The 71,360-nt window shown below is 47.8% G+C and overlaps 3 protein-coding genes across 5 annotated transcripts in view; all 3 read right to left on the bottom strand.

Annotated features, from left to right (window-relative positions):
- Positions 1–21,510: 21,510 nt before the first annotated feature.
- Positions 21,511–31,351, bottom strand: LOC117902803. Its single transcript, XM_034814428.1, has 2 exons — positions 31,271–31,351; positions 21,511–22,722 (listed from the first exon to the last, which is right to left on the bottom strand). Exon 2 carries the CDS (start codon positions 22,707–22,709, stop codon positions 21,552–21,554), a length of 1,158 nt encoding a protein of 385 aa, XP_034670319.1. The 5' UTR covers positions 22,710–22,722; positions 31,271–31,351; the 3' UTR covers positions 21,511–21,551.
- Positions 29,576–44,517, bottom strand: LOC117902788 (segmentation protein Runt). 3 transcript variants are annotated; one of them, XM_034814397.1, is made up of 4 exons: positions 43,377–44,517; positions 42,127–43,090; positions 38,396–38,398; positions 29,576–29,592 (listed from the first exon to the last, which is right to left on the bottom strand). In XM_034814397.1, the coding sequence occupies exons 1-2, from the start codon at positions 44,098–44,100 to the stop codon at positions 42,144–42,146; spliced, it is 1,671 nt and encodes a 556-aa protein (XP_034670288.1). In that variant the 5' UTR covers positions 44,101–44,517; the 3' UTR covers positions 29,576–29,592; positions 38,396–38,398; positions 42,127–42,143. The 3 variants fall into 3 exon arrangements, with proteins under 3 accessions (XP_034670288.1, XP_034670298.1, XP_034670307.1); XM_034814407.1 differs by lacking the exons at positions 29,576–29,592; positions 38,396–38,398 and having other exon boundaries at positions 41,737–43,090; positions 43,377–44,198; positions 44,245–44,517; XM_034814416.1 differs by lacking the exons at positions 29,576–29,592; positions 38,396–38,398 and having other exon boundaries at positions 41,737–43,090; positions 43,386–44,517.
- A 25,178-nt stretch (positions 44,518–69,695) lies between these two features.
- LOC117897327 (probable cytochrome P450 6v1) overlaps positions 69,696–71,360 on the bottom strand; it is a 4,231-nt gene continuing 2,566 nt past the window's right edge. The window contains exons 2-3 of the mRNA XM_034806099.1: positions 70,620–71,360; positions 69,696–70,169 (exon numbers count right to left, since the gene is read on the bottom strand). The exon at positions 70,620–71,360 is cut by the window's right edge and continues 81 nt beyond it. Of these exons, the coding sequence (XP_034661990.1) occupies positions 69,891–70,169; positions 70,620–71,360 (1,020 nt within the window). The 3' untranslated portion in view covers positions 69,696–69,890. The remainder of the gene's footprint in view (positions 70,170–70,619) is intronic.

The following is a 71,360-nucleotide window of genomic DNA, read 5'->3' as shown; positions in this document are numbered from 1 at the left end:
ATATTTCTGCATTTGTTGCCTTTTATTCCTTTTTGTGCTGCCTTTAAACCGTTCCTATTTTCCATATATTTATCCCCCACATATGGATTACATCTCGTTAATTTCCCCCATCATTCCTCTGGCTTTGCCCACCACAACATTTGATTCTTTTTGCGTTCTGTGACTTCAAAGTAAAGTCAAAAGTTTGCCGCAGCCTTTTGTGTTTGGGCTCTAATCAAAAATGAGAATCAAAATCAAATCTTTCACGATCTGAACCTCACTTAACTTCTCTCCCACTCTCTCGTATTTGGCGGGGGCTTACACCCACACACACACACACAAGCAAACACAACCACAGCTGCGACGCACACACGTTTGGTGGGGGGTAGAATGGGCTGGGCACATGGGTTATTGGGTTAATCAGCACGCACAAGGATTGCCGAAGCGAAGCTTTTGCTCAATTTTGAGGGCATTTGAAAGGACATGATTTTGAACTTAAGAGCCAAAACACTTTTCGGGCATCGCGTGCGAATCGCGTCATATGGATAAATGAGTCCACACAAGAGCAGGAGGCGGGAGGTGGAAGATGGGAGTTTTGTAGGGCAACAAGTTTTGCGTGGACACGTGTTCCGCCAAGAGAAAGAGACTTAAGCCAGAGCACGGGCACTGGCACGGGCACGGGCTCTACTCTGCTGATACGTGTGTATGGTGGGTCTGTCTATGGTAAAGTAATCACAAAGCAACCACCAACACCGCCACCATACCACAGCACCAGCACCACCCCACAATTGCTGCCAATTCCTGAAGTAGTTTCTACGTGCCTCCTTATTGTTTGATGTGGATTTTAATTGAACTCAAGTTGATGCTTGATGGCAGGGCCCTGAATGGACTGGATGGTTGAACGGACGGAGTGGGATGGGCTCGGATGGCTTAACAACGAGCTTCCAGCAACAACCGCAAATATTAAAAAAGAACGAAAATAAAGAAAGCCAAAACCCAAAACATCAGAGCAACAACAAAAGGCAACCGGGGACAACAGTGGGTGCTCAACGATGAACGTTGAACTCATTAAAAAAAGCGAGAGGAAAAAGCGACCCCTCTCCGCACCACCTTTGTGGAACGGAAAGAATGGATAGGAGCGGGGAATATGATTCCAAAACGCATATGTCACTCAATGAGGCGAGAACCACCCTTTACGGTGGGTTGGTGGGTTGGTGGGTTGCTTAGTTGGTCGGTTGGTCGGTTGTGTGGTTCACATTCACATTCACATTTGCTATTCCTGTTTTCACTCACTTGTCAGAGCTCATTGTTAATGACAGGATCCTCTCAGGCAGGCAGACACGGAGACAGACATAGAGAGAGACCAAGTGCGCTGCAATTGCGCTTTAATTTGAATTTGAATTTGAATTTGATAAATGATTGACTACCCTTCGGGCCACTCCACCTCCACTCAGAGTGCTCTCCCTCCCCCACCCTCTCCCTTACTCTCGGAGCAGCGATTGTCCCTCGTCTGTGGGCCAAGGATAAGTCACTTAGCCATCGGCCTCTTGTCCTTCGTTTCCGGCTTCCGTGAGTCCGTGTCGCGGTTTCGTCAAAATGCAAAAACAAAGCCAAGCAAATACACAACAAAAACGAAAAAAAGACAAAAAAGAATACCCAAAGTAGAGAAAATTGTAAAGCGAAAATATGGAAAAAGGAAAAACGCTGACAGAGGGCAGAGTGCCGAGTGTAGAGTGTAGAGGACGGCAAAAAAAAAGAGGAGGAGGACGAAAAAAGATGAATGAAATTGCGTACCGTCATCAGGGGCTGTCTTACACAAATTGAATTATATGTTGCCATCGTCCTTGGCCGGGGCACCGCATATATCCTGTGCAATTACGCGCAAGAAAGCGAGCAGCCTAAATTTAATTTGTGCCATTCTTAGCCCGCTCCCACACCCAGCTAGGACTCGACTCCTCCACTCCACTGTTTCTGGGCATTTTGCACTTATTATTCGACATCGATAGGAGACCTTTGGGCCTAAGAGCATTATCGAGGACAAAAACATATGCAGCCGAGATGTAGGACATATGAATGGGTAATCCACAGGTACTTGGCAGCCGCCTTTCACACTCCTCAAGCTGGGGCGACAGTTTGCTAAGCGGATCAGTTCTCCCAGGCTCTTACTCCTGCTCCGAGAGTGACTCATCGGTGGATGAGTGCCCAGTACCCAGTACCCCAGTACCCAGGGATCTGATGGTCCGCTTCTCCCTCACAGCTCTCGACTGTCAGCTATGCGTGGAATGCCGCCTTGTAAGCCAATTAATGCGCCAACTTATTAGTTTTTGTGTGGAACAGATATAGACAAATGAACGGGTCCAATCAACCCCCAGCGCAAGTGGTGCAGCTGCTCCACCCCATATACTGATGCTGATGCTGATGCTGTTGCTGATCCTGCTCCTGCTCCTGCTCTGATTTCCTTTTCCTGATTCGGACTTCATGCCATTCCGCGTGCTTTCACCTCCCCCTCAGTGGGCGGAGGGGGGTGTGCAGCTTCATTATTGAAATACACACGGACAGGGGCAGACACCCAACACACACACACACATCAAAAGCAGGAAGAGCACGGAACCAGCAAGTTGCAAACCATTGTGGCCACCCCAAACACAACCCAAAGGAAAGCACACAGGAGGCAGGGCAACAGAGAGGCATGGAGGCAGGGAGTAAAGGGGGAACGGGAACCGGGAACCGGGAACCGGGAGTTGTGGGAGCAGCCGTTCGATTTCTCAGGATGTTAAGGCCCTCTTGTGCGGGCCCACACAAGAGGACATCGAGTGCAATTAATGTTAATGTTGAGATATTTATGATGCAACCCCCTTTTTGGATTTATTCATTTCTTTTTGTTCCTCTTGCCGCCGCTCTCTCTCTGTCTCTCTCGCTGTCGCTGTCCCTGTCGCTGTCTCTGTCCCTCTGTGTCGTTGGGTCAGGTTAGAGACACCCTTTATCGGGCCTGGATGGATGAATGGATATGTATTTGCGTATGGGCTTCTCTTGTCCGTATTCAAATGTCTGTGCTGAATGATGTGTCACCCTCACGTTGGCATGGCCACACGATAGCAGCCAGCCAGCCAGCCAGCCAGCAGTAGAGTTCAATTTCTGTCAAATAGTTTTCGTATTGTTCGAGGCCAAAAGCCCAAGCCCGAGCCCGAGCCCAAGCCCAAGTCCTGCCCTGCCCGAGGATTTGTCAAATCAAAAACTTATGTTACAGCTGGATTAAAATTATACATGTCACTGGGCTCGAGGGGCCCGTCCGACAGTGCAGCTGAGTGCCAAAGGACTCGTCTCTGTCGTCCTTCGTGCCCCTGTTTGTTGTGCCTGATTTAACGCATCAGCGCGCAAAAAGTAAAACTTTCAAATGAACAGCTAAATGCGCACTAATAGGGGTTCAGATTTCAGTCAGAGCTCCGGACTCGAAGCCAGCATCGGGGGTTACTGATTACTCCTTTTTTTTGTGTGTTTGGTTGTGTTGTTTCCTTTTGCATCCTGGGCATCGGGAGCCCCGGCCGAGCGCAGGGGATTGATTGTGACATTAAGTAGGATTTATTTATTTATTTACTCCTTTTCGGCTCTTTTTGGTTTTTTGTTTTTTAATTTTAACACGAGATGCAAATTATGTTTCGCACTTTGTTACAGTTGAGGTGAGCCTGCGGATCGAATCCGAATGCCAATCCGTTCCATTCCGTGGGGTTGGATTGGGTTAGTGGGCCCCGAGGCATTGTGCGGGTTGTTTGCCGCAGGTCTTAAGTTTTCCGCCTGTATATTTATATTGTATATTTGATTTGTGCATTTGCGTATTTTGTTGGCCAGCCAGCCGGCTAGGCCATCGCGCCTTAGTCTTTGTTTTCCATTGCCGCTGTGCGCTTTTCGCTTTTCGCTTTTCGCTTTTCCCTTTTTAAGGTTTTAGACAAACAAATGACAGTTTTGCCAGCGCAGCTCTCGCGCTATTTCAATTTAAATTTGGTATGGCCTGGGCTTAGCGGTATATCGACAATGCCAGAATCCAAAAGAACAAATCAGCATAGAGAGCTGCAGGATCTGCTGGGACCCACCGAACTGTGGACTGAGCGGCAATGAGCGAACAATGAACGGATTGCTGGAGAACACACTCGGACAAATGTCCTGCCTTCCTTCCTGACAGCTTTATGTTTTGAATTTGTAATGAAGCAATCAATGTATTCCATATGGATGAGGCTAGACCCCACCCCGCCGCTAGCCAAACAAGTTCACAAAAACATTTCCCCACTATGTTTGCAATAGTTTATTCGGTCGGTGCGGCTCGGCCTGGTGGTCCATCCAAACTTCCCTACGCAAGTGCCCCAGCGGAGACTGCAGGGATCATGATAAGCAAATATATATTTAAAAGTTGTATATCTTAATAATATATTTATTATTATTATTATTTATTACTTTATAAATTGTAGGGGAAAGTTCCTTCCGCAAGTAAATGCAGAGTGCAGCAGTAACCTTCAGCAGAGCCCAAAAAGAGCCTCCACAGCAGCTAACAGCAGATCAGCCTTGCTCCTTCATCATCGCTCAACTCTGTCCCTCTCTCTGTCTGTCCCTTATCCCTTATCCCTTATCGCTGCTGGAGCTACTCGTGTGAATAAGCCCCAATCATGGGTGCATCAAGTAGCGCAACGACGTGTGGAAAATCTGCCCCCAAAATCTGCACACAAAAAAACCAGTAAATAAATGCACACACCCACACACACACACACATGTGTGCGGATAACGGAACAGCAAAGTTTCAAGCGATTTTATTTCGATTTTATTTTGTTTTTATTTTATTTGTTTTTTTTGCAGTGATTCAGATTCAGATTCTGTTCGGGTGGGGGGCTCTGTGTACGGTTTAGTGATTCAATTATTTTTGTGCGCAATTTAGATTTATTGAGTTTGTAGCCGGAGCTTCGCTGGATGTGGAGATTGTTGCAGCTGCCGCTTTGCCGCTTGCCTCTTGCCGCTTGCCGCTTACCGCCTGCCTCTGTTGCAGTTGCAGTTGCCACTGTTTCTGGCACTGCTTCTGCGGGGATTTGCAACAACAAACTGCATAATCAATACTGAAACGAAAACGTGTTTTGCTTTGCTTGCCATTTTGGATGGAGCAAGAGCAGGTCCGGGGCGCACTCCGACGACTCCCGGTGGCATGCAGCATGAGTGCGAATCGCCGCTAAAAGCTTAATGCTCGACGTGCGTTCACTCCCCCTCCCCCTCCCCCACCACCCTGTTGCCCTGCCTCTTGCACCAACGACCGGCCGTCCGTCTGTCTGTCACGTGACGCATGCAATTTGCATCCGTTTCCGGTTAAGCACAGTTCAGGCTGGGCCACAGAGACGTGCCTGCTGGCTGGCTGGCTGGCTGGCTCGCTGCCTCGCTGGCACAGGGTTAAAAATCATTTGAAAACCATAAAAAATAAACTCACTCGCGTGCCTGTCTAAAATAAATAAATAGCAAATATACAAAAATCCAAAAATACAAAAAATAAAAGAAATATTTGCACTTCCGCGCCCCCGTCTCTCCGCGCTTTATTTTCTGTTTAAGCTTTACACATTTTTGTTGCCAAATCCTTTCACTTAGCACGTGATCTGGGCCCAGTTTGTGTGTTTTTTCTGCCCGCACACAACAAAAATTGCAATTTAGAATATTTGCCATTCCCTTTGGCAAGAAAAATAAAGCTCTCTCCCTCTCTGTGTGTTCCTGTGCCCGTGTCTGTTTCTGCTTCTGTTTCTGTTGTCCCCCGTCCACACCTTGATGGCAATGTAAATTGATGCGGCAAAGGAATTTTCCAAAATTCTCTGCCAAATTCCCTGGCGATTACTTGAGATCTCTCAGAGAGAAGCTTTCTGTGCCTCTGCTAAAATATTGCCAATGCTTTTAATGACAACATTTGCTAGTTAGATTTTTAGCTTTTGCTGTGCAATTGCCTTGCCTTCTTTTGTGTTGTATCAGACTTGGCTGGGAGTATTTTGTGTGCTTTTTGTTTGAGTATATTTCAGAGCCACTTCAGAGTCTCAGACATTTGCTTAAATATTTCCAAGTGATTGTTTGCTTCTACATACTCGCACATTCATACATGAATCTTTGCCAACGAATTGTAGCTGGAGCTTCAGTTATTTCCCGGCTCCATTGTCCATTATTTTAGTTACATTTTATCTTTGCATCAACTCCTTGTCACACTCTGATCAATCTTGAACTCCTTTGTGTCTCTGTGTATCTTTTACACATATCAAACAATCTGCAACCCTTTTTGGACATGATATCATTTCGATGGGATCTCGTGCAGAGTCCTTACACCTCAATTAGTTGGACCAGTGCGTGCGCCTCATCAAGTTGTCACAACCATTCAGGACAGCTCAGAGCTCAGAGCTCAGAGCGGAGATCAGATCGGATCGGATCAGCGTCTCGTTTCGTTTCGTTTCGCTTCGATCCGTATGGATCGGCTCAAGTCATCTTGTTAGCTCGCTGGATGGGCGGGAGGGGGGCCTGTCGTTAGCCATCCCTTTTCGATCGGGCCTCTGTCCGTCTCGCTTGTCGCTTCCATTGTTCGCTGTAAATTGTAGATTTCATTATAATGCTTAATTTTTCATTACAACATCAACACCCTGTGTTGGACAACTTGTGAACATGACAATGCAATTGACGATACTAGACGGCAGCTAAAGCGAAAGCGAAAGCGAAAGCGAAGGCAGAAGCGAATCCTTTTGGCATCCTTTCGGCTGTTAGGGTAGGGCTTCCCTTCCCGCCTGCCCTCGCAGGGGTTGTGCGGGGCCGTGTGTGATTATGAAATGTTTGAACCCTTTTTTTGTGTTGCCTCATAATTTGGCCTTTGTGCGTCAAATTTATTGAAGTTAATATTTGTCGCCGGCCGAGGACAGACTGTGGAAGCAGGCGCGCGGGGGGAGCGCCCTGCCAGAGGGTGTTGCAAATTGCAACAAGACTCTGCTTGAAGCACACAAAAAAAAACAGCGGAGATGAAAATAAAAAGCGGAGAAGAAAGAGAAATATATTACACCGCAGTGAAAGGGTGCCGCCGCGAGTGGCAACTGCTGCTTCTGCCGCTGCTCGGAGTTTTTGGTGAAATTGTTGCGAGCATAAATCATGCAACATATTGCATAATCATTCCAGCGGAGCAGCGGAGCAACGGAGAGCCAGAGCCAGAGGCAGAGGCAGAGGCAGGAGCAGCGGCTGGTTGACAGCCCGGGCGCGTGATTTGTCGTCCTTTTGGGCTAATGGACTCTCGCATGCCATGGACTCGCTCTCCGCCCTGCCCTGGGTGGGCCGATGTCGGAATCATTTGAGGAACTCTCAGACCCAAGGTCATCGCAGCCTTTCTGCAGCATCGCGCTGCGTCTCGACATTTTGGCCAAAGGATTTCCTTTGGCTTTCGAGGTAACCCGGAGAAATGCAATGTTGCATCTTTACGATCTTTATTCCGTTGATCCTTTCTCGTTTCGGGTTTTATGATGCAATTTCGAAATTCAGGCCGTGCCAATTGTGGCTCGCCCGCTGCGCTTTCGCCCGAAACCCGAGCCATTATATAAAGTTGCGCATAATTTCCATAGATATATTTTGAATATTGAGGCGAGCGGGTTCCGCTGGCCGACTTTCCCCTGTGGGCCCTTTAATGACGGAATGTATTTCCAATGAAATGCCGTCTAAATCGGTACCTTTGCCCTTCTGTTTGCTCTACTTTCGCTGCGCCTTTCCCCTGCCTTTGCTTCCTTCCTTTTTCGGTTATTTTGGGTTAACTCAGCACTCGCTCGCTCGCTCTCTCTCGCTGTCCTTTGTCCCTTTTGTCGGGCTGTCGGTTGCCGGTTGCCTTTCTCCCGCTCCGCTATGCAAATGTGCCGAGCATTGTGCCCCGGAATGCGTGTCCTTCGTGCGTTTCTATGATGCCCTCTTTTGTCGCAATATTATACAAATATCGGGCAATCGAGCGGGCTGTCCATGTCCTGCTCATCGCGGTTGTTGTCTGCCCGCTGCATTTATGGGCCACAATAAAAGTTTTGTGGTGCCCGAAACCGAAAACCAGGCCATAACTGGTAACTTGTCTTTGGGTTTCGGGGAAATCCTTTCAATGATACTCAGCAGCAGAGCTCTGACTGATGGAGCTGGCTGTAAAGCAGTTTCCCCCTCTATGAGAAACGCCTGTCATCTTGGATGCGGCAAAACACACACAAACATTATCCACGCCCATTTAGTGTTAGCCGAGCATTTCACAATTTTCCAGTTTGTGTTTTCTTTTTTTTCTTCCGCTTCTCTCATTTTTTAGCACCCTTTCCCTTGTCCCGTTCCCATACTCCACTGGTTACGGCGGCCGACCGTTAATCTCTTAATTTATCAATTGAGTCCAAGAACCCAGGCACAGATCCAGGCACAGGAGATGCCTTCCGTTTCCTTTTTCAAGCGTGTTCCCGTAACAATTCACATTCCCATTCCCTCCCCTTCCCCATCACCCTTCTATTCCTATTTCTATTCCCATTTCCATTTACATTTTCGGTTTCAGTTTCAATTTCAATTTGAGTTTCGCAAATTAATTTCCATAAATGCGCGACGACGACGATGAAAAAAAAAACAAACGTGTCAAAGGGTTGCCGCTGCGGCACTGGAGGGGTTGTTAAAAGGGTTTCGGCAAAAGTTATGTTTACATAATTAATTAAACAATCCCAGGCAGAGTGTGTGGGCAAGGGAGGGGGGCAAGCTACACACACATGTGCAGCGCAGAAGAGCGACAACTTTGAACTAAACGCGAAAGCAATGCAAAGACGAGCCGCATCGAATGGTCAGCCGCGTACAGTGGGGCGAAATGGAGGGAAACAACATAAATAAATAAATAAATTTATGTCAAATAAATGGTGGTACATAGAAATTGTAAAAAGCAAACAAATATCAATCGAGGGGCTAGAAAATATTGTTTTTATTTGTTAAGTTAAACGGAAAATTGAGTCAAATAAATGCTAATTGGATTTTTTGAATGCTTAATTAATGATAATTATAGTTAAGTTGTACAGAAAATGGTACTGTAATATAACAAACTAATCGTAAGTAAATAATTAATAAATAATATAAAATAAAAGTCGATTTGCTTGAAACCATTCCTATTACCATTACCATTTTGATTGCGATGATTGACAATATTTCTGGTTCAATCTGTGTACATAATGCATTACACAATCCGTCCGCTCGGCCTTCCCATTCCCATCTATGACAAATTTAGCTTTCAAAATGCTATTCTCATATCCGAATCAATAAAGCCGCAACCACTGTTCCCTGTGACCAGGATAATTCGATACGATTTATGTAATTTCACACACACACAGGCACAGACATGCCCACAGCCATGCACAGCAGCCAAAGCATTAACCTGGCAGGACAAAGGGTTGCTCCTGGATGCTGGGTGTAAGGGATCTCTGCGTCATTTACTTACGCCTTACGGTAATAAACTCATAAAAAGCAAACTAAAAAGGGGAACATTAAAACAAAACTAAATTGTCATCTCCACGCACGCCCAGGCCAGCCCACCGACAAGGCCGCATAATGGCCGTGCACACGGCCAGGGGAGAGCTTGGGGAGGGGGTTGGGTGGAAGACAGTGTGGTAAAGGGTTAACACACCGATACAAATGCAGAAGTAGAGCAGAGGCAGACGGTGGGCGTGCCACTTGGCACATTTGTCATGATGAAGCGCACCAAACTGGTTCCCCACACACACACACACACACACACACACACACACACACACACACACACACAGTAAGAGAAATGACTTTTTGATTCACTTGCGCAAAAGGCAAAGGATCGCATCCGTGCGCTAAACAGGCACACAAATGTCCCAAAGGAGCCGTTCCGAGTCCTGCAACATGCCTCAGCCTCAACCTCAGCCTCAACCAGCTGCCGCCTCGGCCCACAACCACCACCCCATCCCCCATCCCCCATGCTCAAAACAGTAGAAATTAAATCGCAGCCATTTGGTGTCGCCATTTTATGGCACTTTTGTGACGCTTTTCCACTTGGCTGCCTCTCTCTCGCTTTTCTCGGTCTAAGCTTCAACCAACCCCGCGCCCGGCCCCGACCTCGGCCAGGTGTGAAATTAGCGCAATTTTCCAGCACACACACACGATGCCAGGGTCCATCTGTGCGAGTGTGCGTGGCAGGATGTGTGTGTGGGGGGAGCAGTGGCCACCGATGTGTGTGTCCCACTGTGGCCAAAAGACTGTGGATAGGCCTCAAGTCGAATGGGACAGCAGAAATGAGGGAAACGAAAGCAGTGGCAGGGAAGGACAATGGGTGATTGGATGCGGTGACCGAAGATGCCCAATGAGAGATACTTAAGAGGCAGTAAATAAATGCGGACGAGATACGTAGGAGTTCTGGAAGGAAGGAGCTTAGAAGATACACAAAACAACATAAAAATGTTGCAGAAACCTTTTACAATTTATTTATGATCCATTTAAATAATAATAATAAGTTTCAGAGTTATTAAAAACACTTGTACTTATTTTTAACTGAAGGTACCCCATAATACAAACACCTTATATAGTATACAGACATAAACATCAAAAGAAAGACCTCCTATGTGCGCTCTCCGCTCCTGTGGAATAACTTCTGTAAATGCCAGACACTCAAATAACATCCATCACTCGCTGCAATCCCTTCTTTGCTCCCTGTAAGCATCAGACTAAAATTGATGTGACTCCTTAACAGCCCTAGACAAGAATTATTATAAATTTCCCATCTATTTGGGCAACGAATCTCATAAATTGGAAGTCATTTAAGAGTTCAATCTCCTAAATGAGTCTCCTCCTAGGCAAAGAGCTCGCCTGCTCAAGGAGCCAGCCCGGCGGGAGAGCGCGAGTGAGCCGCTAATCAATAGATGTGCCAGGGAGGAGTAATCACTTAATGCGCACACCCCCCACACCCCAACTTCCATCTCCCATCTCCCACTCAACACTTTGTTTTGGGTTGACAAAATTCTTGAGATACTTTTATGACGCACGGGCTAAATGCCTGGAAAATCGACAGCGCAGACTGCTCCACAGTAAATCACATGACCCTCTCTCTGACCTACTCCCGGCAGCTCCCACACCAGGAGCTATTCTATGCCTTGATTATTTCTAGGGTACACGTGGCACGCAAAAGGTATATTGGCTATGGGGAAGAGAGTTTAACAGCCAGGAGAAACTTGCACTTCCAACCTATTCCATTCCTACAATCTGCACAGAATCTTAACTCATATTTCTGTGCATGTGTACCAGCCAGGTAGCGGGTATCTTCTAGTCGTATCCCCAGCACCCTGAACTGTTTCTTGTGACTTTGCTGCTGCTTCTAACAGTGCCCCTGCCCCAGTACCCAGTGCCTGACTTTCCCTTGCCATTCCTCGTACATCTTGTGTCTGTTTGCTTCTGTTTTGTTCGCTTGGGGCGTGAGTAATGCGCATGGCTTAATTTCAGTTTGTTGTCACATATTTTGGAGACATGCCTCCCCCTCTCACGTGCACCCCAACCCCTCGAGCGAGGGGCATAAATATTTATAGCCAGCCCCTTCACAGATTAGAAAACGCTCAAGTGCGACTTTTGGCTCGTGACTTGTCTTAAGTGAACGCCGCCGCCGCCCCTCTACCACCTCTCTCTCTCGCTCCCGTTGCTCTGTGCTGGTGGCACGCGTGTTTTAGGGTCCACCCTTCCTGCGGGACACCCGCATATGGTTTATAGTTGGGCCGACAAATATGTATGAGAGGCGCACAGAGACTTGTGTAATTTGAGGAATCCCCTACTGGGCGACTGGGCGACTCGGCGACTCGGCGACTCTGACTTGTTTGATTATGTTGTCGCACGCGCTGTTTAATTTTGTATGAATATGAAAATAAACCCACCACCCCGCACTCCCTGCCACTCATATTCTCCGGCTCGTGGTGTGTGTGTGTGGAGAGGGAGGGGGTGCAATCGAGGCGAGGGTGTTTGGGTGTTGCCAAGGCGCCGCGGCGGGTTAATTGAAAAACTTAAGTGGCAACAGTCGCTGTGGATTAGAGCATGTTAAAAATTTAATTAACGCCTGCCGCACACGGCCGGCCCATCCCAGCACGTTGCAAACTATCTAAATTGTCTGCCCTCTCCCCTCCTCTCCCCTCCCCTCCTCTCCTCTCCACTCTCTGAGATACTGGGACAACAAGGAGGCGTGCCCGACACACGCCCAAAATCCACGGCACACGAGAGTCAGAGCAGAGGAGTCTGCAGCACAACAGAGAGACAGAGAGAGAGAGAGAGAGAGAGTGATGAGTGCTGTCGCTTAATGAGGCTCAATTAGGCCAGGGATAAAATATAGAAGTTTTTGTTGAAATATGATAATTGTTTAACAATATTAGAACATCCTCAAAGCGTTGACACTGCGTGGGTGTGGAGTACATTTGAAGGAAACAACTTTGAGGAATGTGAATCACAAAATGTGCAGTTGCTGCGATTCCTGCGAATATTTCAAATAAATAAAATTCTTTTCAAGAGACACATATTAAGATTGTAGGCCTGAGTAGCTGAGTTGATCAAACTGATACCTAGAACTTGCAATTTGTAACTCAAAATGCAATGTTTAATATTCTTGAGCAGCATTTTTGGGACTTTGTGAAATTACATAATCTCAAATTAATAATTTGCAGCGCCAAATGTGTTTGTTACGATTGACTTTATAACTTTTTACTCATGTAGATACAATGACTATACCTGAAAATATTCGTAGCTAAAGTTGCATTTCCTAACATTAACTTTCAACAGCTTCGGCAGTTAATACAAATTGTTTTATATGTTATGTTCATTTAAATTTAGCATAAAATCGATGCATACTTGTGTTACATTTCTGACGACTCTTCATCAACAACCAAAGAGTCATTTACATCCCCGAATGAACTGAAATTCTATGCCCTCCACACGTGTCCTCCATATTGGTCAAATCAATGAAACTCTATGAATGAGAAGAGTAGAATCAACAACCCTCTGAAACGCACAGAATTTTGGGAAGAATTTAAATGGAGAGAGAGCGAAATAATCATGGCCATAACGCCATGGAATGTGTGTTTATTGTTGTTCATGTTTGATTTCCTACAGTTACTTTATTGGTCAAATCAACGTTTGGTCATTGGCAGTGGCAGTGGCAGTGGCAGTGGCAGCATCCCCTTCCATCCCCTGCCCCAAGCACCCCTCACACATGCCACAGCCAGCAACAGCAACAGCAACAGACAGCAATCAGAAAATGGATGGCCAGAGGGCATTTATGGCTTGCACGGCAAAAGTAAAACACTTTTGGGTAATTCATTAAGTTACGGAAGTTGAACTCAGAACTGCAATTTCCCCTAGAACCAATTATAGAAAAATTTAAATTCGTTTTAAAAAGCAGACCAGAACAGTTCCAGCAACAGAAACAGAAACAGAAACAGAACGCATGTCCCATGTCCAGTAGCCCGAGACCAGACCAGACACACCGACCGACGACAGGGCAGACGAGCGGACAGACTCTGCAGCTGGGGAACAGGAGCTGGAGTTGATCCTGGAGCTGGGGCTGCAGAAGCCGAAGGAGGAGCAGGACCTGATGGATGAATGTGTGTGGTCATGTGTGTGGATATTCTGTGTGTGTGTGTGTGTGTGTGTGTGTGTGGGTGAGTATGTGGACAGCGGCATGTTCATAAATTGAAATCACTTCCATATCCACCGAGAGAGGAAAAGTTCGGCAACAAAATCAAGCAAAAGCGACGCTTTCCATCGCAAAAAAACAACCAAAAAAAGCAACGACAGAAGCAAAACTCGGCGACGTTTCATGCTCGGGCTATCCCTCAATCTCATACCCATTCCCATTCCCATTCCCATTCACATCATCGCATCATCCCATCAACCCATCAGCCCATGCCCTGGCAACTGCAATAAAAAATTCCGTTTTTAAACCGTTGGCAGCAGCAGCAGCAGGAGCAGCAGGAGCAGCAGTAGCAGATGGAGCAATGGGTGCTGCCGAGGTTTGAGGATTGGTGGGTATCTGGACACAGACTGAATCGAGGACCCTGGGACCCATGTACGACAAGTGGGCAACACTTGACACAGTTGCCACTTTCAATTGCCAACATAACTCGAGTGGCGGGGCCCCCTGACTGAAGAAGCCCAAAGTGTGGGTCCCCAGAGAGAGAGAGAGAGTGAGTGAGAGAGTGATAAAGAGGGAGCAGTGGGTGCCTGCGCTGCAACTGGAGCCTGGGGCTCTCTCTCTCTCTCATATTGGGCCTGCATATAAATACCGCCTGTGGCCATAAAAGTGGAGGCCATCCAACCGACGGTGTAACAAGCCCATGAACCCCCTCCCACCCCAGACATCCAAAAAAAGAACAACAACAACAACACCGATGGCAAGCTGCAATTGAACCTACCCACCTACCAGAACCGCCCCCCAAGCCCCAATCCCACTTCGGCCAGGGCGGGTGTGGGGGCGCACTAAAAAATGGCTAACCGAATGTGTGTGGGCGCGATGCTGTGGATGGTCGTTGGATGGTATGTGGGTCGGTGCTTGTGGGTGTGCCCAGCCATGCTGTGCATATGCTGGTCTCAGTCTCCCTCTCTGCGCAGCAAATCCGAATCAAGCGCCAACAGAGATACCCAATCGAAGGCGGAGTAAGACTTTGTTAGTTATCTCTTCATAAATCTGTAATCAGAACTATCATTGCCAGGAATGCCAGAAGCAGCTCTGAGATCTCGAAATATGTGTACTTTTGTATCTTCAAATATCTTGTAGAAACATCTCTTTAGCATTTACCAACCAGAGCTACTGGATGATCCTCACTCTTACAACTTTTCTGTGTCTATTTTTGTCTGCATCTTGCACAGAGTATTTCAGCTTCGGTCGCCTCGTTTGTGTCATCCATAAAATGTGTCTACCTTTTTTTTGTGCACCATTCTCTAGATTTTTTGTCCTGCCTCTTGCTGTGCCTCATCCCGTGGCATAGCCTTTGCGCTGGCCACTGGCCACTGGCTACTGGCTACTGGATACTGGTGCCATGGTCCCTGCTCCCGTTGTTTAGTTACTTTGGTAGTTTCGTTATATTTATTGGCCCACATCGGGTGAAAAATGTTCAACGCTTTGGCAATTTAGTTGAGTACCCCGTTATATGCTGGCTGGAATTGGATGGCGAAGAGACAGACAGACGGACGGACGGACGGACGGAGAGTGCTGGCTGGTCAAGCTCATAAAAAGCGAAGCGAAGCGAGGGGCAAGGCAAAACAATGGCGAAACAGCAGGCGAGGAGGGCACCAGGGGACTTGGTCCATGGGTTTCACCTAGTCCATGATGTAGCTGGAGATTGGCTGGGGCTGGTGTAGGTGTAGGTGTAGGTGGAGGAGTGACTGAATGGAGTGCCTGAAGTGGTGTCGCTTGACGATTTACGATTTGGCATTTTGCTGCTCAACTGGGCCGTGAACAGGAGACAGCCAAATGATGGCCCCCAGCGGGTATGGGACCATCGCAGAGCCACCGAATTTCAGAGTTAAAAGTGAAGCTGCAACAGTGGCAGTGGCAGTGGCAGGTGGCGGTGGCGGTGGCAGGTGGACGGACCTCAGCTTTATTTCATATTACATAATTGGGCGTGTAACGAGTCTAATTGAGTTTTTATGTTTTTCGTTGGGGCTTGGCCAGTGCCAGTGCCAGCGCCAGACAAAGTTCCCCAACAAATTCTGGTCATCATCGTGTGGGCCCCTTTGTCTTGTGCAACCCTTTTCTTTCTCTTTTTTTGGTGGCACACACACACCGCACACACTCTGGTGTGCCCACACATGTGCGGTACGTTTTATAGCCGCTGGTCATTGCCACGCCCCCTAGCAGCGGTAAGGGAGTGAGGGGGGGCATGTCTAGCTCATTTTGTCGCAGCACTGGGACTGGCACTGGGGGTCAGGTCACCAAATCAATTAACTTCGCTGGCAACATGTGTTAATATCCTTTTCAACTTCCGCTCCGTCCGGCCGGGCGCTCGCAGGCAGCCTCAACAGCGGCAGAGCTTCGTTTTTTGTTTGGGTTCCAATGGGGAATCATCGGGCTGAAAACTTCAATTAGTTTGAAGAACTTTGAGGCATGCTCGAGTTGGTTGAGGCAATGAACAAACCAAAAACGGGAGAATTAGCTCAACCTTTCGTTCGTATGTGCCTTTAGGTTCCACCGAAACATTCGTGGACTTTCCCGATGGATCCCATGTGGGGGTCGCCGCGTGTGCCCATTGCCACACCCAATAACCTGCCACCCGCTGGCCGTGGCGACGGGCCGTGTGCTGGCCTTGGGCGTGCGTGGCGGATGCTAATGAGAAAAGCGTTTGGCCATGGACCAACCGCTGGGACATGTCCTCGAAGTGGCAGTTTGACAGGATGGCGGCAGGGAGCGAGCGCACCTTTCGCACCGAGCCTGCGCGTGCACAGAAGCCGCTCACTCGCTCTCTGTCTCTCTCCCTCTGCAGATCCCTCTCTGTTTCTCTCTCGCTCTCTCTCTCGGTGTTCTCTCAGTATCTGTCAACGCGCAGCGTGAGGGCCAAAACGGCAGCCAGTCCAGAATCATGTCGCCCGCTGCGTTGCGCACGCGAATCGAGCGGCCGAGGTAGGAGTCTGAGGGACTCGGCGGTGCCCTGCCCCGATCCTTTTTCGCGTCCCTTTTTACAACTTTCTACGAAGGCAGGACACTCGCGCCTGTGGCTTTACGATGTTCGCTTCATTGGAATGCAATCCGCTCTGGCCAGGATCGGAGACGGGAACGGGAACGGGAATGGGAACGGGAATGGGAACGGGAACTGGGTGCAGCAACGGGACATCCTGGCGGGGATCGCCCACCGCTGTGCCGTGTCGCGTGCATTTGAGATGCGGAAAATGCGTGCCCGCTGGGCGGCCTGGGCGCGCGCGACCATCGGTGTGGGTCCGGTCCGGCACCACGACCTGCCTGCCGCCCCAGGAGCAAGGGCAAAGCGCAGGCGTGCCCGGGACACCCTAAATGCCTCACACACAAAATTGTCTCTACACAGATTTACGGCTGGTGGCCGGAACTGGGTTTCCTATGCCACGGACAACATGCCGCGCCATTGATTTGCCGCCACTGACTTCTCTTTCTGGAAAACTCGCACTCCAAAGTGCATTACTGCAGGGGAGGGGAAATTACACTTCAATTAAAGTAGTTGAGGTTGCGTTCGATGTGAGTGTAAATAAGTGGATAAGAGTGTCTGAGGCTGCACTTTAGGAGTGGAAAAGAAACACTGGGAAGGGGCTACTCAGGGAGACACGACACGAGATGAGAAGATTAGCGAAATAACATTTATAGCGGAGTTCTCTGTTACTTGTAGTTTCTAGTGGAAATTTATTGATAAATGGAGAAGAATATTTCGCAGTTTTTCTGTAGATTTGTGCGATTTGTAAAAGGTTTACATCCATGGCAAACATTGCCATCATTTGGCCCAAGATATTATGACAAATAAATACTTTTCACTCCCTTCTCAGATGCTGTGGCTGCTCTCGGTTCCTTTCTTTAATAGCTGAGGGTGGGGTGTGGTGCTTCGATAAATTGAAAGTCGTCTCACATCATACTTATCCACAGATGCAGCCACAATAAATGTTCGTCGCCCCCCCGACCTGCCACATGGGGCTGCTGCAGGGGACTCTTACTGCTCCTTGTGGTCCCCTACCCTCACGGCGCCACCCTTTGCTGACACTCTTCAGATTGCGACAGCAGGGGGCATATCTTCCTGCATGCCTCGGGGCTGACAAGGGTCTCTCTCTCTCTCTCTCTTTCGACGTGTCTTCCACGACCAGAGATCCTTTTCCATCTTCTCTTTGCCGAAACACACACCCCAATGGCCAGCGGCTGCTGCTACCCCCTTGTTGCTGCCCCATTCTGTGGCGCTTTGTCAGCCATTCCAAACAACAACAACAACGAATGCAATCCCATCTCTGCTTCTCTTTTTTATTGCACTTTTTCCTCCTTTTTTGCATGCTTTATGGCGCACAAATTTTGTTTCGTTTCTTTGCTGCTCTTTGCGCTTCCTTGCAGCGGGGTTTCTGCTCTATCTGCAACATGCTGCAATTGTGCCGCCCCCCCGCGCCACCCCTGCATCGACCCGTTTCACCCTGCTCAGTTCAGGGTCGCCTTTGGCCTGTGTCTGTGCCTGTGTCTGTGCCTGTGCCCGTGCCCATGCCCAAACCAATGCATTTTTTTGCGGGTATCCGATATAGTTGGGTCAGCGCTTGTGGCCAGAACAGTTCTGGTTGCCAACTCCACCGACTGTGGGCAGATAGCAGGGGTAAGGGATGGGGCTGCTGCTGCTGCTGCTGCTGGGTGTTATTGAGTGCAAATAGCAATTTCGCAACAATTCCTCCGAATCTCCCAAACCATTCGCATCCCTTCCCTATCCCTCCCTCTCTCTCTCCCTTCTAGCTGTTCTTTTTTGCTTTCAGCACTTTAGGCCGAGATTCGTCCTAGTACCTACCGCACAGGCGACGTCCCAGCCCACGCCCATGCCACCATATGCAACATTCTTTGGATCTATTGACTTGACTCTCGTCGTGTTGCACCCTTCCAAAATCCCCCATTTCAGGGCGCAGATTGCTGTGGGTGGGTGAGTAGGCAGGGGGCTGATCCGGGGCTCTCGCACAATGAACTGTCAAAAATGTTGGCCATTTTTTGTTTTTGTTTTTTGGTGTTTTGTTTTGGGTGCAGAAAACATTCCTGCAGTCGATTTTATTGGATTACGGTTTAGATTGCATTGTCGAAAAATTGCAGCAGCAGAGCAGTAGAGGAGCAGCAGGCAATCCCTGTGTATAAGTGTGTGTGTGTGGTGTGTGTGTGTGGCGCTTGTTGTTTAGAAAACATGCAAAAAACTTAACGCCACTTCGCCGCTTGTCCTTGTCGTTCTTTTTGCCTTTCTGCCGTTGCCTTCTTCTCGTTTTTGAGTTGCTTTTTTGGGTGTCCTTTTTAGGTCGCTCACTCTGCCACAATTTGTTGCTGCTGCCGCCGCCACTGCCACTGCCATTGTTGTTGTTGTTTTTGTTTTTTGGTTCATGCAACAACAACAAGGGCCACAATAGGCCTGAGCGTTAACGAATTGAAATTTGTTTGTTTGCTGTTTGCTGTCCGATTCCGTGCGCTTCCGTTTTTAAAATGTACGTGCAACAGTGCACCAATCTACGAGTATGCATGCATGTGTGTGCGTGTGTGTGTGTGTGTGTGTGTGGCAGGGATGTGCTTGGGGAATACATTGCAAATACAAGTCTGAGAGAGTGCTCCCAGAATGAGAGATACGCCCCAAAGAATACGAGCAGCAGCTCTGCCCTTAACATATGAAGAAATTTTCAAATACTTCATGGCTAATAATCCTGACAAAGTTCAGGGCTTAAACTTGAATAAACTGAGAAAAGTATTAACAAAATTCCACATACTTATGTACATAAATGGTTCTGTTGGGGAGTCGTTTCCATGGGAAGATAAACGGCGATCTTGAGGGTACAATCAAACAATCAATTAATGCTTGACATTTGATAATTGAAAAACTTCCTCATTCTTTCTTTTCGATAACTCACCCCTTTAGCATCCTCTTTTTTGCAGTGTATTTAGTGCTTTAACTCATTGTTGTTTTACGTGGCAGTCTGCGGATTTAGTGTGGAGTGTTGGTGGCCCTTTCAGTTGCTTTTGTTGCTGCTGCTGCTGCTGCTGCTGCCAGGATGTTGCTGGCTGTTGTGACATCTACAGTATCCGCTTCTCCCATGCCTCACTCATTTCCAATGCATTCCAAAGCGACAGAGTGGGCGAGAGAGCAGTGCAGCCGGAAGTGAGTTAGGATCTATGCAAAACGTTCCATGCCAATCGACCCCAAGCCGATGTTTTCCTTATTAAATTGTGTTTTTGGGCTGCAGGCAGCAGCTGCTTTTTTGGTGCGTTTTTTGACACCTCTCATTCCTTTGAACTTTCTGTGGGAAATATGGAGCGAGGCATACCAAATATTTCTTTTGGCTTCCTTGTCAAAGGATCTCTCTCTGCATTCTGGGCCAAGGACCGAGGACCGAGGACCGAGTACCGAGGCTTAGCTAATTAAATTTGTTAGCGCCACTTGGTGCGGGCCACCCCCATTGGCATTAGGGGGGCTGAGCAGGAGTCAAAGGTCAAAGCCAAATGAGATGCAGTGCGACCGAGGGCAGAACATTTTAATTAAAAATTTCCACCAAGCAGCTGGGGGGGATCAAAAGCTACTGCGGCGCTATCACTGATGCGGCGAGTGGCGACCACAAGCTGCAGGACACGTACGGCTCTCCACCCCACCACCCCCCACTCGCCACTGTGCCAAACCATTCACTGGCCAGCAGCAGCAGCAGCAGCAGCAGCAGCAGCAGCAGCAGCAGCAGCAGCATATGCGTCAGATTAGAGTCATGTGTGTCATGTGGCTCATGGGTTCGAAAGTGATGTGTGCACAGCGATAATCCTGCAAATTTTCAACTAATTAAATTGTCAAATATTTTTGTTTGTGCCACCAGGGCAGGGCAGGGAAGGGGCGTGTACACACACACACACGCACACACACGCAGGGATCTCGCGACTAAATTACAGGGCTAATGATGAAAGGAGAGACTGAGGCCCGGTTGCAGGTACAGACAGCTCTGTAGGATATCAATCCTTTCTCTCCTTTCCATCGCCTTTGTGCCGTGCGGTCAGGCCCGAAGCGAAGAAGCTCGAGTCGGTCGAGGAGGTCGAGCGAAAAAGGAGTAAAGCAGTTAGGGAGTGAGAGGCGGCCATAAAACCCTCAGCCCATGCCACATCGCGAAAATTCTGCTTTATTTATGCACTTTGCATTGTGTGGCCAGAACAAACGGCAATTGAGCCCTGGTCTGGTTTGGTTTTTGGTCCGTATTCGGCACCGGAATCGGACTCGAGGTTCGGTCTTGGGTTTTGGTCTGCGTTTGTGTTGCAGTTTATGGCGGGGCAACTACACACGGAGAACGGCAACCCTTTCCATTTCTTTTGCTGTTCTGCTTTCATTGGAAACTGTTCAGTGCTTCTGATTGCCCTGCCCGCTGTCCGCCCAGCCCCCACCCCCTGACTGCCTGTCCGGGGCTGTCGTCCTGGTGCGCCCTTTTTGCAACTTGTCAGTCATTCGAACAAAACTAATTTGCATGTCATTCCCTTAGCACTCTCGAAATTCGCGCACGAAATCCACTCCACCGAGGGCCCAGCGAAAAGTAACCCGAAAAAGGATTCGATGTGGGAGCGTACTATTGGGCCGGCTCTCGGCCCGACAATTCGCTGAAATAAATACTATTTACAGAGCACTTTGCCACTAGGTCCACCTGCGGCCGGAATGGGCACAAGGCAGTAGACCAAGGGCCGAGCAGAGCCCCTCAAGAACACTTTTTGGGGCCCGTTTTGGTGTGGATCGCTTTATATTTATTCTTAAGATCTGTGCGTTAAGGCAACAACACGCGTAATTTTGATTTTGATTTTCTTTTTCAACAAACACTGTGGGGGGAGGGAACTGCCACCGCCCGACCGGGGAGACCATAGCTCCTCAGACGGCATCGCCGTCGCCATCCTGATGCTGCTGCTCGTTTGGCAACATCTTCTCATAGCTGTCCATCTGCTCCGCAATGTGGCCCAGTCGTTCCTGAACCTGAAACATTACACTGTGGAGAGGATCCAGGGCCACTGCTGCTGATCCTTCCCCTGCCATCGGCTGTTGTGTGTCCTCCAAGCCAACAATTTCATTGGCATTGCCGTTCACCGGAGGCTCCACTTCCTCCTGTTCCTCGGGTGCCTCGAGATCTTCGTTCCCATCCACATCGCGGACAATTTCGGCAGCATCTTCGTTAGCGTTGAGTCCGTGGGGTTCGGGTAGCACAGGTTCCTGGTCTACTGCGACTTCGGCTGGCACTCGGCCAGCATGAACGTTGTGTCCGTCTCGGTTTGCGGGGCCGGCGGCTGCTTGCAGGATCTGGCCACGGAGCTCCCTTAAGGCGAATCGACGGCGATTAACGTAACGCAGCAAGAGTCGGAAACTGTTAAAAATATGACGATGTCTGGGTCGACGCACTGGATTTCCGAACAGCACATCCATGACGTCTGCAATCTGCTGTCGAGCGGGTCCATCACCCGCTCCAATTTGGCGACGCATCTGTGGCGGTACCTGTGCGCCATTGCCAACAATGTAGGGGCCATCGCCCGCTTGGCCCTGTCCGAGGACAGCCATTGCGCGCAAGGCCTCACCGCGGCCCAGGCCGCCCCTGACGACCCGAAAGGCGATATTCATATGCCTGGCGGCACGAGGGCGCAGCCAAAAGCCCCCATCAGGCGGCGCCACCTCATTGTGGTTCAACTGATGGACTCCGGCCTGGCCCAGTCCTTGCCCCGGCAGCTCGCCATCGCCGCCTCCGATGCGAGCAGCCAACTGAGCGCGAGGTATCGCCGGCAATATGTTCTGCAGATTAAAGTGCATCCGATCACCGGCTCCCTGCAAGTGCATTGGATGGAATATGTGGCGTGGCGGTGGCGGTCTCACAAGCGGTGGCAAGGTAAACGGACCAACGGTCCGCCGCTGACGGTTCATCATGGTATTTGTACACTCATTGAGCTCCCGCGAGGCGCTGGGCAGCTGTCCGCGCCGGTCAAGATTCAAACTGGCAGCAAATTCGGCGATAGTTTTGTCTCTTTGCTGCTGGTGGGATCGCATGGCTAAACGAGAGCTGCAAGAAAGGGAATCGACAAATATATGAATATAAAAATGCATAAATAAAAATGTTTTGAGCAGAAGCGTCTCAGCGTTGGCTGTGACTATGCTTCCCCTTGTTGCTCTTATTATTAAACAATTATGAAAAAAACACAAAGCGATTGGAGTAGGTAGATACACGCCAGTCGTTAGGCACGACTTGAACTTTCTTTTAGCTGCGAAACCTTTCAATTGGTTTCTTTAACAACAAAAGAGAAGTACAAAAAGAAAAGGCGATTTGTATCGCGGAATTTCTAATTTGAGTTCTACTTTACAGTCACAGAACTATGTTTTGATGACAACAACTGGACGGCCAGCATTGTGATATTTAATACGGAGTATTTTTCTGTTTGAGGGGGCAGGAAACTGGGAACATCTTTTTTTTGCTTGCTCTTTTTCTTGACCCATCCGTGAAGTGGCATATCACCTGGGCTTGGCTTTGGGGTTGCCATGGCTAGGACACGGTTGGCAAAAGGCATTAATGTGCACGGACAGGACATGTTCATAAAAGCAGCAGCAGGAGGGCAGAAGGGCAGGAGGGCAGGCGGCAGGGCCATTCGAGACAGCCGAGTGTGCGAGTGGCCAACACAAATCATATTACAAAACTTTACACGCTTAAAAGCGCATGTAATTGGCTTTTGAAATGGACGCGGAGCCCCTTCCCACACCTGCCACACCCGCCCACCGCCACCCAGCAAAAGGTTAACACGTTCTGGGCTCAGGTCTGTCGCCTTACCCCTTCGGACAATGGCCAGAGCTCTGATCCTGGGATGCTAATAACAATAAGTGTCGATGTCCCTTGCCTCCCGCTGTCTGTTCTCCCGGTGTCTGTGAAATATGAGCAGCACCCTCGACTGGACCCACAAGCACAAGGACACAACGTTGGACAACCCTCAATTTTTTACACATTTTTTGCTCAGCTCCTTTATTTATTTTTTTGCCCTTCGTGTCGCTTCTTTTTTTGCACCTCACTTGGGGCTTATTTTTGTTAAAAAGCTATTCAGGGCCAAGTAAAACATTCCAGAAATGTGCGCAGGAAAATCCCATGGAGAAAATGAAAGAGATAAAGAAGCATATTGAAAGGGGATTGAGAGCAGATTGGACCAAGAGCTAATAATGTAGAATAATACGAGAAATCCGCATCGAAAATGGTTTATAAATAGCCAAAGAAGACCTAGAAATATAGGGGAACTCAAGGCAAGGAAACTCCCATCAGCAACACAAATTATTTGAACTAGAAATTTAATGAAGAGACAAAAAGGAAAACCCACATTGGAGTTCGCATTGGTACTAAAATAACCTTCTGCATACCCAAAGAGTTTCAAAAGGCACTCGAAATACTTTTAGCGGTGATCAACGAGACCTAATTTCGATTTGTTACTGTGATAGTTTTTGCCTTTTCTTCAATCAAAGATATTACGAGTTTTTGGCAATAGTTTCTATGAGCTTCCATCATTCTTCCCATCAAATCAGTCGTCATTCAAAGTAGGTTTTTGGTTGAACTTTTTGTTTTTTGCCGCCCAACAACAACAATTTAGCATTTCCTACCCCTATTATTATTGGTGCCACTGTTGTATTGTTGTTGTTGCTATCGTTTGGTGTTGGCGTTGCTATATCCTTGAAACTTTTTGCTCGGTGCTGCCAGGCATGTGCTCGTTGTAGCTAGTGACGTATATTTAACATGCCGCACCGCAACTCCGAACCACCGACACCCATCATAACCCACACACACACACACACACACACACACACAAGCTCCAGCTGGTAGCCTCAGCTATCAGCTCCAGTCTAGCACCTCCACCTCCACCTCCAGCTGTAGCTTCAAACCCCATCGCAGCTCCAGCGCGCGGCTGCCAAAAAAAGCATGCTACGATTTTTGAGTGTTGGCATGTTTGCTGTCAGAAAATTGTCAGAGTTGTATGCAACATTGCCTGTGGAAGCAGTGGGAGGGGAGGGGCAGCAACTGCCCCTACTGTTGGCTGTTTCGGGTGTTGGCTGTTTGCTGGTTGTAGCTGTTGGTTGGTTGTATCGTGTAGCTATTGCTATTGCTATTGCTATTGCTATTGCTATTGCTATTGCTATCGCATGCCAGTGAGCTAGATTTTTCATTAGGCTTGATGATTGGAAAAATTGACAGCCGCTTTTCAAAAGCGATAACTTTATAGCCATGCATGTAGCTGCGTGTGTGTGTGCTCCACAAATGCAACGCCAAATGTTTGGCCAGACAATTGACGAAAATCTATAACAGCAACAATGTACATACATATGTACATACACACATGCATGTGTGTGTGTGCGTGTGTCCGCTAATGCACACGGCAATAAACTTTAACATGCCAATGCATTTCGAGAGGCGATTCCAAAATGGAAGTAAATCAAAGATGATGATGATGACGATTCTGCTGGCTCACAGGGGAGGGAGGGAGGTCCCTGGGCGCTGCAGCAGCAATAGCAATAAACTTTAATGGGGCAGCCATGTGTACGTACTCGTATAAGCAAAGCGATAAAGTTGACTCTGATGTTTGGTCTATCGATTGGCATAAGCTTTTGTGGCATCACCGTTGAAAATATCGATGTGCCTGCAACGGTTCGGAGTGGCCGAGCATGCTCCTTATCCACTGCTGAAACTCTTGCAGAAGTCATTACCCTTTCGAGCTGTGTTTAAAATATTTCAAAATACCAAGAAATTGAATAATTTTCCTTTTGGAGATTTCTTTCCCACCGTATCTTTTGTGGCATATGAGACACATTTTTTGCGCACAGTTGCGCCATTCCACCAGCATTCCCCCAATCACATTGCGTATCTGCTGTCTCATTAAGAGCGCCAGCACTTTTGCGGCTAATTAAAAAGCGAAAGAGCACACAAAGAAAGGGCTTGAAGCTGCTTTTATGTTTATGTTTATGTTTAATACTCGGCATATGACACTTTGTGGTTGCAAGACAGACAGACAGGCGCTTCCTGTCATCATCAGTTGATTGTCGTGAGGGCGCAGAGGGGGCGGTCCTGAGGAGGTTGTCAGTCCGTGTGTGAGAAGAGACAGAATCTTATGAACTCTGTGTAATTAGTTTGGGCTTACAAATATACTGCAAAAATGTCACAGAGTCGAGAGTGGGGTGCCATGCCCCGGTGGCGAAGGTTTTTGAGATCCCTCTGAAACTGCTGCTGCACCAAATGCTTTGTTTTGTGGAAGCTTTTTGCAAATAAAATTAGAAATTCAAAATCTAATAAGTGCCAAAATGATCCATTTTGGTATCCTTAAGTCCTGGCCCTGGCCTTGACACACATTGCCCCGAGTAAATGGCTGCCCGAGCCCACACTGGCGGATACACACAGATACAGCACTCGTATCTAGGACCCTCACATTTGGTGCTCGTAACCGTTTTCGTTCTGTTGGGTTTTTGTTACCCCGCGATCTCTCGCGTCGAGTCGAGTCGAGTCGAGTCGCGAGAGGTTATTGTTTGATATCTAAAACGCGCCGGGGGGTCGTGCACGAAAATAAATAAAAACCAAACGAAAAAGCCAGAAGGAGCGACGAGTACATTCATCATAAGTGCGCTCTGCCAGCCCTGCATATGGCCGATAATGTTATATGCCTCCCCCCATACCCCACTCCAGGGCAGTCCTTCCGGAGTTCTCTAGTCCCATCCCCGTTTGAAGTGGTTGGTTGGGCTGGTACGATTTGGGTTTGGATTTGGATTTGTGATTTCAATGCCACTCAACTGGCCGCTGGGAAAATCGCCTTAAAAAGTCCATTTCGATGGTTCAACCGAAAGCGAAAGGCAGCCCAACCCCTGCCCAACATACATACTTGTGTATGTATATGTATCCGTATCTGTATCTACATGGAGATACACTTACATATGTACATGCTTGGCTGGGTGGGGGAGCTGCGGAAAGGAAGGGGAAGGTCGAGCCATTGGCCATGCCGTGGGGTGGCTTTTTCATTATCATTTGCCGCTGCACATAAATTATTTATTGTTAGCGATTTTCCCAAAAAGATAACACACACACACACACACACACTCGCTGTCTTCTAGCAGGAGTCAGTACTAAGGAATGGGTTGGAGAGGAGGATGGCCCAGAAGCCGGGCGGGGAGGGTCGAACATCGGGCAGAGAGATCGACACTGAAACATTTCTCTTCCTCTATGTGTAATCCTCCTGCTCATCTTCATTGTGTTACGCTCTCTCTCTCTCTCTCCCTCCCTCTCCCTCCCTCTATCCCTCTCTATACACACTCTCTTCCCAAATCGCTGGCCGGATGTAAATAAATATTTATAAGTTTGTTGCCTTTGCCGCATTATGCGAGACATACAACGTAATCAACATAATATTAATATGAATTCTGTTCACTCGAGTAAATAGCCCAAGGGCAGGCCAAAATATTTCCACATATAGAGCGGGGCGTGAATAAGGAAAAGCGGAAGAGCGGAAGTACGGAAGGGGCGAAGCGGGTATGCATATGAATAATGCTATATGAAGCTGACGTGAATCCCAGAGTACAGAAAACCACACGCAAAAAAATCAGTCTGTTTTGTGCCCCCACAAAAGGGAAACAAGACTCAAAGTTAGACCCATAAAAAATGGTTTTCAATTCAACATACAAAATAAATTAAGACAGTTCACAAGCCCCCGATTCATTCTATTAACTCTATTCAATTCATTCACTCTTGAGAAGGTGAAAGGCATTTTTTAGAGCAACTTCAATACTTTCCATTAGCTGTATTTGTTGCACTTCTGCCATCCAGATTATAGCTGGAAGTCACTCTCCATTCACTCATTCCTTACATCCATTTACAATCTTCCAATTGAAATTTATTTAGTTTTTACTTCATCCCCAATGCTTATATTTCTTTAAAGTACATTTCATTCAATTCTTCCCTGGTACTATGTACTTCAATAATTTTCATCATCATCCATTTGTCTCATTTATTAACCATCACTCCCAACCACCCTCCCCCGCCCGTTGAAACCTTTCCCCTGCACCAATTTACATGTTTGACCTTTGGACTAACAAGTTGCAAATTTGTTTTCATTCACTTCCCAGTCCCAGCAACCCGCGAAACGTACTCGAAAAAAAGAAGAGAAAACCAAAATGATTTCTCCACTGGCTCTGGGTGCTGGGTGGGAGTCCAAAAATTGGTAACGTGGGACGTGGCATTACAAAAAGTGCCTACCGTGACCGCCAAACAACGCCACTACATTAGCAGCTGCATCTGGGGTTACAAAAAAAGAAACACCCGCATGAAGAGCAATGGCAGGAGCCAGCAGCCCCACTAGAACCAAGTGCCGCAACCCTTCCGTCTGTCCAGGCAAACAATGCCAAATAATTGGACTTTATGCAGAAGCAATACGCAAATTCTCACCCTCTCTCTCTCTCTCTCTCTCTATCTCGCTCTCGCTCGAATGGGTGTGCCGGGTGTATCCCTATCTCTGTCTAGCCACAAGAGCGGAAGTTAACTTGCGTGCCAGGCCCCCCACTCAACCCACTCGACCCACTCGAATGGCCCCACCAGCGCACTCGATCCGCCTCACGGATTGCTGTTGCTGGCGGCTTGGCTCGTTCGGTTGCGGTTCAAATTTAATATTCACTCGCGCAAATAATCCACACAGACCCCAACAGACACACAGACAGTCGGACACACACACACACGCACACAAAATGGCGCTGCTAAGCTGACAAAAGGGGGGCTTGGGGTTGCTGGTGGCTGGTGGCTGGTTGCTGCTGGCTGGTTGCTGGTGGAGTACGGCCAACTGCAAACTGCAACTGCAAGTGAAGTGTTGTCTGTGGCTAGCCAGGAGCTCGGAATTCAGGATTCCATATCAAATGTGTGGATTGTCCATGAGCGAGATGCCAACAGGACAATTGAGAGAGCGAGAGCAAGAGAGTTGGGGAGATGGACGTGGCTAGATTATTTATCATTTGCCTGCGGAGATTTCGTTTACACAAAAGCCCCTTAAGCAGCCGCCAACAATGAGGAAGTGCATTACACTTGATTTGGCTTTAACTTGAAGCGGAAAAAAAATCGACAGTACAAATTAGTGGAAAGCTTATTCAAATTGTGTGTGATTCTGTTTTGAGTTGTCTTACTTTTTCCCAGTATTTGAGGGCCAAGAACTAGCTAGCAAAAGTGCGAAAACTGTTAGGAAATATCTTCGAGATAAATAGAGAAAATACAGTTGAGATATGGAACTATATCAGGGCTAACAATTGTGGGGTAAGAAAACATTCCAGGCTGAGGAAAATCCCATTTATGCCCGTAGGTTCAGTTCTGCATTTAACATCCAGTTAAAGCTAACGAAAAGTGTGGAAAATCGAATGGAAATTCTTTGTAAAAACTCCAGAATATACCTTAATCAATCTTGAATTTAGTCCGAAAGCAATCTGTGCCTCTCTTCCCATCCAACCAATTAGGGAGTCCAAGCGCACATTTGTAGCGAATGCATATTACGCATACGCCACATGTGACACTTGATAGAAAGCCAGAGAGTGTGAGAGTTGGAGGAGGAATGGAACAGGTAGAACATTTGACCATTAGTTGGCCCTAATTAGCCGCAAATTGGTGGCTCCGAGACCGAGGAGTATCTCGGTTCAATGACCAGGATGCCCCGTGCCAAGTCGGGTCGCTGCGCTGGGCCAAGCTGAAAAGTGGTCAGGACGTGTTAGGCCAACAATTAGGGAAAAGGTTTGACTGTAATTTGGTTTGATTTGCCAACTGAGTGACCGAATCCAAAGCCAGAGCCGGTGACTGGTGACTGGTGACCGGAGACCACTGCTCCTGCTGCAGTTTCTCTTGGCCAAAAGTTGTGTGCCCTCCCATCCCCCATCCCCCATCCTCCTGCCTGCCCTGCCCTGCTGCAGCTCCTGCCAAATGCAACTCCAGCAAAACGGAGCAGCCCCACTCCTCCACCAATCTGCCACTGCCACCGCCTGCAATAAAATGCCTTCATGTCACTGTCGCGACTCTTTGTTGTTGGCCTGTTGTTAGTGTTTGCTTCGTTTCACTCGTTTCGCTCGTTTGCTGTTGTTGCTTTTGCTGGTGTCGCTGATGCCTCTCGTACAACTGTCCAAGTGACAGCTGCCGCCGTGACTGTCAGTTCAGCCACCTCCCCGAACGAGCAGCAACAAAAAAAACGACGTACAAGAAAGCCAGCGGTGAGTGTTGCAACGCGTAGATACCCACGAAAAAGATTCACACTCAAAGGAAGCGAATGGGAAATATAAGTTAAATATATTACAAAGTCTAGGCACATCCCTGGAGCAAGAGTAGATGCTATCCCTTATCCTTTATATATCCCATGTCCAACCTTCGACACATTACAAAGCGGCACACAAATCCGAATACCCTTGTGGTTCCCCTTGAGTAGCGTCTCTACCAAAAGGAAAAACAACACAATGGCAAAAAGAAAACCTCCATCGTGGCTCAACCTCCAACTCGATCTGTTGTCCACCCCCCCTCCACGCTCACTCTCTCCCTCTCTCTCTCTCTTTCTCTCTCTGCAGCAATGCGCAATCAGTTGCAACGCAATTTGATTTTGTCGCTTCATGGCTCATGCACCACGGCTGCCCCCCACATGCTACAACTCTGCCACACCCTCACACCTCAAGCCCATCCCCACTGGTCGTACACTGCACTCCACGGCCATTCCACTCCACCTCTCTTGGCCGCCATAAAGTGCACATGTCGCTTCATGTTCACAGTGACATTCATTCGCCGTCGAAGCGCTTTCTTTTCCACAGCCATAAAAACTTTCTGGCCCTGCATCCTGTCTGCTGTCCCTCTCCCCACTCTCTCCCATCCTTTCTCTCTGTCTGTTTTTGGGTTGTCTGGCCGCTGCAATTGTTTCACCTTTGATAGCCCCAAAACCTCCCTCCAATGCCCCCGACCCAACCCCCATCCATGGGCATTTTTTGGCCATTTATTTGACGGCTTCAAGTTGCCGACGTTGCTGCGGTTGCAAAAGTGCATTAGCCGCTGCCTGTCATTCATCGGATCAAGTGCTTTACATATGTGGCACGCAAGCCGCTGGCGCAGGGGGAAGGACACGCAGCGGTTTGGGGGGAGGAAAGGATTGGATTGTTGTTGTTGTTGTTGTGCGGTGGCCGTAGGCAGCAGTTTTGGTGTGGAAGCTAAACTAAAAAATGAATACGACAATAACTCACTTCGTTTTTTGGTAAATAAACCTCTCCGAGTGCGCTCTCAGGGATGGATTTTAAGCGGATAATTGTGTAATAATTCCAATGAAGTAAACGAACAGCTCCGACTAGTCTCTGACACATTTTCCAATGGTAGCAAGATGTGAAAATAGTTTTGTGCATAATTTTGAATCATTAGACGAAAATCTAAGCCAAGAGATATCTGAGGCCATAAGGGCCAGCAAGCAGACTCCTCCCTCGCAACCCACTCAAGTGGCTCACATCTGTGGCACTTACAATTTGCATGGGTACCAATGATGGGGAAATCATCTGGCGCAGAATTCAAAGCGATCGCGCTCTAATATTATTTCATATTTATTTTTACTCACGTGTGTGCTAATTTACTCTCGATGAACGGCTTGCAGTTTGTGTAGAGATTGCAGGAATATTGAATAAGGTTCAATCGAAAAGAGACTTTCTCTAGCTTTAATAACTTTGAAATGGGTTTGTGAATTTCTAAAAGGATCTATGAACTATTTCTCAATTCTACAACGATGCAAAGTATTTGTCAGTTATGAACAAGCAATGAAAAGTGTTCCGCACAGCTTACCCATACAGTATATGGCTGATGAGTGGGTAGAAAATGGCAAAATCAAATATTTAAAGGGTATTTTGTATTGTCTCGATCCTACTCATTTTTTGCTGAGTTCTGTGTGTCTCGCGAAACTATTTGGCGGCTTGTTTTCCCCATTTTTTGGCTGCAGGGAAACCTTTGCGGAATGCAACAATTTATTTTTAACGTCTGAAACGTTAGCTCCCAGCTCCCACTGGCGATGGGTTTTCTCTTTCCTTTCCTTTCCCTTTTTTGTTTCGTTTTTGGTTTTGTTGTACATAATTGTTGTTGTTGGTTTTTAGCACTCAATTGATTTTTGCATTGTTCTTATTGTTGTTGCGTTATGGCTTTCCCGTCTGTCACTCTGTCTGTTTGCCTCGGGACAGTCAGTCGCTCCACGCGGGAGCTCCCCCGCTACGTACTTCCTGCAGATATTGTGGCATTTTTTTCGCGCTACAGTCTCTGGTGTGGTCTGGTCTGTAGCCACCTTCATCCCCCACCCCCGCGCTCTGTCGCCTTCTCTTGGCGCATCGGTTGTGAAATACCCGAAGCATTGCGGTCGCCATATTGCGTTTGCATACACGCCCACATGCCAAACACAGCAAAAGCGGCAGCAGCAGCACAGACACTCACGCAGCTACAGGCTATACACACACACACACACACACACATAGCACACACACACCCACACACATATGTAGAAGGCCATTGACAAGAGCGTATTGATGGCCATGTTTCATGCGCCGTTGTCAGCCAAATTTAATGCGCGCCGCAAATATGCAATGCCACCCCCCCAGGCCAACCAACCCCGCTCCTCCCACTCCTCCCACTCCAACCACCACTGCCCCATTGTCACTCTGCCTCAGTGGGGCTGGTGTGTGTGTGGGTATCCCCCCTACGTTCCATCTGCAGGGGCAGACAACAAGCGCGACTTTTCATTTGGTCATTTAATAAAATGCAGCAATGCCGCCGCCACCAGCCGCCAGCCGCCAGCCACCATGTGGACACAGAGGGGGGGGGAAGGGGTGCGCACTTGCAACCTCTGCTCCCCTTCGCTTTCTGCTTTATTACAACGCTGGGGCAGCGAAATTGTTGTTGGATTTATGGCGGCATTACATGACATGATTAATGGGCTCCAATAGCAGCAAAGAACATTGGCCCAAGCGGCCACAAGGGGTATGGCTAGAGGCAGTCAGCGTGGCAGGGACAGAGGCCCGTTCTCTACGAGAAGCCAGGACAATGGACATGCCAACAAATGCTGACCAGAAGGCGGACTTAGAACGCAGCAGCTCCAACCCAAAGCATCCCGTGCAGCATCATCATTATGGCCATCATCGCCATTAGCATCGGGATCGGGCACCCAAAATCAGGCATCAAAGCAGCGCCCCGCTGCAACTGGAAACCTGCAAACTGAAGGAGAGAGATGTTTGAAAAGAGTTGACCCGAGGGCAGGCGTGGGTTAATGGGAAACGCTGAACACACGGGCCACGTCATTGGGCTTAGAACACTGATTGAAGAAGTCTTTTATTAGAATGGAAGCCCTCGCAGCTGAGGCACACAAAAGAGGTTCGAACTAAGCTCAAATTTCAATCAAATCAAGTCCAATAATTACACACAAAATTGGACAATTGATTGCAGCGGCCAATACGCCATTTAAACTGCAATAAATTTGCACATTTCCAGTCCCTGGCGACTTGTGTTTTCTATGCTTCGAAGTGAACATTTTCGGGCAGACACTCATCGTATTTTCGCTATGCAAATGCCTTCCAATTAGTTCAAACTGAAGAGACAAACTCCTGCTGCAACTCCTCTCTCAAAAAAAGAAAGAAAACAAACTCTCTCACAAATATGACACAGTCTGGCAGGGCTCTTGGCTGCTGTCCTCCAGCCAGTGCACTGCAGTGCTGGCAGCCAATCAACCTCCTCGAACTGAGAAATCGAACTGGGAAATTGGGAACAGGGGACTCAGAGACTGGGAGACTCCCCGGAGCGGTGCAAATTCCCCAATTACCTCGTTCCGCCTTCTCCTGTCTCCTGTCTCCTGCCTCTGTCGTTCGCCCGCTTTCGATTCGTTTATTCTGTTGATCCATCAAATTAAAAATGTAATGCTTCAACATTTAAACACGACGAGTGCACCCTAATGCAGTGCCAGAGGTGGCACTGTGGCCTCTGGAATCTGGAGTCTGGAATCTGGAATCTGGGGATCAGGTGGCATGCTGCTAATAAGTGCAATCAGTGATGATTCCCCGCTCCTCCCACCACACTGCAGCTCCTTCCTGCAGCTTGCCTTTTGTCTCCCTCTCCCTCTCTCTGGGTTTTTTATTCTGGTTTTATTTTGGCATTCGTCTAATGAACTACCCGGAGCAGGGGGGTGGGTAGGGAGGGGAGCAGCAGTCAGGAGCAGTCAGGAGCAGTCAGGAGCCAGCAGCCCGTCCGACGCTCAAGTGGCATCAACGTTGTCATGATTTCTGCTTGTTAACATGACTACCGGAGTAGGACGGTCCCTATAGACGATGGACTGCTACCCCAGCCCACCACTCCCACCGCACCCACCGCACCCCCCGCTCTGCCCACTTGCTCATTGGGTTTTCGGTTTTGCTATCTTTCGAATTTCTGAATTCTGAAAATTTAACTCTTAACGTGGCTCGGAGCTCTTTTTTGGGAACGGAATGTGTCGACTGTCGACACGGGGGCGGGAAAGAGGAGGGAGGAGGGAGGAGGGAGGAGATGTGGAGACGAAGACCCAAACCAAAGGCTGCCATAATTCCTCGTCGACATGTCAACAGTGTGCTCCCTGGCCCCGGTATCAGCAAGAGGAACAGCAGGGCAAACAGTTACAGTTTTCATGGATGGAGCGGGACAGGCCCCCCCATGACAGACAGTTGCCGGGAGGGAGGGGTGGAGGGACGGATGGACCGACGTGTTAGTTCATTTTGATTGCTAATTGGTTTGTTAAACAATGGCGTCGGGTGGGGTGGGGTGGGGTGCGGTGGGTTTTAACGAATTGCCCAAAAATTCAACGAGACGAGAAGCTGAATTTTGTGGCAAAGGATGCCTCCTTCGATGGGATGGGATGGGATGGGATGGGTTGGGGTATATTTACACGTAATTCCAACTAGGATTTCGCTGTTCAGAGAGGGTTGCTCCAGTTGCTAATGAAGCCTCAGCTGAGTAATCATTTAAGCCCATCCTACGCCCCAATATTATCTGGCATTTATAGTACCAAATCGGAGGCTACTCCCATCCGAATCGTTGTCTCCACTTTGGCTCCGAAAGTGTGTTGTCAACCCTCGCTTTGAGTGCTGTTTGCATTCATCTCTAGTTAAGTAACTCCCAGGAGCTAGCTGTTGACTTTGACAGACCGCAACCCAGATTTCTCATGCCCCAATCCGAGCCGAGTCCCAAAAACCATGCCTCAGAGCATGCGGCATGCGTCTCGTAAATCTTGCTACAAATTTGGCACCGTGCGGGGCTGCAGAAGGAGGAGCATAGAGTTGGATGCATTCAATTAAGTGCAAGGCCGTTTGGGTTCGCGTTTTTACAGTTTAATTGTTTTGTTCTAGATGCGAGTGCGAATGCGAATGCCGAGTGGAGCTCTGACTGTGGCTGTGGCTGTGGATGCGGTGGCCACGGTTATGGATATGGATATGGCTTGCAGGTAAAGTCCCCCGGCCAGGGCCCTGTTGCAACAAGTGGGGCAGGCGACCGCATAATCCACAGCAACCACAAAGGCCACACCACCACCACGAGCAAGCAGCAACCAACACACGGGGCTCAAACACCGATGCGCATTAATAAATTTCTCTGCTGCAAAAAGCGGCCAAGCAGCAGCGCGAAATATTGAAAAACCGATCTCTACACAATTGTCCATAAAGTGGACAGTAGAACTCCGCCACTGTCCCCGCATTTATTACCAACTTTTTTTGCTTTCTGCTTTCTGCTTTTTGCGTTTTTGTTGCTGTTGCTGTGGCTGTTGCTGTTGTGTGGTTGTTGGCATATCGGCATTGTTTTTGCTGTGTTGCGACCACAGTCGGGATTAAAGCGGACAGTTGAGCGGACAGTTGAGCGGTCACGGGGCTCGGGGGCTCGGGGGCTCCCATTCGCTTATTGTGACAAAGCGGCTAACAAAAGCAAACAGCAAACAGCAGCCGACAGCCGACAGCAACAGCAACAGCAACAGGGCCAACAATGACTCAACTCGTTGATATTGACAACTTTTTAATCACTTAATAAATTCAATAAAATTAAATGCGGTTAAGCGTCAACCAGGACAACGGATAGCCCCCAACTCAGAGGCGAACCCTTTTACCTTTCCCTTGCCCACCATCCAGCCATCCAACCTTCCATCCTTCCATCGTTCATCCATCATCAGTCTCGTTACAGTCAATCAAGCGTTTGACAAAAGTACTCCAAAAGCTGACACCGAACAAAAGACTCGGAAAAAGGATTCGACAGGTGCCAGGCTGGCTCTCTCCCCTAAGCCCCATCAAAGCGATTTCAAATATTTATTTGATCCGGAGTAGTCCCCCAAGTGTTGTCCAATGAATGCTGCAAGCTTGACAGGAAAGGGTCCAGTCAAACTGTTTTGTAGGGCATTTATTGGTGCGTCTTAGAGCTGCGCTCCAGGGCGATCGGACTCCCTTTGAAGGACATTTAATTAGCGTGAATTATGTTGTTCGCAGAAATGTTAATTCAACAAATTAAGTGGACAGTACAGGCAGCGCCAGGCACACTCTGCAACACAAAGTTGTGTGCAAATTAAACATGAAAGTTGAGTGCAGTTAGCACTCACCTCTTTTATTGTACACAAATAATAGTATACGTAATTACACTTTGTGCAGCTTACATTAAAAGCAGCACTTTCCACCAAGAGAACTGCGCTTTTCAGAGAAATAACTTTTCAAAATTAACAATGCATCAACACAGTTAAAAATCGCAGAACAAAAATACAAAATTCAATTAAGTGTGGAAATATTTTAAGTACAGATGGCACAAAGCCTGTTGCATGGTGCTCCATCGATGTGGTAGCTCGTTTTATTATTTGGGGTACATTGGAGCCTCCTTTTCTGGAGGGAGAATTAGTTGGGGATTTAGTTGAGGAAATCTCAGCTAGTGGGGATTATGTCGCACCAATAGCTAATTGGCTGGTGCTCTTTCCCCGAGCTAATTTCATTTGGTTTCTGCTTTTATTCTCCTCCAATTCCTGCCATTTTAAGAGCATTAGAAGAGCATTTGCCCGCCGCCGTGTGGCTGACGGGGGGCAGAGACCAGGAGGAAGTCTGGCCGACAGACCTAACAACGGCTAACCGCGAAAGCCCCCAAAGAAGCAGAAGGCAGGGACTGGCAGGGGTGGCAGGGATGTGTGCTGGTCCACCCAGTGGGGCACACACAGACACACATACACACCCACCTTGCAGCCATCTTTTGTGCGGAGCGCACGGGTGGACGAGGGGGGGAGCGTGACAACTAACATTGGCATTTAAAATGTAATGCTTAAAGGGCCACTAAAGTTTGCTCAGACAATTGACTTTGGTCGCGTGACGTTTTAGATTTTGCGGACAGCACTTCAATCGCTAACGTCCCATCCCCCCAGCGCAGCCCTTTTTCCACAGACCACCTGCATGGGACAACCTTTTGGCCACATGCAATCAGCGTTACCAACGCATTTCATTAGCGCCTAATTGGAAAAAATCACCAAAAAAGCCAAAAACAAGAACCAGAGAAGAAAGAGGAAACAGAGCGGGCAGGCCAACTGTGGCAAGAGAAGCATTTGATACCCTAGCAGATCCATTGATGCTCTAAAATCTCTTCTGGTTCATTTATTGTACGGCCGCAGTTGCTTCAATTACATCTACACTTTAGGTGTCTTCAATCTATATGAAGTGCTCTACAAAGCTTTAGTTTTTAGCATATTTTTATAAATGTATCAAAAGGTCTTCAAATAAATCGTTCATCATCTGCATTTGATTGTTCTTAGACATTTCTTTACGCAGCGGAGTATCCTCCAACGATTGGAGCTTCAATGTCAGCGTTACAATTTACGGACAGCGATTCCTTTTTTTGATTAACAACAAATTGAGCAACCATTGCCGCTGCTCCAGCTATACTTTTCCGCATTATGGCTGCAAAAATTCAAAATTATGTCACACTATAAACTAAGAAACAAGTTTCTTACATTTAGATACATTTGACGCTATTATTTTAATAGAAAACAATTTATGGAACTCCCAAGCGTCCAGGCAAAGCCGGAATACCCTCCCGTCAGGGTATATTCCCATAGAAGAACAAAAAAGAAACTGAGAATCGAAAGCGCCGCTCATTTCGTTTGTAATTTGTTCGCGGAAATTGGAGGGACGGCCAGATTGGTGGGGCGGTACGAGTACCAGTATTGGGCCGCAGTAGGGGGGATTGCTCCATTGAGTTCTTTCACCTCTCTCTGTGCCGTAGCACCCACAAACACAACACACGCACACACACGCACATACACATTGCTCTTTGTAATTTCTGGCCAACCATTTTCCATTTGCATTGGCCATTTTTATATTTTCGGCTCATTTCGCTTCTCTCCACTGCTCCACCTCCTACTCTCCTGCTTCGTCTCAGTCTCCACCGCCCCATCTCCTTCTCCTCCGACTGATTTTAATGCCCTGACATTAACAAAGAGGAGTGGTACTATGATCGCAGCGCGGCGAATGAAGCCGATCATACCCTTTAAAATGTAAGAACTTTTTTGTACTTTCAAAAATGTTGCAAATGAAGTCCATGCATTTTCGCTTATAAAATTTAGGCAGTCTTATGGAACATTTATTTATTTAGCGGATACAAATATTAGACTATTGAAAATCACATTAATCAATAACTGACACTAATATTTATCTCTTATACAAAAAAAACCACCCACTGCCTTCACTGTCTTGTGATTCTTTGACGAATCGTATGAATATATCTCATATATTTCATATGCAAAATACCGCGAAAAAGGGTATCCACAGACTGAGTTTTTAAAACAGAATTTTGTATGTTTTTGTTGTGTTTTTTTGGCTTTGTTTCGTTGCGTTTTCGATTCGTTTTCGTTGCGCGCGGCGCGGTTTTGTTTATCTGTGCATCTGTATCGAGTATCTGTGTGCGTATTGGATCGTAGATGTGTGTGTGCGTGTGCCGGCGTAGGCATTTTTTGGCTTTGGCCCGTTGCATGCCCCAAACCGCCAACAATCACACAGTCAACCTCAGTCGATGGCAACAACAGCAGCAGCAGCAGCAGCAGCAGCAGCAGAGAGCAAATGAAGCAACAAACAGCAAGAACAACAAATAGTCAAATAGTTTTCCACGCGCCGCATTTCACAAAAGAGGCGCCACACCACCTCCACCTCCTTACCTCCTCACCTTCCCGATTTCCCCGCTACATCGACCAAAACAACAACAAAATGTAAAGAAAAACAGCGACGAAATCAAGAGAGAGCCCCCAGCCACCAGCCGAAAAACAACAACAAAACAACCAACTCGGGGCCGGGGCAAAAACATGAAGAAAAGTGTAAAACACATTGTGAAAATGTAAATTTTCCATTGATTAAATGCGAAAATGCAAGTGCCAAAGGAATGGCGGGGTGGGGTGCGGTTGGGTGGGAGGCGGCATGCAAAAAGTGGGACTCAATTGTATTTTTTTGGTATCATTATGGGTGCCAACTATTCGCCCCAACCGAAAATATTCGACATTTTTACCAGTTCAATTGCACATTTTGATTCGATGCAGCAGGCGCCGGAGTCCTTACATTCCTGTTCCTATTGAGTGGGGGGGACAGTCCTTCAAAGAGGACAGCCGTCCAATTGAGAACTGTTCTTGTCCTCCCATGCGAACAGCGAGCGCACTCTTCTATCTGCTATCATTATTCGCCAACAAGCTTAAGTTTCTTGTCTTATTTTAACTTGATTTCCTCGGGAAAGTGTGCACTAAGTAGAGAGTTCTCGTCCTCGTTAGTATCCAGAGGCTGTGTTCTTTCCATTGCTTCGTTTCCTTTCACGATGAAACTTCTTACATATTTATTTACACATGAACATAACTACGCTACTTTCCGAATTTGAGAAAGAGTTCCGTAGCTAGCCTTAGAATTCTTTTAAAACTCCTTGCCCACTGGGTAAATGCCATTGAGGAGGACCTCACCAAATGCGAAACCCCAAATGCGAAAAGCCTGTCACCAAATTGAGTGTCAAAATTGCAGTTTTGTGGGTTGCCTTGACCAATCGAAGTGAAGGTCAGCCCTGGCCATGTGTCCAAGCGGCCTTGAGGAGACAACTCAACCATTCTTTGGCCAACACCTTGGCCAGCGATCCCCTAATGAGGCGTGCAAGATGCCGATGCCGTTGCCTGGCACTCGACTGTGCGGTTAATGGCCCCGACAAATCGCACTGCGGTTGGGCCGCCATGGAGTCCGTGTGGCACTGTTGGTGCCGATGTGGACATGCGAAACGTTGGACCAAAATTGAGTTGAGTTCTGGGCTGGGCCAATTAATGCGACAATTGTCGAAAAGTACGTGAGTACTCGCATCGTCACACGCTGCGACGGCCGTGTACCACTGCCCATAATCACTAATAATCCGCATTAATTGCCATCAATTTGGTTTCTGGCTACGTCCTGCGGTTACCCGGATGACCTTCGACGCACATAGGGAGTGGAGGACCACCAGCCGAAGAGGTTCCCTGTCACGGCAGTTAGGCAAACTCTAACGCTGCTGCTGCTGCTGCTGCTGCTGCTGCCGGCTTATCTGCTCTCTGCCGGACAGCACGTTGTATTTTTGGACAGATTACCAAATCGATTCGCTTAACAAAGATCTCTCGGGGAACGTGCCTGGGGGGCAATTCACTTTTGGAGTTTCCCCCAAACCACAACAGTAGGGCTTGCTATCAATAAGTAGCGGACACTCAATAGATAAGTCCCGCTGAAGTGATCTTTCGATCAGAGGTATTCCCACCAACGTAGGTGCCGTCAGCAAGTAGTTCCACTCAGTAATTTAATTGTGGAAATTCTCAATTTGTGGCCAATTCTTTACCACAGTAAATCACCTTTTCTAGCGTATTTTTCCGATGTCTGCGTTCGTCTGCGATAAGCTGATTCCTTGTGTGCTAATGGGAAAGGGTAATGAAGAATAAATTAAGTACGTATATGGATATGGAAAATAAAATATAAAGAATGACAAAAATAGAAACAAAATGTTAGATTTATGCTTGTTTCAAGACTTTTTCGAAGATAAATATTGTATTTAACAACTGAAAATGTTTTTAAGCGGAATAATAAACCAAATAGAGGAAATATCGAATGGGCATGTTGAATATCATCAGGAAGTAGTGTTAATGAAGACAATTCCCTGGATAAAATATATAAAAATGCTTTTGCTAATACAAATGCTAGAAGTAATACTGAAAAACAAGAATTATAAATTATATTAGGACATTTCTCTAATGGAACAGAATTTTCAAATGAAAATATTCATGTTCCATTTTCATGCGCGTCGAATCATTTAGAAATATTACACATTGACAATACAGAAGCCACATAAAGATACAACCTTGCAACATATTATTTGCTTCACTCCGAAAATTCGGATATCAATCAATTGATTGAGAAAGTATCGCTGAAATATTTGAGAACAATTCCTGAAAAGTAATTAAGGAAAAACTCAGCCAAATGTTTTGTTGTTGTAAATAATTTTTGTGTGTGATTTTTGTTTTTGTTTTTGTTTTTTTATTTGGTTTTGGGGGAAATTCGTTTGTGTTAGATTTTTTTCTCTCGCTAAAACTTAATGCTAGACAAAAAAATTCTGTTCACTTACATCACTAGATAAACTTAAGAACTATCCAATAGCTAAATTCGAATTATCCACAAAAAAAAATATATGTTTCCTCAAAAAAAAAAAGTTCTATATCTATGTACAATATTTTTGTGGTGGCTAGGAGGGGTAGGGGCAGGGGCAGGGGCGGGAGTGTATAAAGTGAAAATGAGAAATAATTCACAAATCATAAATCTTTCTTGGGATGAGTCGTTAAGAATTGAACTAAAGTTTTCCTTTCTCTATCGCTAAGTTACTTTTTATCGTTCTTTGCATTTGTTCGGCTTTGGGTTTTGGTTTTCGTTAGGTCTGCGTTTTGCGTTTTGCTTTTGCTTTTGTTTTTGCTTTTCAACAGGGTTTTCGCTAAAGATCTTGCCGCTGGAAGATCTCGGGGAAATTCTTTGCTCTCTTGTTGTTCTTGGTTGTGCAACACCAGTCTGCCAGTCGGTTGGTTTCACGAACTCGGCCTACGATTTTATGAATCGAGCATAAAACTACGTCGGAGCTCGATGCGCCAACTTTCCTCTGTGTGTTGTCTGTGATCCTGGTTCTGGTTCTGGTTTCTGGTTTCTGGCTTCTGTTTTCTGGGTTCCGCTTCCTCCTCCGTTTGCCCGCCGGAGGCCTGCCGTTGACTGCTGTGGGCGTGGTCTAACTTACATCACTATATCACAATTTTGTTTGCTTGCCGCTCTGCGCTGCTTCTCCTCTCCTCTCCTCTCCCATCCACTCCCCTGTTCACTGCACTCCAGTCCACTCCGCTCCAGTCACATGTTCGTATCACTTTTGTCGTGGATCCTGAGAGGGATCCACCTTCCTGCCTCCACCACTTAGTAGGGCCTCCACACGGTCTTCTGCTGGACAGCGGAATTCTTCAGCTTGGTGGCCGCCGGCAGCGTGGTCTCCGGCGATGTCTGTCGGGTGGTGGCAGCCGCCGCCGCGCTCTCGTGGAAGAGGGGCTTGAGGGCGGAGGGCGCCTTGAGGTCGCAGCGCATGCGGAGGGGCACGGAGATGTGCTGGGCGAGCGGAGAGCTGCGGCTGGAGTCGATGGACTTGTCCAGGTCGTACTCGGACTTCACCACATCGATCTGCTCGTCATCGGAGTCGGCATCGGAGGCGGACTGCTCGTGGATGGAGCTCGTCTCGATGGAGGTGTTCAGCTTGAGGAGCACGTGCTGCTGAGTGGGCGAGGAGCTGGAGGGGCGCGACGAGGCCGGACTGATGTGGCTGATGCCGCTGGCGTCTCCGCCGTGGTGCAGGACAGCCGCTGCCGCATTGCGCGCGCGCAGACCCGCGGCGGCGGCAAAGTTGTACGGATGGAAGGCGTGAGGTGTGGACTTGGCATGGTGCTGCTGCTGCTGCTGGGCGGCTGCCGCGGCGGCGGCGGCTACATGGTTGAACGGGAACTGGGGCATGGCGTAGGCTGCGGCCGGAGCGGCTCCTGGCGGCGAGGGCATCATGGCAGCCGGTTGGCCAGCGGCCGTTGGTGCCCCGGACGGAGGCGGCGTCATCTGCGACACATGATGGTAGTCGGCGGGTCCCGCAGCACTGGCGCCGCCAGCCACTCCACTGGAGGCCGCGTCCCTGGCGCTGGGCGACACAATGCTGGAGCTGCTCGAGGGCGAGGCCTTGGACAGGGCCGGATGGTGCACGGCTGCCTGGGCGGCGGCCTGGTGGCGGAAGTAGTCCGCATAGCCGTAGGTCATGTAGGCGGCATCCAGCCAGGCGGGGTTCAGCATGAAGGGGTTAAAGGCGCCGGGATGTGGATAGCCATAGCCTGGAAAGAGCAGAAAGCAAAACCAAAAGTCAGTAAAGAAAACACAAAGCAAAAAGTAAAGTTTGTAAAAATTTCCAACGGGAAGCGGCAGGATGGGAAGGATATTGTTTGGTGGCAGATCTCAGCAGAGATGAAATGAACTCAAAACAAATCCCAAAGGATCTTCGTAATTGAATTAGAAACTGCTTTTGCAACCAAATGAAAGGAAGGTGTAGGTGTGGGTGTGGGAACTGGATTGGATTGGATTGGATTGAACTGAAAACGTAATGGAAACTAAAAAACTCACTTTGCTTACTTCTTGGCTCCCGCGGCCCGTCGACCGTCACCTTGATGGCCTTGCTGTAGCTGGCTATCTGCACTGGATATGTGGCGATTGTGATGGTCAGCGTGAAGGACTTGCCCCGACCGGAGCGTCCCACGAAGCGCAGATCATTGAACTTGGCCACCTGGTTCTTCATCGTGGTGGTGCAGTTGCGCAGCTCCCCGCAGTAGTTCTCATCGTTGCCGCACTTGATCGACACCAGTGTGCCGTCGGGCACGTCGTCCAGGGCGATCACCTTGAAGGCACCCGGCAGCGACTTGTTGGAGCGCCAGTGGTTGGGCAGGGCGCTGCACAGGATCGAGGGCGAGCCGGTCTGGGCCAGCTCGCCGTGGTACTCCTGCAGCATCTCGTGTAGGCTGGCGAACATGTCCGTCATGGAGCTGGGCATTTTGGCGGAGTTGCCGCTGTTGTTCGCCGTGCTATTGGCCGTGCTGCTGCTGCTGCTGTTGGCGGTGGTGTTGGCGGTGGCACTGATGTCGGGCGTGGAGCTGCCGGTGCTGGTGCTGCTGCTGGCCGAGTGGGTGCTGGTGTTGGCCAGCGATGTGCTCTGTGCCATCGAGGAGGAGCCGCTCGAGCCGGAGTTGACCACAGCCGCTGCTGCGGCCGCTGCGGCTGCCGCTGCCAGCACTTGTGTGTGTGCCACAGCGGTGCTGTTGGCCACCATTGTGGGACCATTCGGTAGATGCATCTTATCTCTCGGTTGTTTCTCCAACAAAAAAAAAACTCTGCTCCTGCTGCCGCTGCTGCTGCTGCTGCGGTTGTAATCCAATGTTGTAATCCTTGTGTCTTGTTTTGTTTTGTTGTTTTGTTGTGTTGGTTGTGTTCGTTGTACGGTACTTTGCACTGCACTTTCTTGCGAGCTGGCAATGTTGCCCGCTCTCGCAAAACCGTTTTTCACTGGCAAAAAAAGTTTCGTCGTGTTTGGCTTTGGGGTTTTGATATTTGCTTAATGCTGCATTTAAGGAAATTGTTGTCTCAAGGCAAAAACTAAGACGCGACGGAGTGTGTGGTGTGTTGTGTGTGTGTATAAACTCTCGAACCTCTTTCGCTCGATTCTCTTTTTCTCAAGACTGTCTCTCTGGGGCGTTCTCGACACGGTAAAGTCGCTGAGTGAACTGATTCTCTGCTGCGATCGTTGCCAGTATTTAAAGTGGAATGCGCTTGTCGCCGTTGGCAGCGCTGCCCTCTGCCACGCAGCTCGCTCTCGCCCTCTCCTTCGCTCTCTTCCTACCTATCGCACCCTCTCGCTTGCACCACGTCCGCTCCGCGCCGGCCTGCCTGTCTGACCTGCTCTTTCGCACATGCTGGCATTGTCCTGGCCCGTGTGGTTTGGTTGGTTCGCTCGCTTACCTATACACACAGCAACACGCTGGCCCACAGACACACGCACGCACACAGCCGCGCTCGGACTAAGGGTGCAGGGAGCGGCGGCAGTCTGCAGACAAAAGGGGCAGGTATCAAGCAACCACCATTGCCGCAACAACAACCACAGTAAAAATTTTCCCATTTTTCCATTGCGGTATACAACTCGCGCACACACACACACACACACTCACACAGCTGCACACACACCACAGCAGAGGAAGGAGATGTCTGAGGCGAGTTGTTGCTGTTGCTGTTGCCGTTGCTGCCACTGCCACTGCCTCTGCCTCTGCTGCCGACGCTGCCACTGCCGCTTGTTACTTGTGGCCAGGGGCGCGCGGCCAAATAAAAAAATGAAAAAGGCAAAGCAACAACCACACTGGAAGCAAAATAAAAATCTGCAAGAGAGGGTGTACGAGCGAGAGAGAGAAAGGAAAATGCGCTCTTTCTCTCACTCCCCGAGAGAGAGAGCGAACGAGCGAGCCCAGACTGGAAAGCAACAAAAAAGAAAACAAAAACGCAACAAAGAAATGTCGGGGAAATAAAAATCAACCGAAGAAAAACTCAAAAAAAATAAATGCAAAAAAGAAAAATCAGGAGAAAATGTTGCGCGCTCTCTTGCTATCCACTCTCTTTCTCTCTCCCTCTCCCTCTCCCTGTCGCTCTTTCGTTCGCCAGCCTGTTTGATTTGTGTGTCTCTTTCCGGCAACGGGCGGTCTGGGTGGCTGCTGGAAACAGTTTTTCTTCGTTTTTCCTTTACGCACGCCACGCCATGCCACGGCGGCCAAGGAGCGCTCTCAGTCCGGCTCAGTTCCTTGCCCAACATGCAACAGTTCCTACTGCGCGCGTGTTGCTGGCACCCCGTCGCGGTGGTGTCCAGGGGCCTTGTGCGCTGTTGGAGGGGGGCCTACTGCCACAGAGGGTGGCACAGGTACGCATCGGTGTCCGTCTGCCAGGGACGGGAGCCCCGGAGGCTGTCAGGGGCGTACTCCTGCCCCTGTCTCTGGTCCTAAGGACTCAATTAGAGGGCACACCGTCCACGTAGATCAGAAATACTTTAGTGCAAATGTATGCAGATCTATCATCATCTACAGATCATCGGGAGGGCAAATTATCTACGAGGGTTTCCAAAATATTAAAAGGAATCATTGATCCATCTACCAATTGATCTTCAAATTTATTTATGACACAAAACTGATTTTTCACATCTTGGACACCCAACTATTTTCACAAAGATAACAACCTATATTTAAGTTTCATAAATATGCAGATTTGTTTACCATTTTACAGCCACTTTTACACATCTACTCCGCATGGAGTCCGAAATGTTTTTCCGATCATCTGTTTAGTTGCAGTTTGTTCAGCCATCGATCACTGCTCCTCAAAATATTTAAAATTATACTTAATATTTGCTAAATGTTTTATTGATACTCCATTGATTCTCTCCAAATCAGTTTTCTATTTTCAAATCTTGTTCATTTGCGGACAAGATCAGATTTCTGGCCCAACGTGATCTTCCGCCAACACCCATTGTTGTGCAATGTTTTCATATAATTCGATGCAATTTGCTCTCTATTCAAATCCTTAGTTGCGATCCCGGGTATCTGCGAGTAGAGCTATCCGATCTGCAGCTATCCAACTAGCACACATTGTCGTGGCAATGAGTTCCTGAATACTATCTAAATTTACCTTAAACGATCTGCTGTGCGCCAGCCCTGGCAGATTGCCCTAATCCTAATGCTGATCGGGGCGATTAGCCGGCGATTAGACATGTAAATATTTGTGCTCTTCAATGGCGCAATCGGGGCCTCCCTCGCAGATCGTTGATTGGATCATGTTCGGCTTAGGATCGAGAGCTGAACTGATCTCGCATCTCTGATCGCATCCGATTCCATTCGATGCCAACGGAAGTGTCATACTTGGAATCGGAACTGCCCCTTCTGGACGGGGATTTCTGCGGACGCCTCTGTCTGCTGTGCCGGACAAATCAAATGCCTGGACATTCCACAAAAAATATCTGTGGAGCCCCAAAAGAACGTTAAAACGAGGCCAACGCGGTACAACCACAATGAGGAATTGCACTCTGGTGGCTTCCACCAGGCGGAGGGAAGGGAGAGTGGTGAGTGGCGAGTGGGTGGTGATTCCTTGCTCCTCTGATGTGGTGTGGTCTTTGGGGCAGCCACGAGTCAAGATGCTGCGGCTTCGGAGCCAACCAAAATGTCGCGATGTCGCTCTCTGTCTCTCTCCCACTCCCAGTCTCTTTCTGTTTCTCTCTGTCAGCACACTTCCAATAAATCGCTGCCTTTCCCGGCAACAGCGGCGTCGACTCCTCTGCTTTTGTACGTGCGCGCCCGCTCGCTGTGAGGGCCAACAGCACGGACGACGGACTTGGCCTCAGGTTACTTGCCAGCTTCAGCGTTGAGCGTTAGCGTGCGACAAGGACGCGCTGTCAGAGCGCGAATTTTCCAGCGAAACTGGGCAGCAGCTTCTGGTCCTAGTCCGAGTCGAAGTCTGGGTTCCTTGTAGCATGTCCGGGGTGCTGGACCCCGCTGCGTTTTTCCTCGTTTTCCTCAATTTTTCGTGGGCCCATTCAGCGCCCGCTGATCGATCGACGAGCGACGATCGACAGAAGCCGGAGAGCGCGCGCGTCCATCGCGACAGGAGGAAGGATCGTGTCGCGATTGCGCTTACTTCCACCTACCTGTATGTACCTCACGGCCTCTGCCATTACGCGCAGCTGTACCAGGAGCCCACTCCTACCCTTTTTTATGGATTTTTTGAACGCCCCACACTAAAGCAAAAAATTACTAAGTGATCGGAAAAACTGCGAGCAGGTATTGGCTGGTCTCCGGTCTCGAAACCACACCAAAGCGCAATCTCGCGACCTCCACGTAATCCTTTACTTACGAAAGTCAATCGCCGGGATTAGCCAGCACGCCCCGCAAATATTTTGGCCGATTAGCCGCCCCGCCATCGTAAACCCGTGCCGATCCGCGCACAAAAAATATCCCATAGTTCGCTACCTGTTTCTGGTAGGACTTCGCGTTTTATTTTTTGTGCATTTGTGGGAGAGAGGGCGATCGGGATTAGACGGGTAGGTTCAGGGATCACCGCGAATGGATTAGCGGAGCAGTCGTTTAGGGTCTCGTTTTATTGGACTTTAATTGAAGCGATACAAGGCTCCGATGGGAACTGGGCGCTGAAGAAAGAAGACGGTAGGGATAAACGATTGATTGTCAGATGGCTCAAGAATTTAAGATCAAATATCACCGTCCATTGTTTATCTTCAAGTTGCCAATTAATTAATTCATGCTTCGTACTGACGTTTGTGTAGACAATTTTAAGATCACTTTAAGGGATATTTAACATAAAAAACACTACTGCAAAGCGAATATGCTAATTCCATTGAATGATCTCGTTCAAGTTCTGCACAAAACTGAGGAGCATCCACCATGAAACCCCATAAAGAATGTTTGTTTACCGCATGAAAGGTCGCATTGGGGAATGGCCTGACCCAAACAAAACCTCATCCCCCACAGGTCACACCGGGGCGATCCTCCCCTAGAGCACAGAGAGGAGAGTGAGCGCTCTTGATCCCACCCCAATCCAAGCGAGAGAGAGAGAGAGAGAGAGAGAAACACAAGATCGCGTGTGCTCCGCCAACCAATGGAGGGATCGCCTCCACCAGTGCGAGACATGGGGTTGATTTATTAATAGAGCGCAGCGTATGGCCGCACTCGAGCGTGAAGGGAGTGATCGATGGATGTGCGTGAGAGAGAGCAAGAGTGAGTGAGTGAGTGAGTGATCCGATGGCTCCGCCTCCCAGTTCCTCAACGCTCCGTTCAGCTCGGGAGAGGAGAGCAGCCACAGACAAGCACCGACCACCGACCGCTGCCGCTAACGAGGCAACACTGATGGCGTTTTCCAAAAAGAAAACGAATCGTAGGAAAAACTCGTGGCAGCAGAGAGGAGCAACATCAATGGAAATTCCAGTGACGCAGGGGAAATGCCTCCACGTGTCCACCCACCTCCAACAGCTGTTGTTCCCCTCTGCGAGAGCCATTTTTTAAAACACCTCAATGCCGACTGCGCAGCCAGCAGGAGTAAAAGTAACAGTAACCGAGCAGAGGCAGAGGCAGTGGCAGAGGCAGAGCAGCGCTGCAGCACCAGCCAGGAACAGGAGCCAAAGCAGCGCAGCAGCAGCAGCAGCAGCAGCAGCAACCAAGCGACAGCGACGACGACGGTGACTGTGGCGTTGTGTAAGTGAATTGTGGTTTGTTGTTTTGGTTGGCGCTGCGTCGACGGCGGGCAGCAGAGCGACAGAGCGCGCGCGCTCCTTTTCAATTGTTTCACTCACCCCCGTCCTACGCCGTCCTTACACAGTATCCTGCAACTGTGTGAGTGAGTGAGAGCGAAAAAAAATTCTCACCACACCGCAGCAAACCAAACCACTCTCTCTTACCCCCACCTCCACCCACACACACACACACACACACACGCCACTGACACTGGAAAACGACTGTTTGAGTGATTTTTTTTCGTTCGTTTTTTTGCTGTCTCTTTTGGGGGTGGTTTCGTGGTGGAATCGGCCAGGGTATGGTATGGGGGGAATGAGTGCGTTCCTTTGGTTTTATTTTTTTTCGTTGCTGTGTGTTTTATGCCTGCGTTTGCTTTGGTGTGCGTTTGTTGGTGTGGTGACACTCCCACAAAATTGTGTTTTTGGTTAGACGCGCCCCCCAGCCATTGGCTGCTCGTACGCCTCTGAAGCGGTGCGGCGTGGAGAGGGTCAGGTCGGGTCCTACGGATGCGCTACCTCTTTGGTGGCACACTCCATCTCTTTTCCGCACTTCCTTGCTTCTTACTCCATCCATCCATCGTCCTGTGGAGCAGCTGTTCCATCTTTTGGAACGTGTGTGTGCCCTACATTTCTCCGTAGGTCGTAGGACACATTTCAGGGCCTTCTGTTTGCTGCCCTGTTTGTTCTTCTTTTCCATTTCCATTTCCTCCTTCTGCTTTCTTCTTCTGCTTTTCTTCATGTTTATTTACTTTATAGCGATCCATGACCATTTTGTTGTTGTTCATAGACGTTTTCTTTGCTGCTCGTGCCGCCTTCCCCTCTCTCTCTCTCGGTACAAAGCAGAAAGCAGTTCTCTTGGGCCCGCGACAATTAGCTGGAGAGAGAGAAGGATCTAGAGAGGGATCTCTGCAGCTGCCCAGCGTTGAAATCCTAATGATCATTCTCTAACAATCGAGATACATGTCATACACAATTTGTAACAAGAATTTCATAAAAAAGAAACGATCTCTGAAGATCGCTCTTTATATTGTTGATGTAGGGTCTTGTGGGAGGGGTGAGCAGGAGGTGTGTTTTATATCTTGGCAAAACAAAGCCCAGCATGCTCATGTTTGTACATGTTTTACCTTTGCGTTGCTATAAAGGACACACTTTTTGGCCCCCAGATGGTTGGAATAAAGTCATATATCATATCAGCGGCTACTTTGAAATTCCTACCTAGCGACACCATTGAATATGCATCTATGGGGGCTATCAAATCATTGAAAATCTAGAAAATATATTAGATACATAGAGTGTATTATTTGTATTGATTAGCTTCCAGCTATGGCTTATCGCACTTTTAAGATTCAGAGGAGAATACTCTCTCCTTCGGCAACCCTTTTGGCAACATATCTCGTCGACTCATTTTCGCCACGATCCCGGGCTGCCATTCACTCTGATATTCCTCTTTCCGGCGCTAACTTCTGAGTTGTAACTTTTGGCTTATATCACATTTATGTAGCGTATTCATATACAAATGCGAATGGATATGTATGGCTATATATAGCACGCTTCACACACACACACACACGCAGTCACTTGAGTTTTGATGGGCAGACAATGTACAGATTAAAGCTGGAAATCCGTTAAGCCCGTCAATGCGCCTTTAATGCGCCGAATGCGACCCTCGTGTAGCCCACGGTCTAACAGGAATCTGACAGGGTATCGCCTCGAGTAGAACCAGTTCTCTCATAAATAGAGCGAGAGCGAGAGGCTAAACTAAGTATCAAATTTCATATAATTGGCGGCCATTTTGATCGGTGGCACATCCGTGGACAGATGCCGCACATGCCTGGCTCTTTGCAGTGTAGCGTGCAGAGCGCCTGGAAATTGGGTGGCAATTGGGTAGGTGTTTCCCCCTCCTACCCCCTCGCTACTCCACAATTTTTCCGCAATTTTCTCCCCCCATTTTTGTTGCATTTTTCTGCCAGCCTTTCCCCAGCTTTTCCACCCAAACAGTGGCTCTGTGAGAGGGGAATGGCCATTGATCGGTCCCTGTCGGGACGCCTCTGGCTGGGGCATTTCCATGACAACTCTTCTATTATTTTTTTTACATCAACAATTTGCACTCTCTTTCTCAGTCGGCTTCTGCCTCCTACTGTCTCTTTCTGGCTGGAAAGCAGAGAGCGCGCGTCTTTGAAAATTGCTCTGGGTTTGTGGGCTGCTTGTTTCGTGTTTTCCTTCTGCTTGGCTTTTTTTCCACCCCAAACAAGCTAGACGCTCAGCGGGCGATGGGCCATGGGCCATGGGCTATGGGCGGCAATGGGTGGTGATAGTGGCAGCGGTGGGGGGGGGTTGAAGAGGGCTTGTTGAGGGCTGCGGCAGCTGCGGCCACAAAACTAGTTTGGCTTTGGCTTTGCCAGAGCGAGACAGAGACAGAGCTTTGCCACAGAGTCTGTGTGAGTGGTGAGAAGGGTGATAGCGTCGAGAGGGGGTGGGGGGTAAAACCATATTTTCCACCCACTTTTCTGGTTATTTCTCTGGTTATTTCGGTCGGGCCCGTCTTACCATCGAGGCGGCTGGCTCTTAAGGGTTGCAAATCAAAACGCGGTTTGTTGGTTTGTATTTCTGGCCAAAGTCGTCTCGTAACTTTTTCAAGCACGGAGCATTCTTAGAAAGAGACAGCCACGCTGGGACTGGCAGAGAGGGTGGGAATGAGAGAGAGCTATAGTCAAAGGGTGAGTGATAGAAAGGGGCGGTGGTACACACACACACACACACCGCACACACGCACACACAGTGAGTGAAAGAAAGGGGGGAGGCTGGCAGAACACGGGAAAAGAGGAATACAACAAAAAAACGCGTCAAAAGGGACTCGACATTAAAGAGTTTTCAGCGCCATTATTGACACTTGGGTTAACTCCGTGGAACCCCCAGCCAGAGATACATTGATGCCCCACTGTACAGTGGAGTCGAGTCCCCAACCCACTCTCTCTCTCTCTCTCCCTCTCTCTCTCTCACTGTCTTTGCCTCTCTGTTGCTCTCTGGAAGTTGTCAACTTGTTTGCATAATTGCCTTGCATTTTTATGTGGAACTTTGCGCAGTTTTTTATGCTGCCTCTCTTTCGCATTTGGCTCTCTCTCTCTCTCTCTCTCTCTCTCTCTCTCTCTCTTTCTCTCTTCCTGAGTGTCTCACTCTTGGGGCTTTTGTGCGGGTGGGGTTGCGGGTTAAACCATTTGTTTGTCGTTGTTTCTGTGTTTGTGTGCAATTTTAGTTTGGGATTTTCGTGGCATTTTTGTGGCCTTTTGTCTGGTTAACCATGGTTGGTTATTGGTCAACACACACACACACACACACACGGTCACAGCAAGAGTGTGAGGGAGAGCGACACGCACATGCATTGAGCGGGTAAATGTGTGGAGCCGCAAAAAAAATATTGACTTAAACCAAAATGCTTGATTAACTCTTTCGTAATTTCAATGCGAGACCGTTTAACCAAAGGACAGCCAATTATTAAGAATTATGAAATCACAGATGGCAGATAAACTATTTGAAGCTATTATTTATATGGAATACTCTCTCCGATCTGTTTCTGCTATGGCCGCTTTACGCTACACCCTGCCAAGCATCCAAACTACTCACCAGAAATAGTAGCATTCTCTTCTCTTTGCCAGAGACCGCAGCCCCCTCATAAACGACAAACATTGCACGACTTTTTTACACCTTAACCGCAAAAGAAAAGGCAAAAGCAAAAAAAAAAAACAAAACAAAAAAATTACCGTAAAAACAGCTCAAGGCAGGACAAAGGATCATCTAGAATATGATGCAACAATCGCGGCTAAAAAGTCAAGGCGCGACACAAAGGGCCACAGGGCCGAGCCGTTTGTTGGCTTCCATAAAACATTTGCTCCAGTTTTTTGACCAATTTTTAGTGCAGTTTTTTGTGAGCATTCCGTTTTTTCTTTGGCCCAACAAAGGACCCAAGGCCAGGGCGTACATCTAGTTCGGGGAAACTGTGGCCCGGCTCGAGGATCCGCTGAGGCAATTACAGCGAAATGCAGAGCAAAAATCTTGACTTTGTTACAGTTTTTTTGTTGTTTGTTTGTTTGTCGTTTGTTTATTGTATCTTGTTGCCAGTGTCCGTTCCGTGGGTGTCTTTGTAGGCCGGAATCCGCAGTGTTTTATGAGCGGCTTGTTAAAAAAAATCATAAAAATTATTTAGATCTAGATCAGGTCGGCAGGCCCATGCCCATGCCCATGCCCATGCCTTCGCCTCATTTGAGGCTCATAAATCTCATCGCACGGAAAACTGACCTACAAATTGCACCAAAAAACATAAAGAAACAAAAAAAAACCGAGAAGGGACACAAAAAAAAGAACACGAAAATTGACAATTCTGAGAACAAAGTGTCCAGCAAGGACTTGCGTAATAATTTGCATGTTTTTTCGTTTCCAACGAGTCGAATTTTTTCTCTCGATTTGCACCGCTGCCACGGCTAGCCGTGTACGGCTACTCGGCTTCATTCATGACAGAGCAGATACTGGACTCTAAGGACCAATATTGCACTACAAAATTACCTAAGAAGTGTAAAACGAGAGCATCATAAAATGCAAGCGGACAGGCGGACAAGCGGACAGGACAGTGTTTCGCTTACGTAAGAGACGGAGTTCGAGTCGGTGGCAGAGGCAGAGGCAGAGGAGGGGATGCCATGCTGTGATTGTGTTCTACTTTTTTGCATGTTTTGCTTGTCCCTTAATAAAACCTCCATAGAAATAGTATTTTTTTCAGTTTAAAAAGTTTGAGAGGAAGATACGAGTTCGCAGGGAGCTGCACGGATTCGAACTAATTGAGGCGTGTGGTGTTTTGCGGATCTTTGTGATGGATTGATGCCCAAACGACTTCTGCTGACCTCATAAAAATTTCCCAAAAAGAAAAACAATCCCGTGAGGAAGAAAAAACTGAGAGATGCACTAAAAATTGGTCAGGAAACTGGAGCACAGGGTCCTCATATCTCAGGGCTAGGCAGCGCAGCACACAAGAGAGGGAGAGAAAAAAGTGAGAGAGGCTGAGGGAGTGGGTGTGTTGTCTTTGTTCTCTGTGCAATTCATTTGCTAAAATGCCAGCGCCACCTGCTGTTTATTGCCAACATGTCGCGATTTTTTGCTCTCGTCCCCCCATACACATGTTCCGCCCAGTTCTGCGAGGGGCGATGTTGGGTTCATTCTCACCCCAGAAGACGAGAAGCCCGTTGAAGCCAGCAATGCCAAAAACAAATGAAGGAAGCGCACAAACAGCATAGGTTAATGTTATATGTACAAGAGCGGAAGCAGAGAACATTTTCTGTTGTGTTCATAATTTGAGATTTTATTTGTCAACAAAACGCCGAAATTGGACCATAAAAAGAGCGAGTAGCAAAGCGAGCTATGGGGCAATCAGAAGAGCGGCAAATAACAAAATGAGCTGCATTTTTAACAGAGTTTTCATCACTTGACAAAACAAGTGGACGCCTGGGATTATTTAGCCCAAATAGACTCAAATCATTCGCCCCTTTGGCATTCTTCGAACCCTTTGAATGATTAGTAGTTAGTCTATTACATTGGTTGGAGCAATGCAAATGGCCGGCGAGGATACGTGCTTTGAACCAGCTACTGCTCGTGATAAAAACACAGAGAAACTAACACTAACATAATCACAGTGCAATCAAGGTGCAGCAAATATTAGCCAAATAAACACTAATTACAACCAAAATCGGAGTTAGGCTTTTACGGATTGTATGATATGATTTTGTAAATCGAATGCAAATCGAATGGCCTAAGACATCGACGTGCTCCCTTTGTGATTCGTTGGAGTATTCCCCACCAACCACGAACCACATGGAAGTACTCCCCCGCGAGTCGTGCTTGAAACCCCCTTTACAGCTTCAAAGAATGTAGCGCATAATCGCGAGAAATGTTCATGTTCCTGTAATTTGTTTGGCATTTGTTTTGGGTGCGTGATGCGGCGGGGGGGAGGAGGCTCATTTGTTGGGGCGTCATAATATATGGTCTCCGATTGCACAGGCTCTTCAGCCACCAGCCCACTCTGTGTATGGGTAATGCCTCTTCTCTTGGGCTGTTTGTATGCTTAGCATGACTGCAGGGTGTGGGAGGGGAGAAGGAGAGCTCTGGGGCGGCTCTAAGTTGGATGGTTTTTGTATGCAAAACGTTTCGTGTTCAGTTCGGTTGCTGTTGTTGTGTTTTGGACTGCCTTCGGAGCACCCTTGTGTTGTCCTTTTGGCCGGAATGGGGTGGCTGCAAGTGCTCAACACACACACACACACACAACCCTTTTTCTTGGCCATGTTCGCTGACATTTTCGCGTTTGGGCTTTGTCAGCAACGTCCTTGCCGGCTGTCATTCCATTTTGCATTCACAAGGAGCCCAGAAGAGGGCTGGTCGAGGGAGGGGGAAGGGCCGGGCCAGGAGCTAAGGCAACAACACTCAAACGGCACAAAAGGTGATTGCGATTGCGAATTCCGTTGACGTTTTTATGGCGCATTCAGTAAACCAAACAATTGGCAAGCGCGGCAAACGGCAAACGGCAACGGCAACGGCAACTCCTTCGCTAGTCGTCGTCGTCGAATGCAAACAGACAGACAGATAGACAGACGGACGGAGAAATATACCAAAGCCAACACACAGACACTTACCTTCTATTGTTGAACTCCACACGGAATACACGGCTAGAGAACTCCGCGACAGTCGAGCATTTTTCCGCCCAAAAGAAACAACAATGGCAAAAGGATTTGCTCAAGCATGAAGCGGGCCACACAACCCACACACCCGCACCGGCACCCGCACCCGCACACCCATCCTTCCACTTTTCTCAACTGTCTGTCTCTTGTTGTTTTTTGTGCAAATTTTTATGGTTTGTTTAACAAAACGCAACGTTATATAAGCCCAGGAAGGAGCTGAGCTGAGCTGACTTAGCCAGAAACAGGAAAAGGGCAAACATCAACAGAAACCTCGGAATATGCACACAAGGATGAAAGGGCTGTGCAGGTCTAGCCGTTCTATCGGAAGGAAGAGGTGAAATGTGAGGGTTAAGTGTTAGCGGGAAAGTGTCCTTGACTCCTCGCCAGCTTGCAAAAGTTGCAACAACAAAAAATTAACTCTAATGGAACTGACTTTCATGGGAAATCTATTATCTAGCCAATGATCATGTAATGTTGGCACCAAAACGAAAACCGTTTCTCCTCTGCATTATGTCCAAGGCTTCCCACAAACTCCATGGCTAAAAATTATATTCCCTGGAACTTCCTCTGTGGCACATTCTTTTGGCATTTCCAGAGACTAACGGCACGGCGGGAAGGGGCATTTTCCACACCCACCAGCACTAGCAGTATTTGCAAACGAGCGTAAATTGCAATTCATTTACTCAAATTGGGAGCTACAACTATTTCGGCAAGCCCTTCAACAGTGTAACAACCTTTATCCGAAATGTACTGCAAATGGAGCCCTACAACAGTAGCGAAATCAGCATCTCTGTGCGATCTTCTGTAAAATGAAGACGACGAGGGTACGAGGCAGATGATAGCGACACGGATACTGGCCCAGCGCCAGCTGATGGCCAGCGGACATCAATTACAAGTGCAAGTTGTGCCGAGCGACGTAAAAATAATGTGAATTGGCTGTACAAGCAGCCAGATATTTCTATCCTTAATAATATTGTTATCTCCTTGCAGAAGATGCTCTCAATCTTTGTGAAATGATTGGCCATGTACGCGTTTGCCATGCAGATATGTCAACTGTCTGTCTGTCAGCTTCACGGCTGGTCCCTCCTCAGCGGGAGCATCATTAACATAGCACCCCCATTCCCAACCACTCCCCTGTCCTCTTTCCCTGTGCCCGTGTGTGTGTCCCATACTCAAGTGGCCACTTGGCTTTGGCACTCGTGTAAATCTACACAAATCGCTCGACAAATTTGCCATAAATCCAAATCATTTGCCCAGATTTCTCATTTCGCAAAAATGTCAAATGCACATTAACCTACACAAACAACAAAAGCGAGCAACTTTGAATGGGAAAGTGAGGATGTCGATGTGGATGTGGATGAGGATGAGGATGAGGCACCCGTCGTCGGACATAACTACATGACGGGGGATGGGAATGAGATTGCCAAACACCAGCAGACACACACACGCACACAGAGAAAATGGTCAAATGGAAGAGCCGTGCGAATTACAAAATTGAAAATATGACAACACACAACGGAGGGTCCTCGGTGGATTGGATGCCGGACCAGAGACCAGAGATCTAGGACCAGGGACAGGGGTCTGCTACTGTCCGGCTGCTGCTTAGGGCGCTCTTCCTGTGCTCCGCTCTGCTCTGCTGTCCTATCCCATTCCATCCTTCCGGCCTGCCAATATTGTCAATGCAGTTTGACAGGCAGCAAGGCGAGCCTGATGCCGAAACAAAATCCGATTCCGATTCCGATTCCTATTCCTATACCAAGCGGAGAGCTGTCAGCCCGTCCATATGTATGCTGGCCATCCATCCATCCATCCATCTCCATGGCCAGGCGGCGGCACAGCAGCCCAACAATTGAACATATTTCGCTGACATTTTAATTAATTTGACACTCGTCCGCACGTTTTGGTTTGCAGCCCATGGCTGGATGGATGTGGATGTGGCCAAGGATGAGGGTATTACGCGGCATTTGCCACATTTTTTGCCCGCCTTTTCCTGGTTGCAACATTTAATAAAACTTAATCACAAAAATAAATGACAACATCGCCAGGGGAGGAAGGAGTTCCGACAAGCGATTCCGAGTGCCTGTAGAAGGCTGTGGAAATACTTAAACGGAGGATTATTCCCCCCTAGGGGGGAGTGGCTGATAAAGGGAAAAGTTTTCAAGAAGTGATTTAATCGATGGTCTTGAAAATGAATTAATTTATTAAGTTATTAAAATTGAGAATACGAATTGAAATCTTTATCTAAATGGCCATTTGAGAGGTTTTATTGTTACTGAAGGAAAGTTCGTTTGGGTTTCGCATTATCGGATTTTGGACTGTTGATTTCTTAGCCGGATTACAGCATTGTTTTTCCATTTGAAAATATCAATTTGAATGTTTTCAAACCTTCGCTAAACGCTCCTCCCCCCACCCACACACACACACACCGAGACAGCCCGATTGAACCCTTTCAGAATGTGTTTAAAGTGTTTTGTGATCACTTTCGCTGTGATCCCGGAACACTCGGTCACGGGCGCGTCCAAAGTCAGATAATTAAAAGTTAAACCCTTTGGCATGGTCGCGCCTCCCTCAACACATTCGCAGAGGTGTGCGGGTGCGGGTGCGGGTGCGGGTGTTGGTGGGAGATCCTCTCTCTCTCTTCTCGGTGCATTTCAATTTCAATTTCGCTTTTGGGTTCGGGCGAAGGACAGGCACACACACGCCCACATCGTCACCGAAAACGCACTAAGTCGGGGCCAGGGCCTGGGCCTGGGCCAGGACCAGGGGCAGGGCCAGGGCCTGGGACGGGCGCAAATGTTAATTACCAACTTTGGATAGCGGAACCAAAGTAAGCCACACTTTCCGGAAAGCCGGACTAAGCCACACGGAGAGAGTCAAAGGATTAGAGCCTGGATCAGGTCGAGAAGTCACAGATCAGCAGCGATCTGTATGTCTGCCTCACAGCAGCCCCGGTATCGAGGCGAAAGGGGTGCGGCTTTGTTTTCAAAATAAACAAATTGCAAATGCACACGAGATCTGATGCGATCCGAGCCGAACCGATCCGATCCGAGAAGAGATCGCGAGCGGGCAGAGCGCAACTGCAGGACAACGGTGGCAACGCCCCCGGGCTCATGCGTGCGTCCTTGCCGGCAACCGCGGGGGCTGCCTTAATTGCCTGCAACTAATTATGAATAGGAGGCAGCACCAGCAACAGCAACAGCAATAGCAACAGCAACACCAACAGAGGCTCAGAGCCTCAGTTGTGGAAAGGAGTGAGAGAAAAGGAAAGGAGTAAGCGGTGCATGTCCAGGCGGTTGCAGACACAGACCTGCAGCCAGGATACTACTGTTTGTCCTTGCCGCGATTGTCGTCATTGTTGTTTGCAATTGTCATCTTTATAGATGATGCCATTGTCCGCTCAGCCGCCGCACCCGTTAAACTCGGCCGGATTAGTGGGAGAGCGCGAGAAAGGATTAAAGCGAAATTAGAAAGGATGCGGCAGGTAGAAGGGCGATGAAGAGCAGCACATGGACACAGCACCAGAGAGCGAAAGAGACAGCTTGAAAGTAGGAAATTTCTACGCTCGAATTCAGCGAATTTGTAGTTTCCTTTTATTCCATGGGCTTTATTCCTTTACTATAAGGATAATGTTTGTATCAAATGTGTTTAGTTCTTAAACAGTTTCTACAATGAATTCCACAATCTGAACTTGGGGAAATCCTCTGTTGAATATCCTTAAATGGCAAAGACGGCAGGACAACCCTTCATCTACATTCAGCGCACTGTGTGGCTGATGTACAGAAGGAATATGAATATTCAGCAGCTTGAAAACTTTCGGGGTAAAAATTATATCACTCCCCGCCCCACCCTCAGCGGATGGGGCTGCAAAAAGAGCGCGAAAGTGAAATTGAAATTGAAATTAATCATGCGGGAGCGTTAAGTATTTGAAAAACTTGAAAACCTGTTCAATTATGCAAGCGCTGGAGCTGAGGATGAACTTGAGGAGCTCCTTCAGCGCCACTCCTGCCACACACCATTAAGAGGGCGACAAATGCTCATCATTAATGCATGCCCCAAGGAGAGAGGGGAACAAAGAGTTGTGGAAATTAAAGCGCCCGCCCCCCACAGCCAAGTTTCATTGCCACTCTTGGGTGGTGTGAAAGGATATTCAAGGACAGCTCGAACCACATTAAGAACCGTAACGCCAGTTCTTAGTTCTGTCTGCTGTCGGTTCTTTCTTTTGGTTGTATTTTTTGTTGGCTCACAAAACTCCACCGCTTAATGCGGCGCTTGTCAATAATCAATTTTCGCTGAGCCGCTTCGCCTAATAATGCCAATTTATTTTCATGGCGTAAAAAGAGTGGAACCCAGAAGCAGAGCATATCCACGGAAGGGGTTGCTGCACAAAGGGGTTATGGCCAGGGGGCAGGACAGGCACACACATGTACACGTGTCCTGGCAATTTATCTGTTTGATTTTCAGCTATGGAGAAGCCGCCTTGCGCCCTGTCTGGCCCTTGCCAACTAAGTCGCGTACAAATCGCTCAAGATAAGCGAATCGACATCCGTATGGGAATCAATTTTGAAGATAGCTCCACATATGCATCTATGGCATTTTTATGCATGGGAAAACAGTGGAAAGAAGGACAAATAGAGGTATGGGAATATCTGAGATTTGAGATTATTTACATCGATGGAAGTTGGTAGAAGAAATTTTTATGTATGTATGTACATATGTATGTACATATGTATGTACATATGTATGTACATATATGTATATGTTTGTAGCTTCGTACACATTGTGAAAATCGGTAAGAGTTAATAGAGATTTACACCGATATTTATGGGGACTTATAAAATAGATGGAAACCACTTGAAGATGGAGTCTTGAATGCATTGCAATCAATTGAAGAGATTAAATTCGAATCATTTGTATATGGATATAACCACCAATATTTGTACGCTGCAAGAGCAATATTTAAATGGAAAAGTAGAGAATGATCTTGCACATGTACATAAGAAGATAGCTTAATATTAAATATAAATAAAGAGACATTTCAGCATATTTACTTCGAAGCACGCAGCGTGGCGAGAGTTTGGCAGTTTAAATTATTTACTGCATTAGAGCTAAATCTTCTTCTTAGTCAAATATCAAACATTCAATCTACTAATTTGACAATAAAACTTCTTAGTGAAAGAAACACTCCTTGAGGAAAATATTTGCAAGCAATCATTCATTGAGGAGCAGCAGAAATTGCACTCCCAACTACTTCGTGCGAGTCACATTTTCATCTTAAAATTCATAAAAGAATATTTTCCCGTCTTACAACTGTGGAACAAGGGGACAAATGTCTGATTCTTCAGTTTGAATGTCCCAGTCATGGGGTTTGGTTCGGGAGCGGCCGAGGAGTTGAGAGTAACATCTCCATTTGGCAGATGGGCCCACCCAAAATGCTGGCTAAACTCTTTTGTGGCCAGAACGGTGGTGGCCGGCAGCAGCAGTTAATCAATGGATGGCCAATGGCCAGGACAAAGCCCATGCAGGTGGGCCCTCCGGCAAACGGTCCTCGAGTGGCTGGGCCCATTGATGAGGTGACAGGGCCAAAAAAAACAAGAAGAAGCTGAAAGAGAGTGGCCAGGATATTGACTTCATTTGGCCACACGCACAATCCTAATGACAACAATTAGTCCAAAGAAAATTTCAGTCTGTAGAGAGAGAGAGGGAAATGGACACTGCTGGGTCTCTGGCGGGGCAAGTGCATCCAGTGAAGGGCAGCAGGAGACTCGACAACACTCGAACAACATAATCAGAAACGGCCACGTGGGGTGCCCAAGATCACCAGCCAGCAGCAGCCAGCAGCAGCCGGGACCAGCCAGGGGACATGCGGCGAAGCGTGAAAAGAGTGAGAGGGACAAATGGCGCAAAAATTGCAAAAACGGCATGAGATTCGACTGCGACTGAGAGACACTTCAATTATGAGTAAGGTAAATATTTGTGTAAAAACAACGCAACAGGATATCCATTGAGGACCTCCCCCCAACCATCGAGACTGTGCAGGGAGAGAGGGAGAGCATTATCAAAATGTGCCCATGTGTGAGTGTGAGTCAGTTTCTGGGCATTTGAATAACTCAATTTGACACAAGTCAATGGATGAGCAGCCGCCGGGCCACCCCGGAAGCCCACTAGAAATTGCACAAACGGCCGTAGATGGCCAGCCGTATATGTGTGTATGTGGCTCTGCTCTGACGGTGGTTGTGCTGCTGCCAGGATATCCAGGACGTCTGCTCCGCAAATCATTGCAATTTCTGCGTGCAGCTGTCCTTCTCTGTTGACAGGAGTCAGAGATTGTGAGTGCGAGTGCGCTGCCTGCCAGCCATTTACGGCTAAGGATCAGTTTTGGCAAACGTCTGAAATTGCGTAAGCCATAAAAATGCAGGCCAGGCTGGGCCAGAAAGACTTTGGCAGAGTTCCGCGAACAAGGAGCCCCTAGGAGTGCTTCGCGTGTCGGTCTAAAAAACTGCACGCAACTAGAAGTTCCACAAGTCCCATAAAAAAATCACATCTATGTGTGCCATCCACACGCGTGCAGGCCGCATATCATAAAACCAAAGAAACAAATGCCGAGAGAAAGAAAAATCATGCAACAGCAGCATCAGGGGGAAAATTCGCGGAAACTTTCGCCCAAAAAATGGACAAAAAAGTGAACAAAATTACGCAAAATGCAATCGCGTGTGCCCGCGCGTCCCTTGTAAATCAAATAATAAAAAAATAACGAAATTTGCCTTGGTTTCGGTATGCCTTGAGTTCAGTTTTTTAGAGTTCTGTATCTCAGTTTTTTTCTTCTATTCTATTTTTTGGCTCATTTTTTTAGCGCGAAAAACGAAAAAAAGAGCCTCAGCAAAAAGTCGATCTTTATGGCTTGAGCAACATTAGAAGGATCAGAAGGTTTATGGCCGAGGGGACTAGATGATGTAACCGTCGAAGCAAATCGCCCTCAAACTGCAAACACCGTGTGGGCCGGGCCATAAAGCCTTGGCCAGGCCGGCTAATGAAGTGCGACAGGGAGCTGGGAGAGACTGGACTGAGAGCGACCAGAAACAATTTGAGATTCCATAAAAATGGAATCAAATGGAATTTTGGCAAAATCTTTTGGTAGTCATTGTTGGCCTTATCCTTTTTGTATTGTAACCAAATGCTGGCTCAATGACAGCATCCAATTAAAACACTTTCCAGAAATCCTATCCGGCATTAGGCTAATCCTCTCCTTTAAGCCACGGCATCAAAGGCAGCAGAGGCAGATCACACCCGCCTCGTACGCGGCGGCGTATGTGCCACTGAAGTGATTCCCGGCTGCTGTTGCACGGGGGTCTAGTGCCGTTTGACATTTCAGATAATCGAATGCAAGCAACTCTGACCTCTAGATGCTGGCAGAGGGGGGCGCAAAACAACCCTTAAGAGAGCGTGTGAGCGAGTGTGTGCCTGGGAGAGCCGGAGCCATATAATTAGTGTAATTACCTCAACAGCCTACTAAATTTGAGAAAAATGCAAACAAAAATTAAGAAATCACAACATTTATATCCCCCTGTCAACGAGGCCAGGTTCTCGCTCAATGCATTCCGTTCCCCCTCGGTCCAAAGATCCTGACAATGGGCAGAAATAGAATTTCAAACTCGGGCCTGCCCCTGGTGCTCCTTTTTTCCCGTCCCCCCGTCCGTCCGTCCAAACAATTGAATCGACAGGCATCTAATGACAGGGTGGATTGCAATTTTTCGCTTTAATTTCAGTGCCAACTTCTGTTCGGTTCTGCATTCAGCATCAGTTCAGCAGCTCGTTCCCTTTACGGTTTCTGTGTGCCGTGAGTTCTTTCAGAAGACGACGCATAAATAAATGGAACTTTGCAGTTGCATTGTCAGCATCGTCAGCTCTGTCTCGTCTCCACCCATCCACAGAGATTCGTTATAAATTATTATATGTGTGTACATTGGCTGGCAACTTCCGCCTTAGATCTACCCCTTCCATGCGAGTACTGGCTAATTGTGAGGCGGCATCAGCAGGCATCAGGCAGATGATGGGCAAAAAAATAAGAAACAAGCAAAACGACGAGAACGCAATCATTAGCGCTGCCTGCACGAAAAAGTGCCCATCATGCAGAGGTACAAATGCGTGCCATGTCCTTTGGGCCATTTACATGGAATTCTCGGGATCCTTTGCTTGCAAATATTTTGGCTCAAGCATAATTAACGCCTAATGAAAATATTTTGGCTGCGGCAAAACTCTTTGAAATCCACACAGCCACACAGACAGGAGCTTCAACCATCCAACGGAGAAGAACTAGCATTGTCTCATTTTCTTTTTCATTTTTTAGTGCGAAAAGTTACAAAGGAACAGATTCCCGCTTGAGTTTTGAAAAATGTTAGAATGCATTTGGTCCTATGAATAAATGTTTTGCTAATATTCGAGACATCACAGACTGGCCATCGGCTTATGATTAAATAATTTAAAGTACTTTGCTGTTCGAAATAAATTTTAAATTGCTGTAAAAATATTTCAAAGCCATGCAGCAGCGATGCAAAAACCTTCCACGAAGATAGACGTGAAATTTCCATTCATTTTGTACAAAAAAAGAACTAACTTTGAATTCCAATTAAAATTAAATGTACTCGGCATGCTTTGGTTATGTTTTTCTATTAGCAGCAAGAGGCGCCAGAGAAAAGCCCATGAAATTTACCGGACACAGGCCACAAATCTTGATGGTCTCTAGAAGTTATCAGGAACGTTTTGCCGAGGGCTGGGGGAATGGGATGGTGTTGGTAGCCCATGGCATTACATTACTAAGTAGCAGCAGAAACAACAAAGCCGAGAGGAAAAGTCAGCGGGGAAGAGGCCAACCGGAGGCCAGGGCCAGAGATTGCATAGAGCGTGGACTGGATTGGATTGGAGTGGAGTGGAGAGAGATATCCCAAGGCGTTGGCATCGTTGTCGGCATTGTCATCAACACATAACTGTCAACTATATCGTAGTTCTAGGGGGTTGGTTCTATCAATTCCGCTCTTTCCCGGTGGTTAAATTCAAATGCGTATAGTTTCAGTTTCAGTTTCAGTTCTTCGGGGAGGATTTGTGCGCTCCGTGGCAAATGACCCACAACAGAGACATCATCATTAGGGCATCAAATGGGCCCAATGGCAGCCGTGAAAATCGTACAAAAATCGCCCAAAATCATCAAAACGAAATGCATACAAAGTGAAATTAAACAGTAGATACAGCATTATGTATGCAGATTTGTATGTTGATGTTTTGTAAGAGTTTCAGAGTATTCAGACAGACCTCGGGATGACATATTTTATGCATTTGGCATTTGGTTGAAGTGGCGCCGAGCCGAGCCGAGGCACAAATAAATAAGTAAAATGCTGCATAATTTATGCATTTAATGTAAACAGACAATTTGGCGCAGATTTCCCGGAGATTTCCCAACCGTAGAGGTGGTTGCTTTGGTCGCCATTGAAGTGGGAGAGCCAAGAAACTGACGTAACGGCAACATAAGGTTACCAGTGCGAGGGCAGAACGAAAAGTTACACAGTTTTTGTTTATTGGCAAAGTTTTCACAAAATTGTGGAAAATTAGCTGCTCATGAGATGACGGTTCGTAAACACAAAAAACAACTCTTGATAGACAAAAGAGGTAAATGGAAGCAAAGAAAATATAAACAGGAAGAGGAGTGTTTTTAAGGGCAACTCCTGAAACTTGGGATTCCAAAACAAAAGTTAATATGTCTCTGATTATGCATCTGTGAATTGCTTAAGGACAAATGTAACTTTAAGATTATTTCATCTCTAGATGCGGCACAGCCATCTGTGGCCATCCAATAAACTTGCTAGTCAGCCCACTGTAAGTTTTTTGGGCTGCTATTCAAAAAATGATTTTAGTTGACAGCCAACAGTCAGCGCCGTGTCAGAAATCACAAGAACAGCAACAGGAAAAACCGGAGAAGGAAAAAAATGAAAGAAAACCGTACAAGATATTGGCTGGGGGATGGGACTGCTACTGGGACCAAAGAAGAGGCGACGGCGGCTATGAGTGGCCGCCGGGGCAGGGCAGGGCGGCACTTGATGAGCAAATCAGGGCCCGGGCCCATGGTTCATTGACGTAGCAAATTGGAACTTCCTCTGGGAGCAACCAAAAAACGAGAGCTGACGAGAGGGCAACGGCAATGGCACTGAAGATGATGATGATGATGATGAGACTGAGACTGAGAATGAGAATGATGTAACTCCCCGAAGGAGTCTCTTAAGTAGCGCCAGGTAAGCGGGTGAGCCAGAATGGGATACACACAATGGAATGGCATAAGCGGAAGTGCAGCGGGCTGTGGAAAGTATCTAAGAGATGCGCATATTAATGGCACTGATTGTGCCGCACAGATAAACGAAACGAAACGAACCGAACCGAACCGAACCGAGGAGTGGAGAGCAGAGGAGAGAGCGGCTACTTGAATTACATTTACATGGCCTGACATGTCCGATGACAACCAACCCGTCCTAAGCGCATTAAGATGCGAATCGAGACGAGCATCTCCTCCATCTGGATCACTTGCAGCATTCCAAACCATTCCATTTCATGCCATTCATTCATATGTACACATGTACAATGTATGTACATATAAACGCTCTCACCCATTCATAAAAATCAAACAAGACGATCTGTCGCGCTCTTTTGTCCAGCATTTACCCTATATACTCGTACTTGTCATATTATGGCAATGTTCGATGGGTTTATTTACCTCGGCACCGACACACAGACTATGGATGCGATGGATGCCAGGAGATAGAAATGTGCGAAACGATCATCGGCAGCATGGAGATGAGCTCGTAAAAAAAAACAGCGCCAAATACAGAGCACATCAAAGACGAGCCATTAATAAAATGAAACTGCACTTTGTTGCAGCTACTATGAACCGGAAGGCTGCACCGCAACAGAACTGAGGCAATTAGGCAACTGAAGGAAACTGAAGGAAAAGTGTACAAATTATTGCAAAAAACGTTACGAATATTATAAATATTTGTAAACAAAATCTGAGGCAAATTCGGAGGGCAAGAACTGCCAGAAAGCTGCATAAAAGTTGCATGTAAGTAATCTCCTCCAAAACCATCGATTCCATTTTTGTGCACGATTTGCCTGCTCTGCCGCTGGGGCAGTGGGACTGACACCGCCGCCACCACCACTCCCTACCCTACCCCGTTCATGAATAATTATTAATCATAATTCCCTTAATGGCGGGCGTTTAAAAACTGTTCGAGCGTCTTAATTGGTTTTGCTGCTTGGCTGCTTGGCTGAATGCCGGATTGTCGGAGGTGGAGGGGCGGCCACGGCCACTGGCACTGGCACTGGCCAACTGCTTGCTAACTGCTTTCTGAGCCAACATCCGCTGGCGAGAGCCAGCCATTTGACATGTGCATTGGATGATTGAGCTGCAGTGCGAGTATTTCCAGTAATTTGGGCTCATTAAAATGACTTCGAAAGACGGGGGGATAGGTGGAGAAGACACAGAGGGACACTGCAAGTGTCATTCGAAAGGGAGCGCGCGACATGTGGGAAATGAGCAGTAAAAAATAGGATGAAGAGGAGCAGAGAGAGAGAGAGAGAGAGAGAGGAAAGGAAATCGAAAGACAATAGAATTGCGGCGGCGGCTTTCGGTAATTGTTGGCGTTGGTCATGGTGAACCGTAACAACAGCAACTGTCAGAGACCGGTCCCAGTCCTAGGGATAGGCACCGCCGCGGACATATGCATGTATGTATGTACATATGTCCATATATCGTACGCAGGAATAGCGACTTCGAACCCTACAAGTGCCCAGTACCCAGTGCCCAGTGCGCTGGCTGATCGAAGCGGAACACGTGCGTGGGAGCAAAGGCTCTAATTAGGGCCTTTAAACAGCTGCCTCTCCCTCGTCTCGTTTCGTCCCGTTCAGGTTCGTTCCTCCACACTCCTTCTTGACCCTTTCCACATTCGTGTCTGTCTTCCTTTTTTGGCATCTTTTTGATGTTTGCGTAGGTTTATGTAAATTATCCCTGAGGGCCAAGGTCCATGTCCATATAGACCATGCTAGAGGCGCAAATGATTCCTAGAAGGCAGCAACTGTAGCTGCAAAGACAACTCTTTCCCTTCATTCACTTTACCAAAACGCAGGTTATATTCATTTGCATAGGAAACACACACTGTTAACAGAGGAAAGAGATCTAACGTGTTTGTGTGTGTGTTTATATGGCAGGGGAATGTGCTCATATTTATCCAGGGCAGGGTGACGCAAAAGATCTGAGAACCGAGTTCCACAGAATATTCCATTTGGGCTTTGACAATACCTCAAGAAGCTAGAGAGCCATAGGCTTATGGAATCCTCGAGGAAGTCTACGCTTCAAATCAGTAACCAATAACCAATAACTAAGTATCTAGCCTAGTTTTTCCGCTAGTTCCAGGGCAGGAGACAACATAGGAGAGAGACTGAACTGGGGTTGGACTATTGGTAATGCGACTGTGAAAGAGCCTTCCTACTGCATATTTGTTGGAACCTCCTCTCACTGGCAGGATTGCTTTATGACATTGCCGTAAACCCTTTTAGCGGCGTGCGCGGAAGGACCAAACAACACAGACACTCACACAGAAGACAGTGAAACAACAGAAGAACAACATGAGGAGGAAGCTGCTAAAGTAGAGGAAGAAAAGGGACCACCCATGCCCCGGCCCCCGCTTCGGCCACTGTTGATTTTTCGCGGTCTAATAAAAACAGCCCAAAACAACAAAACCTAAAAACCAACAAAATAAAAGAGTTTGTGCGGGGTTTTCCGCTCAAAGAGTTGAGGCCGCGCGCGGCACATTGCACTCGATTGCCGCCGCTCACTTTTCCACGGAAATCACGAAAACCCTTCGGTCTTCCGCCGTAGCCACCGCCACTGCCGTTGCCGTTGCCGTTGCCGCCCGCGCGCTCAACCACTCTGGGTGTGAGCATTTGCATAACGCCGCTAACGCTAACGCTAACGCAGAAGCCAGCTCTGCCAGTGTCAGTTAGCGTTGAATGGAGCTTTCGAGGGGAGACCAACAGCTGTTGCTGGTGAAGCTTTTGATTACTGATAAGAAGGGGAAAATACTGGAGAGCGGTGATTGAATGAATGCATGTAGGAGCACAGGTGAGCGGGAGCAAGGTAGTATGTATCTGCGCAGAGCGGGGTTCTTAACTGCTTGTAGTGCCCCGCGAAACCGGTTCACACTCGATCCGATCACTTGAGTTTTGGACTAAAAACTAACATTGAGCTTTAGGGTGGACCTACCTGATTTGTGCCACCACAAAAGACCATACGTAGATACAATACATGTGTATATACATATTTCAAAGAACTCGTTTTAAGAATTATTGCATATATTATTGTGCAATACATGCACATGTATTTATTTATATTTAATTGATTTTAACTTCTCTTTAATCTATATTAAATACGTGTATAGTGAGTTTCCATAAGCAGTAGCTTAGGCCTTTGCTCTTTTAATATTTCTGTTTATGTTTGTCTTCCCCTTTGCATTCATATAATTTCAGTTCGATTCTTAAAAATATTTTTGGTCCACTCGAATGCACCACAGAGTACTTTGCCAGCCCTGGCAGAGACAAACAAAATACATGAACGTCTGTTTTTGAGTCTTGAGTGACTGGTCTGGACCCAGCCCTAGTCCCGGGCCGCCCCACGCGATGACGTAGTCTCCCATAGTGCAAACGGAACCGCATCGAATCGAACCCGCCCGCCGATCAGGCCACCCGGCGCAAAAGCAAATCCAAAGCCCAAAGCACTCGCACTCGCGCGCTGATAAGCTATCAGCCATTGCCGCCCCCCCTATACCCCTTGGTCCGGGGTCCCGCCTTCTAACTGGCAATAAATAAAGATAAAATGTGTAACATTTTCGTTGCAAAATATAAAAAAAAAGAACGTAGCAAAGTTTATTTGAGGCATGCCCTCGTATATACAATGTGGCAAATGATGACGACGACGAAAATCACGATGATGACAAAGATCCCCCCGCTAACGATGAGCGCGGCTGACGGGTCGGATGGGCTTCTGCCAACGATGGGGATGATGATGATAAGGCGCTATAAACATTCAGCGACCTTGAGGTAAATGCGGTGTTCGCTGGCCAAGAGCGCGAACTTGGCATCGAAGCTGATGCGCTCGACAGTCTTCTCACAGAACTCGACCCGGTGCTGTCGCAAAAAGTATATGAGTCCCAGTTTTATCTGCAATTGGCCAATCTGCGTGCCAATGCAATGCTTGGGCCCAGCGCCAAACGGCAGATACGACATCGGGGCTTGATGCGATTTATTTTCGGCGCTAAAGCGTTCTGGATCGAAGCGTTCCGGATCCGGCCAGTACTGCATAAATAGAGAGATTCAAATTATTTTGTGATGGATTGGTAATAAAATCCCCCCATTAACGCTGTGTAATTCTACTTTCTAAACTAAAACGTTAAACGAACAGGTTTCAGATAATTATAGTGCAGCTTGACGTGGCCAGTTGCTCCTATAGACACTTGTTGGTTCTAGTTAGAAGTTCCTAGACCCATCCAAAGTATTAGATAACAAATTTCTATTAATTTTTGTGGTAGCTAGAACTCAATTCAATGTTCTTTACACTCGATAAGATTGGGGAAAACCAATTGGAGGCAAAATTTTGACAACTTAAGATGGTTATGCCCTCATACCATCAAATGAATTATTCAACAAATACTGACGAGCGAAAACCAATAGTTATATGGCGACAAGTCTGTGGCAACATTGAAATGTTGATCAGATATTTCCTTAATTTTGGGTCTGACATCTCACCTTTGGGTCATGGTGTATGGCCAGATTGGATATATAGATGGGCATGCCGCGGCGGGCATAGCACTCGGCGTGCGGACGGAGCGAGTAGAAGCGTTTCTTGTTAATGGGGGTGCACTCGCGCTCAAGCAGCGGCACGATGGGGTATTTGCGGAGCGTCTCCTCGACGATCATTTCAAGGTATTGCATCCGGGCGATCAGCTCGTAACTGAGCGCTCCGGCCGGCGACTCCTGGAAGGTCTCGCGTATCTCGCGCCGGAGCCGGGCCTGCATGAGGGGCTGCTTGGCCAACTCGTAGAGGGCAAACGACATGCTGGCCGAGCATGTCTCGATGCCAGCCACCTCGAAGCTGGCCGCCTGGGCGGCCAGGAAGTCGCGATGGTGAGTAAAGTGGGACTTGTCCTTTTGCAGATCCGCCTCCTTCTTGAGGGTGAGCAGCATCTCGATGAGATCGTTGCGCAGGTCGCCGCCTCGCTCCCGCTCTTCGATCACCAGCTGGATGACACGGCGCAGAAACTCTGCATGCGGCTCCGTGAACAGTCGGGGCCGTAACAGCGGCACCAGTTTGGGCAGGTAAAAAATCACGAAAAAGTCGATTATTCGACGTACATTCGGCCGGAATATGTCTTGACAGTGTGAACCAATCTCCGATTGCGTGCTCCGCAGGCTGTACGATCTCAGGCCGAAGGCTATGCTAGCGATCATGTCCGTGTTATACAGGTCGCACACGTCCTTAATGCTCAC

The sequence above is a fragment of the Drosophila subobscura genome, chromosome A, assembly GCF_008121235.1.
Source record: "Drosophila subobscura isolate 14011-0131.10 chromosome A, UCBerk_Dsub_1.0, whole genome shotgun sequence".
Classification (NCBI taxonomy): domain Eukaryota; kingdom Metazoa; phylum Arthropoda; class Insecta; order Diptera; family Drosophilidae; genus Drosophila; species Drosophila subobscura.
Note: the sequence above shows the minus strand (reverse complement) of the source record. Positions and strands in the feature narration are given on the sequence as shown.

Coding starts and splice junctions, on each gene's coding strand:
- LOC117902788 (XM_034814397.1), bottom strand. CDS start 44,100: ATGCATCTACCGAATGGTCCCACAATGGTGGCCAACAGCACCGCTGTG. Junction 43,091..43,376: donor GGAGCCAAGAAGTAAGCAAA/GTGAGTTTTTTA, acceptor TGCTCTTTCCAG/GCTATGGCTATCCACATCCC.
- LOC117902803 (XM_034814428.1), bottom strand. CDS start 22,709: ATGCGATCCCACCAGCAGCAAAGAGACAAAACTATCGCCGAATTTGCT.